At 53.8% G+C, this 69729-nt stretch overlaps 1 protein-coding gene, 1 long non-coding RNA gene and 1 other non-coding gene across 3 annotated transcripts; all 3 read right to left on the minus strand.

Annotated features, from left to right (window-relative positions):
- Positions 1-9603: 9603 nt before the first annotated feature.
- Positions 9604-59347, minus strand: LOC140898101 (C-type lectin domain family 2 member D). The gene is made up of 6 exons (XM_073311554.1): positions 59330-59347; positions 54960-55071; positions 46260-46358; positions 42004-42191; positions 41148-41251; positions 9604-9754 (listed from the first exon to the last, which is right to left on the minus strand). Exons 1-6 carry the CDS (start codon positions 59345-59347, stop codon positions 9604-9606), a joined length of 672 nt encoding a protein of 223 aa, XP_073167655.1.
- On the minus strand, positions 31285-32300 carry LOC140897980 (uncharacterized). Its single transcript, XR_013634543.1, has 3 exons — positions 32244-32300; positions 31720-31817; positions 31285-31359 (listed from the first exon to the last, which is right to left on the minus strand). It is a non-coding gene; the product is annotated as an uncharacterized LOC140897980 (long non-coding RNA).
- On the minus strand, positions 38626-38699 carry TRNAN-GUU (transfer RNA asparagine (anticodon GUU)). The gene has a single exon. It is a non-coding gene; the product is annotated as a tRNA-Asn (tRNA).
- Positions 59348-69729: the final 10382 nt, after the last annotated feature.

Raw genomic sequence — 69729 nt, forward strand, 5'->3', positions numbered from 1 at the left:
GTGAACCTCCCCCTGTTCTCAGGGAGTCTTTGGACAGAGGACTCAGTGTTTCCATCAGGCTGCTCAGTTGCAAATGCAGCCATCCAAAGGCGTGAAGAATGGAAGCGAAAGAGCAAAGCTGGACCCTCCGCTGAGCTCTTGCAATCAAGTGAGCCCAGCCTGGGAGAGAGGAGGGAAAGCTCCAAGGTGGCTGGGGGCTGCAGGAATCCAGGGGAGGAGAAATAAATAGCTCATGATGAATCCTACAGGCTTTGTCTTGTGTGGTGAAGGGTTTAAAATGGGTCTAGTTACTATCACATTAAACTTTACAATGGCTGTGTCTGATTGAAGGGCAGGTCTGGAAAGGTCAGAGGTCACTCGAGGAGCTTCAAGTCTCAGATTCTGTCCCTATTGCCTGCTTTGACCAGCTGAGCTCAGCCCAACACATCCCTCAGGTGGTTGCAGTGATGAGCTCTTTCCCCCTTTTTCTGGATTAGCCACCAACATGGGGACAGGATACATGTGGCCAAGGAAATGGAGGGGCGTGGGGGTCTCTTGCAGAGAGGCATGCAGAGAACTTGCAGAGTTGCCTGTTTGTGCAGCAACTCTTGGGGGAGCACGGTAGGGTACCGTGCACTCAGGGCACCATTTCAAATTTTGGTGGTGGCTGGGAGGATAATTTCACCGTGATTCCAAGGGCTACTTCGGCACCTGAAAACTCTAGTGTTTTGGCAGATAACTTCGCAAAGAGCTGACAGGAACTCTTGCCAGACTGCTTTCCGGGGAAGACAGCTATAAGAATGGATCCAGGAAATGGTTCTGCATCTCTGAGCTGTTTGGATACTTTCAGGGAACATTCCAGATGCAAGACAGAGATCCCCACAGTTATCCTGAGTAACCCTGAGAGACTTATGGAAAACTAGCAGATACCTCATCTCTGCTGTCACTTTGCACTGATAAACTTGGACTGTCCGAACCTGTTCATGTATTTTACCTGCTTTCACCTCTCAATAACTTTCACATGTAAAAGAAAGAAAATTAAATAAATGACGTAGTTACACTGATATAGAGCCGTAGCGCAAACCCGACCTCCGAGTTGTCCCATTGAAATGGAATTATTCACAGCAGTAATTAAAGTTAAACATGCAGGTTAAAGTGTTTCCAGGGCTGAGATTAAGGCCACAGCTTATGAGAGGGGCAGACGCAAGAAGAGAAGAGCGGTGCAAAAACTGAAATACCACGTGGAACGTGGCCCAAACAATGCATCATGAAAAATAAACTCATCTTGTTATATAGTAATAGAGCTGGTTCAAAACGGTTTTACACTCACAATGCAACCTTTGAATTAAAAATGCCACTTTGGATTACATTGATCATTTGAAAAGAGTTCCCTTTTTAAAAAAAACATTTTGGATTTCCCTGCCCACTTGAGAGAGAACGTGGAGGTTTTCCCACCAAAACTAAACAGAAATTTGATCATTAAAAACATTTGCAAATAAGTTTGAAGAATATGGGGCGGGGGGGAACTGGTTTCTTCTTCAATTTTCATGACCCTCCCCACCCCTGCTATTTTTGACCATTTCTAATTATGAATAAATGTCTGTCTGTCCATGAATGATAAATATGTCTGCTACTGAAACATTTACAAACAAGGGCTCTGGTGAGGAGCATTGAGGTCACATTACACAGAAAAACACCCAGGCCTGCAGGGTTCACATTCTCAAAGAGATAAACCGCCCCAGGACGGGAATGTCACACACAACACAGCGTGACTGGCCCGTTTTGTTGTTGCTGGCAAATTGTGCTTTTTTGAGGTGGGGGGAGTTATATTTGAAATGAGTTCTTCATCCTCTCCCACTCTCATCCAGAGGTGCTGGAACAGGGGAGACCAGGGCCCACCAGTTTTTACTGGCCATAAGTGTGAGCAACTGGATGAGGGGGGAGAGAAGAAGCGGGAGGGGGCAAGGGGCAGTGTGAAGTGGGAGCTCAGGGAGAAAGGCCGCATGAAGGAGGGCCTCGGAAAGGGACGTTTTGAGGGGGCCGGACTTCGAGGAGAAGGGGTGGCACAGGGGCTGGGCCACAGTTTGGGTGCCAGCAGCCCTCCCACACTTTTAGGAAGCTTTTGTCCATCTTGCCCTCATCTCAAATAAATTTGTTACAGTAAGAAAACTTTGAGCCACAAGGAGACTCAGAGACCCACAATATAACCACTAAAATCCTCACCCGCCCCAAGAGCTGGGCAAACAGAATATTTTGGTCGCTGACAATTCCAAAAAAAGAGATGGAAAAAAACTGGTTTCAGGTTGAACAAAACTAATTTTTTTCCAAATTTTTGATGAACCAAAAAGCTTTAAAAAAAAACAAAAAAAAAACACAGGAACATTTCAAGGGTTGTAACTTTTTGAATTTTTGAAATAAAACTGAAGGACATTTTTTAACAAAAAATTGTTTCAAACTGAAAAATCAAAATGGATTGTTTGGAAAGTGTCTAAACTAAATGCTTCGACTTTTTAAGAACTCGGGGGAGGGTCTGGACGTGAACAATTCAGCAGACCGGATATGAATTCGCAAACTACTGAATCTAAAATAGGTTTAGATTAAAAGTTTTGCCTAGTCTAGTCCCCACTGTTGAGGGGCATCGTAAGAGGGATCAGCTCTTCTAGCTGGTTCCCCAGCCCAAGTCTGTGTCCATTTAATGGGTCCCTCCCCCCACTCCGGTTTAGGTTGCCAATTTTAATTGGACATATTCCTGAAGATTTTATCACATGACAATTAATCTTTAATTACTGCAGTCTCCCGGTTATCCTGGAGGATTGGCAATGCTACTCCAGTTTCCTGGGCCACACCAGTGTCCCCACCTAATGGATCCTTTCCTCTGGGTTCCTGGGTCAAGCGTCTGTCCTCCATTAGCAGGTCTCCCTCCCCATTCTCCAGGGCTGGGTCTCGATTCCTGTTTCTGGTTCCCTATGCCTGGTCCCCGTCCCTGTCACGAACTGCGTGGAGCTCAGATTCCTGTGAATCCTGCGGACTTCTAGGCTGCTGGGACTGATGAGTTAGCAGCTTCCTGAAGACGAGTCTCGAGTAGGCAAACACTTTCCCTCTACCTTTCCAAAGCCCACATTCGTATAGTGAGACCAGCACCCCCACCACTGCCACCACTCCACGCACCGTGAGACGATTCCAGTATGCTGGCTCTGAAACTAAAGAGAGAGCGAAAGGCGCCATGACTAAGGGACTCCGTTAAATCATCCCACTGCTGCCATGTTTCTCCCAGAAGATGAAGACGTTCCTGGGACACAGTAAGAGCTGAGTTGGGTCGTGTGCACATGGTCACCACTCAGAGCAGCGGGAATGAGATCTCCAGGCTCATTATCCTCAACGGCCAACGTGACGGAGGGAGAAAGGTGAGCCCGGCAAAGCAGCCCCTGTTCCAGAGTCTGGGAACTGTGATTTTTAAGATGCTTCGTGATGGGGTCACTCAGGTCTTAAGGTTAGAGGGGACGGTTAGGATCATTTACTCCAGCGTCTCCTGAAGCGTGGGGAAGGGCTTGCCATGGTGGGAAGGGTGGGGTTTGAAGATGTATACAAGAAAATGGGGGGTGGGGTCGCTAACACAGACATTGCTGATGGGTGAGGGGCACGATTGGTTTCTTTGCCTTGAGGAGGGGGCTCAGCTTTTAAAAGTTTTGGGAAGAATAATTTAGTCTGAGACCTGGCATAACCCAGGCAAGAGAACATCGCCTACTGATTCCTGCACCCAGTCCAGTGATTTATGGCACTGACTTGGCATTGAGAGGGATTTTATCATATGCTGAAATCCAGCTGCAGAAGGGAAAGGACATTAGAAGCTGAAAGACCCCAGAAGTGGCTCTGGTTTTCTACTCAAAATAACCACACAGGGCTGATTTTCCCCAGCCCAGCACCTTGCAGTCATGCACCCTGCGCCTAGTGACTTCGGTGTGCAGGCAGGCTCCCAAATCCAGACAGTGGCACTTCATATCCCCTTTCCCCTGGCATCAGGGACTGCCCTGAGCGCCCATCCTGCAAACACATACACACCTGAGCCCTCCCACTGCGATCCAAGGCTACTCCTGCGGATGGAATTAAACACGTGGCTAAAGCGTTTGCAGAGGTTCCAAAGAGCTGAGGCTCTGTGCAAAAGGAATATTACTTCAGTTATTCCAATCTTGGGTTAAGGAGATGCTCCTGCCCGCCCCCTCCCTTCACAGCTGAGTCTCCCACCCAGTGGAATTCTCCAAGGAACTTCGCACTCCAAGAGACAGAGATGCCTGAAGTGGCCATTAGCCTCTTAAGTCCCTTTGGGAATCCAGCTCTAATCAGAACAAGTCCTCAGCTCCCTGCAGCTGTTCCGTTACCCAGGCCGCATGGTGCAGGTTTCCTCTCACCCATCAGACTTCGTTTTTAAAGGAAAGCTGAGATGCAGGAGATCAAGGTGGTGCTTCCAATGAACAAGTACCAGGTCACCCACCCCATGGGATTCAACCTCGTATGGTCCTTGCTCCAGACCCCCAACTCTGTGGGTCTCAAGCAGGGGTACATGTATCCCTGGGGTACACAGAGCTCTTCCGAGGAGTAGGTCAACTCATCTAGATATTGGCCTAGTTTTACAACGGGCTACATAAAAAGCACTAGCGAAGTCAGTGCAAACTAAAATTTCAGACAGACACTGACTTGTTCATACTGTTCTGTACGCCACACACGGACATGTAAGTACAATACTTATTTCCAATGGGTTTATTTTATAATTATTTGGTACATATGAGTCAGCAATTTTTCAGCAATAGTGGCTGTGGCAACATTTGTATTTTCATGTCGGATTTTCTAAGCAAGTCCTTTTTAAGTCAGGAGAAACTTGGGGTACGCAAGACAAATCAGACTCCTGAAAGGGGTGCAGTGGTCTGGAAAGGTTGAGAGCCACTGCCCTAACTCACCTCACAGCCTGGGACGTCTTCTCAACTCACGCTCCGCAGGGAAGTTAGAGATGAAGGACAACACCAGAGCCCAGCTTCCCATTACGGGGAGGGGGAGGAAAGACTCACCCCTGGGCCTTTCCTTGTTACAGGGACCCACAGTGACACAGACTCTCTCTCACTCTGCAGCTTCTCAGGCTCTGCTGATGGGAACAGCTGCGGGTGGATAAAAGGCAGCCAGGTTCTGTCTGAGATGTGTGCAGCGGAGCTCAAATGGATCTGCCAGAAAGAAGCGGCCCTGATATCAACAGTGCAACTGAGGATCCACATTTGTGTAGCTGTAATGTGAAGTACCCCCTGTTTAGTCTTCTGGGTAGGACCCTACCAAATTTACCCATCCAGTTTGGTAAATGTCATGGTCATGAGATTTTTAAAAGTCCTTTAAATTTCACAGTTTTAGCTATTTCAATCTGAAATATCACCCTGTTGTAACTGTGTGGATCCCATCCCAAAAAAGGGTCAAGGGGGGGGGTCTCAAGGCTATTGGGGGAGGGGTGTCACGGTATTGTGACCCTGACTTCGGCACTGCTCCTGGCAGTGATGCTACCTTCAGAGGTGGGCTCCCGGCCGGCAGCCACGGTGCTTTCTGCTGCTGGGGGAGGTTCCTGGAGGTGGCTCTGATCTGGCCCTGGGAGCAGCCCATGCAGGGGACGAGGTCCGATTCCTCCCCAGCCCAGCCCGAACTTGCAGCTAGAGCCTGGCACAGGGTAGGAGCCCCTGCCGAGGACGCTCCCAGCCCTGCCCCTCCCCCATTCCAGGGTCCAGCACTCAGAGGTTAAAAGGGCCTGGAGCTGGCGGGTGGCGGGGTTCCCTCCTGACCACCGCGCTCGGGGCAGTTGCCCACGTCACCAACCCGTAAGATTCGCCTTTCCCCTCTCCCTCCCCCACCATGCCACCCTCACTTCTGCACTGTTGCTGGCAGCAGCGCTGCCTTCAGAGCTGGGCACCAGACCAGCAGCTGCTGCTCTCTGGCCGCCCAGCTCTGAAGGCAGCGTAGACGTAAGGGGGGCAGTACTGGGACATATCTCTCCCTCCCTCCCCCAGCCAGATTTCACAGGGGAGACCAGATTTCACAGTCTGTGATGCATTTTTCATGGTCATGAATTTGGTAAAGCCCTACTCACCGGGCGGGACTGTGGCTTTAGGCAGAGCAGAACTCTGGGCAGTGCTGGGACTCAGGTGCCCCACGCAGTCACAGTTCCTCTCCTCGGTCCTCCTCACTGGGCTGGGGCCTTGGGGTGTCATTTTTAACTGCCCCAAACCTGCAGTAAGTTAATACCCTGCAATGCTTCCCAGGGTACCCAGGGCTGGGAGGCACCTTGCCACCACCTGCCCTTTGCCTGAGGGAGCCTTGTCTGTGCCTGCCAGGGGTCAGCTCCCCAACTCCACTGGCCACACGCACTCGCTGCTGGGCCTGCCGTCACTGCAGGGTAGCAATAGGCCCACTCTGCCCTCAAGCCCTCTGAGCATCTCTCTGGAGCGTCCAGTCCCTGGTCCCCTGGCAGGATTCACAGATTCACTATTTCCAAAGGAACAGTAACATCCTCGGCCCCAGCTTACCAGGTCCAGCTCAGATCACTGCTCCACTTAACACACAGCGCTGCCATAGGCTCACAGCGAAATCACACCTCAGTTCAACAAATCCAAGAGTCATGTGGAAGTGTTGGAAACAAATGGTTACATATAACAAAGTCATAACATGCGTTCTAGAGCCTATAGCAAACTAACAAAGTATTCTCCTGTCTAACCAAGTACAGCTCATCCGAAATCCTTGCAGCACTTCATAGCCAGGCAGCCTCGGACCCTTCTTTCATGAGACATGCGTACTGTCAGTTTGTCTCCGAGGGGACGGATCCATTAGGTCTCTGCACACCAAGAGAGATCAGGCCGATCCTTTGTCTTTATGCTTAAACACCACAGACGGACACACACACAGCCCCCTGCTGTTAGTTTCTTCCTGTAGATTTCCCTTTTTTGTGGATTTTCCAATCTAATTTTGTACCTGGCTCAGTGCGCAAAGAGACATCCAACATCAGGCACACAATACACAGAGGGCCAGACAGGGAGGTAACTTCAGTTGTCTCCTGTCTGAAAGGAGCATCTGGGGTACATCACCTCCCGTGACCTGCCTTGACTCCAAGACATTAAGGGCACCATTGTCCGTCTGGAGACACAGCTCCTTACATAGTATAAGTACAGAGGTCTTGCTCCGATTATGGTGACCATTGGGCTACTGGCCCTTGATACAGACCTCACATGCCCCCTTTGGTGAACTATTCTGTAGACCACTGGTTCTCCACCAGGGGAATATGTACTCCTGGCGATATGCAGAGGTCTTCCCGGGGAGACATCAACTCATCCAGATATTTACCTAGGTTTAAAACAGGCTACACAAAAAGCACGAGCGAAGTCAGTACAAACTAAAATTTCAGATCGTGACTTATTTACACTGCTCCTGAAAGAGGTACAGTCATCTGGAAAGGTTTAAAACGACTGATGTAAAGATCACGCCCAGGGGATTCCTGTAAAACCTTCTGTGCTGCCTGCCACTTGGCACCAAGGGGTCCCTGGGTCACATACATCGGTCCCCCAAACTCCATCTCTGCGCAGGCTCAGCTCCTCTCTCCTGCAAGGAGGGAACTGGAGCCAAGGCTGTGCAATAGCGCTGTCTGCAGTGTCCTGAGAGAGTGCGCGCCAACCTCAGGGCAGACTGCTGGGAACCAGGGCACAAATCCAAACTGGCTGAGAATTCTAGACCTAGATTTCACCAACCAAACATGCAGGGTAACCTCCCCCGGCATCCTAACAGCCTAGCCATGCAGTCCCCTTGGGTTCTCCGATCTGTCTCGCAACCCAGGTGAGCCTGCCTTTGAGAGACAGATGGTCTCTTACACTCAGAATCACAACAGTATTCAGGTTACTCCCAGTCCCACAGGCCCAGGCACCGCAGGTGAACTGAACCTTAGACATCACACCAAAGACCACGCACATAGCCAGTCTTATTATAGGACAATTTATTAAAAAGGAAATAAGATTTCTTTACAAGGCTAAAGCGGGTGAACATACATACACAATGAAGCTACAAAGTTTCAAAAGGTAACAGAAGCATCTATAGCAGTGATGCTCTGAGCTCGGTGGTTCAGGAGCGAAATTAGTGATCAGCCTTACCCAAAAGAGCCACAGTAGCAGGAATTCATTGTTTCATTTACTATAGTATTACTCATATTTAAACAGAAGGGCAGGGGAAATATTTAGGTTTTTATATAAATGATCGCAGCAAATAACTTAGTGGCTAATAACATAGTAAAAGCATCCTGACTGGTTAACAATTAAATCACAGTGCTTTAATATCATGTGCTACAAAGAGCGGCAGGAGACTCATTAAAGAATCACTTGCAGCTCATGAGCCGCAGTCTGTGTATCACTGGTCCATTATAAACTCTGTCCTTTAGGGCTAACCCAGGCTAAGCAGCTGGGGATTTCTTGCTTATGCCTAGAAAACCCTGCCCCCAGCATCAACAAGCTAGATGCAGTTCCTTCTTGTATCCCACCTCCTCCCCTGTGCTCTGAGCTGCTGCAGATCAGCACTTCACACTCCTGAATGCCTTAATTCACTCTCCTGTCTGGTGATTTACACAGTCACAGAGGCTCCCAAAACAAACGCTCCAATATTACCTCACAATGTGGGATACAGAGGTCAGAAGAAATGAGATTAATGCTGCAGCAGCTCACAAGCGTTCAATAAAGGCTCAACACACATTCTTATAACGCTAATACCTATCTTAACACACAGATGAGCCAGCCTGATCCCAGCTGTGTATTTCTCAGGGTCCCCTTGAGACATGGGGACTTTAGCATGACCTGGCACCTGGTCTGTCTGTGTCACACTGATCACCTCCCTGCCCTTTTCAAACCCACTGGGCTCCAGGAAGAGAGAGAACAGACATTTCTCCTCTTACGCGTATGTTCCAGGCCCTAGGTGTCACACGAGGAGTGTAACGGGGGTCTACTCCCTTGGCAGGTGCAGCGCTCTTAAAACTAAAAATGGAAAATTAAAACCAGTTTAAAACATTCATGCTTTTATCCAAAGCAATATCTGGCAACAGCAAAAAAAAGGAACTGGTGGTGTAAACCTGTAAACTTCAAAATCAATTGGGTTTCCAAAAGACCCCAAAAACTGACCCATAAAAAAACTTTATTAAAAAGTTCCTAGGTGGGGTGGGAGGCACGCGGGAATGTAGAACATCCCCCCTCAGCTCTATTCCAGACCACCAAATGGGAATGATGAATATTTTTCAAAGATTCCATAGATAATTTTCTGCAGTGAAAAGCTTCTGTGGGGGAATGTCAGGGCAGTGAAAGCTGAGGCTGGTGCCTTGGCTCAGTTAGGCAGAGCTCCTGGTCTAGCTGAGGGAAGTTGGAAAGGCTGGATTTGAGCCATTCCACTGGTGGAAAAAGAGACGGCACGGGTGGGGGGACAAGATGTGCAAATAGCATCTCTGGTTTTCACCTGAGTCCACAGTGCTCTGCCCAGTGATGCGCAGAGCATTCCCCGATATTCTGGAAGTGCCCAGATGTGATCTTGTAAAGAGATCAGTCCAGCTTTTCTGGGACTAATTCCACAGTACTCTCCTTACGAGCCCCCTACCACGGCAGCCTCCTGTGCCTCTGTAAATGCATTGGGTTTGGTGCAGATCCAGGGTCTCTCACTGCTGCATCGCAAGCTGCTGTCCCCATGCACATCATTCAGATACGCACAGTCTCCTCCTCCTCCGATCGGAAACCTGCAAGACAGAAGCCAGGGAGCTGGTGTCAGGTAGGAGTTGGACATTTCCCATCAGTCACAGGCAGGGAGAGACGCTCTCGCACAGTGCAGGGAGCTGCTGCACTCACAGCCCCTCACGATTCCCCTTCCTGCACCTGCCACAGGCCCCAGCTAGAAAGCGGGCAGTGGGGCAGCAAGGCCAGGAAAGGTTCGAAGATCAACAGATCTCCATGGAGCATTTATGCCGGGTGGGTATTAACCCAGTTCCTACTCCGTCCCCTCCCAGCCCCGCACACCCAGCTGGGTCTGGATGGGCCCCTGCAGGCCCAACCCACCCAAACTGCCCCGGGCGCAGGTTCCAGGTGACTCTCAGCAGCAGGTGAAATGCCAGCAGCACAAACCCAGCGGCCATGGGGTTACCCCAGCCACTCACACAGAGCTTCCCGTGAGAGCTGGAGGCCAGCGCTTCCCACCTGGGAACAGGGTGGGATCAAGGCCCACAGGCAAATCCTCCCCCATGGTCCCATCCTGGCTACTCACAGTAGTCATGTGCTGGGCTGGGAGGAGGCCCAGCACTACTCTTTGGGCAGGCCGGGATCTCCCTGCCCTCAGGCCACCAGCCTCTGGCTCGGGGTGAGATCTGTCCCAGAGAAGGGAGAACCCAGCTCACAGCCACCTGAGCAGATGGCTGTGGGTGGCTCCCCCACCAGCATCATCCTGGAAGAGCTCTGAGGGGATGGCAATGATGCACCCAGAGCCTTCTGCTGGGGTGGGCGCCCACAGGGTGGCAGATTTCAGGGTTAACACCCCACTGAGATGCCTGTTTATGCAGTTTGGTAAATTGGCGTCACATTAGCTGTCCTCCAGTCATCGGGTACAGAAGCGGATTTAAATGATAGGTTACAGACTACAGTTCACAGTCCTGCCATTTCACATTTGAGTTCCTGGTCCTGGTGACTTGTTACTGTTTAGTTTCTCAATTTGTTCCAAAACCTCCTCTAATGACACCTCCATCTGGGACAGTTCCTCAGATTTGTCACCTAAAAAGGACAGCTCAGCTTTGGGAATCTCCCTCACATGCTCAGCCGTGAAGACTGCTGCAAAGAATTCATTTAGTTTCTCTGCAATGGCATGGTGCCAGCTGCGGTGTGGACAGACCCCAAACAGGCCGGCTAACAGATGGGCTCATGAGGCAATCACAAAGACAGACTGCTGCCGACATCAGGGCATCCTTGCTCGAATATATGAAAATATCTGACTGGGATCAAACAACAGGTCATCAACTGACTTGTTTTCTAAGCCTCCTCTGGGCACATTTTCCAGCTTCCCATCAATCGCAAAGGGCTTTTTTAAAAATGCCATTCAGCTGTAAGTACCTAAGACTGGTCACATGGGTCAGACCAATGGTCCATCTAGCCCAGTGTCCTGTCCTCCGATACTGGCCAGCGGTAGGTGCTTCCGAGGGAATGAACAGAACAGGGTCAGTATCGAGTGATCCATCCCATTCACACCCAGCTTCTGGCAGTCAGATGTTTATGGACACTCAGAGCATGGGGTGGCATCCCTGACCATCCTGGCTGATAGAAACTGGTCGAGCTATCCTCTGTGAACTGATCTACTTCTTGTTTGAACAGAGTTATACTATTGGCCTTCACAAGATCCCCTGGTAACAAGCTCCACAGGTTGACTGTATGTTGTGTGAAGAAATACTTCCTTTTGTTTGTGTCAGACCTGCTGCCTATTCATTTAATTGTGACAGGTTTCAGAGTAGCAGCCCTGTTAGTCTGTATTCACAAAGAGAAAAGGAGGACTTGTGGCACCTTAGAGACTAACCAATTTAGTTGAGCAGAAGCTTTCGTGAGCTACAGCTCACTTCATCGGATGCATTCAGTGGAAAATAACAGTGAGTAAATTGATATATACACAGAGCATGTGAGGGAGATCACATCAGAGCTCGTCTGGGGTGATGCTGGTGGGGGAGCCACCCACAGCCATCTGCTCAGGTGGCTGTGAGCTGGGTTCTCCCTTCTCTGGGACAGATCTCACCCCGAGCCAGAGGCTGGTGGCCTGAGGGCAGGGAGATCCCGGCCTGCCCAAAGAATAGTGCTGGGCCTTCTCCTAGCCGAGCACATGTCTACTGTGAGTAGCCAGGATGGGACCATGGGGAAGGATTTGCCTGTGGACCTGGATCCCACCCTGTTCCCAGGTGGGAAGCGCTGGCCTCCAGCTCTCACGGGAAGCTCTGTGTGAGTGGCTGGGGTCACCCCATGGCCGCTGGGTTTGTGCTGCTGGCATTTCACCTCAGCCGCCCCCTGCAATACAGCCTGTCCTGACAGGCCTCTGGCCTGAGAGCTGATGGAAACTGTCCAGGGAGCCCTGGACCCAGCTCTTCTGTGCAGCGTTACTCCTGCTCCTCACCACGCTGAGAGTCACCTGGAACCTGCACCCGGGGCAGTTTGGGTGGGTTGGGCCTGCAGGGGCCCATCCACACCCAGCTGGGTGTGCGGGGGGGGGTGGGGGGGGAGAGTAGGAACTGGGTTAATACCCACCCGGCATAAATGCTCCATGGAGATCTGTTGATCTTCGAACCTTTCCTGGCCTTGCTGCCCCACTGCCCCCTTTCTAGCTGGGGCCTGTGGCAGGTGCAGGAAGGGGAATCGTGAGGGGCTGTGAGTGCAGCAGCTCCCTGCACTGTGCGAGAGCGTCTCTCCCTGCCTGTGACTGATGGGAAATGTCCAACTCCTACCTGACACCAGCTCCCTGGCTTCTGTCTTGCAGGTTTCCGATCGGAGGAGGAGGAGACTGCGCGTATCTGAACGGTCTGAGTGCGGTCAGCAGCTTGCAATGCAGCAGTGAGAGACCCTGGATCTGCACCAAACCCGATGCATTTACACAGGCACAGGAGGCTGCCGTGGAAGGGGGCTGGTAACAAAAGTATTCTAGAATCTAGCCCTGGAAAAGCCTGACTGTGATTTCTTGTGACCATCACATCTGAGCAATTCCGGAATATCGGGGAATGCTCTGCGCATCACTGGGCAGAGCACTGTGGACTCAGGTGAAAACCAGAGATGCTATTTGCACATCTTGTCCCCCCACCCGTGCCATCTCTTTTTCCGCCAGTGGAACGGCTCAAATCCAGCCTTTCCTACCCCTCCTCAGCTGGACCAGGAGCTCTGCCTAACTGAGCCAAGGCACCAGCCTCAGCTTTCACTGCCCTGACATTCCCCCACAGAAGCCTTTTACTACAGAAAATTATCTATGGAATCTTTGAAAAATATTCATCATTCCCATTTTATGGTCTGGAATAGAGCTGAGGAGGGATGTTCTCCATTCCCGCCCCCCCCGCCCAGCAACTTTTTAACAAGACTTTTTATGGGTCAATTTTTGGGGTGTTTTGAAAACCCAACTGATTTTGAAGTTTGCAGGTTTACACCACCAGTTCCTGGTTTTTGTTGCCAGATATTGCTTTGGATGAAAGAATGAACATTTTAAACTAGTTTTAATTTTCCATTTTTAGTTTTAAGAGTGCTGCACCTGCCAAGGGAGTAGGACCCCTGTTACACTCCTCGTGGGACACCTAGGGCCTGGAACGGTGGAGTAAGAGGAGAAATGTCTGTTCTCTCCCTTCCTGAAGCCCAGTGGGTTTGAAAAGGGCAGGGAGGGGGTAGGTGTCACACAGACAGACCAGGTGCCAGGTCATGCCAAAGTCCCCATGTCTGCTATAGATGCTTCTGTTACACAACTAAGCTACAAAGTTTCAAAAGGTATGTATGTTCACCTGCTTTAGCCTTGTAAATAAATCTTATTTCCTTTTTAATAAATTGTCCTATAATAAGACTGGCTACGTGCTCAGTCTTTGGTGTGACGTCTAAGGTGCAGTTCACCTGGGATGCCTGGGCCTGTGGGACTGGGACTAACCTGAATACTGTTGTGATTCTGAGTGTGAGAGACCATCTGTCTCTCAAAGGCAGGCTCACCTGGGTTGCGAGACAGATCGGAGAACCCAAGGGGACTGCATGGCTAGGCTGTTAGGATGCCGGGGGAGGTTACTCTGCATGTTTGGTTGGTGAAATCTAGGTCTAGAATTCTCAGCCAGTTTGGATTTGTGCCCTGGTTCCCAGCAGTCTGCCCTGAGGTTGGCGCGCACTCTCTCAAGACACTGCAGACAGCGCTATTGCACAGCCTTGGCTACCGTTCCCTCCTTGCAGGAGAGAGGAGCTGAGCCTGCGCAGAGATGGAGTTTGGGGGAAAGATGCATGTGACCCAGGGACCCCTTGGTGCCAAGTGGCAGGCAGCACAGAAGGTTTTCCAGGAATCCCCTGGTCTGATCTTTACATCAGTCGTTTTAAACCTTTCCAGATGACTGTACCTCTTTCAGGAGCAGTGTAAACAAGTCACAATCTGAAATTTTAGTTTGTACTGACTTCGCTAGTGCTTTTTATGTAGCCTGTTTTAAAACTAGGTAAATATCTGGATGAGTTGATGTATCACCTGGAAGCTCTCTGCATATCGCCAGGAGTACATGTACCCCTGGTTGAGATGCCTGATAGTCACAGTGGTCTACAGAATAGTTCACAAAGCGGGCTTGCCAGCTCTGTGTCAAGAGCCAGTAGCCCAATGGTCACCATAATCGGAGCAAGACCTCTGTACGGATACTATGTAAGGAGCAGTGTCTCTAGACGGACAATGATGCCCTTAAGGTCTCGGAGTCAAGGCAGGTCACGGGAGGTGATGTACCCCAGATGCTCCTTTCAGACAGGAGACAACTGAAGTTACCTCCCTGTCTGGCCATCTGTGTATTGTGTGCCTGATGTTGGATGTCTCTTTGCGCACTGAGCCAGGTGCAAAATTAGATTGGAAAATCCACAAAAAAGGGAAATCTACAGGAAGAAACTTACAGCAGGGGGCTGTGTGTGTGTCCATCTGTGGTGTTTAAGCATAAAGACAAAGGATCGGTCTGATCTCTCTCGGTGTGCAGAGACCTACTGGATCCATCCCCTCGGAGACAAACTGACCGTACGCATGTCTCATGAAAGAAGGGTCCAAACCTGCCAAGCTGTGAAGTGCTGCAAGGATTTCGGGTGAGCTGTACTTGGTTAGACAGGAGAATACCTTGTTAGTTCGGTCTAGGCTCTAGAACACATGTTATGACTTTGTTATATGTAACCATTTGTTTCCAACACTTCTACTTGACTCTTGGCTTTGTTGAACTGAGGGGTGATTTCGCTGTGAGCCTATGGCAGCGCTGTGTGTTAAGTGGAGCAGTGATCTGAGCTGGACCTGGTAAGCTGGGGCCGAGGATGTTACTGTTCCTTTGGAAATAGTGAATCTGTGAATCCTGCCAGTGCCCAGGGGACCAGGGACTGGACGCTCCAGAGAGATGCTCACAGGGCTTGAGGGCAGAGTGGGCCTATTGCTACCCTGCAGTGACGGCAGGCCCAGCAGCGAGTGCGTGTGGCCAGTGGAGTTGGGGAGCTGACCCCTGGCAGGCACAGACAAGGCTCCCTCAGGCAAAGGGCAGGTGGTGGCGAGGTGCCTCCCAGCCCTGGGTACCCTGGGAAGCATTGCAGGGTATTAACTTACTGCAGGTTTGGGGCAGTTAAAAATGACACCCCAAGGCCCCAACCCAGTGAGGAGGACTGAGGAGAGGAACTGTGACTGCGTGGGGCACCTGAGTCCCAGCACCGCCCAGAGTTCTGCTCTGCCTAAAGACCCAGTCCCGCCCCGTGAGTAGGGCTTTACCAAATTCATGACCATGAAAAATGCATCACAGCCTGTGAAATCTGGCTCGGCGGGGGAGGGGGGCAATATGTCCCAGTACTGCCCCCCTTACGTCTACGCTGCCTTCAGAGCTGGGCGGCCAGAGAGCAGCAGCTGCTGGTCTGGTGCCCAGCTCTGAAGGCAGCGCTGCTGCCAGCAACAGTGCAGAAGTGAGGGTGGCATGGTGGGAGAGGGGGAGGGGAAGGGCGAATCTTACAGGTGGGTGATGTGGGCAACTGCCCCGAGCACGGTGGTCAGGAGGGAACCCCACCACCCGCCAGTTCCAGGCCCTTTTAACCTCTGAGTGCTGGACTCTGGAATGGGGGAGTGGCAGGGCTGGGCGTGTCCCGGGCAGGGGCTCCTACCGTGTGCCAGGCTCTAGCTGCAAGTTCGGGCTGGGCTGGGGAGGAACAGGACCTCGTCCCCTGCATGGGCTGCTCCCAGGGCCAGATCAGAGCCACCGCCAGGAACCTCCCCCAGCAGCAGAAAGCACCGTGGCTGCCGGCCGGGAGCCCAGCTCTGAAGGTAGCACCACTGCCAGGAGCAGTGCCAAAGTCAGGGTCGCAATACCGTGACACCCCTCGCCCAATAGCCTTGAGAACCGCCCTCCCCCTTGACCCTCTTCTGGTTTGGGATCCACACAATTAGAACAGGGTGACATTTCAGATTGAAATAGCTAAAACTGTGAAATTTAAAGGACTTTTAAAAATCTCATGACCATGACATTAACCAAACTGGATGGGTGAATTTGGTAGGGTCTTACCCAGAAGACTAAACAAGGGGTACTTCACATTACAGATACACAAATATGGATCCTCAGTTGCACTGTTTCTATCACGGCCGCTTCTTTCTGGCAGATCCATTTGAGCTCCGCAGCACGCGTCTCAGACAGAACCGTGCTGCCTTTTATCCACCCGCAGCTGCTCCCGGCAGCAGAGCCTGAGAAGCTGTAGAGTGAGAGAGAGTCCGTGTCATTGTGGGTCCGTGTAACAAGGAAAGGCCCAGGGGTGAGTTTTTCCTCCCCCTCCCCGTAATGGGAAGCTGGGCTCTGTGTTGTCTTTCATCTCTAACTTCCCTGTGGAGTGTCAGTCGAGAAGACGTCCCAGGCTGTGAGGTGAGTTAGGGCAGTGGCTCTCAACCTTTCCAGACCACTGCACCCCTTTCAGGAGTCTGATTTGTCTTGCGTACCCCAAGTTTCTCCTGACTTAAAAAGGACTTGCTTAGAAAATCCGACATGAAAATACAAATGTTGCCACAGCCACTATTGCAGAAAAATTGCTGACTCATTTGTACCAAATAATTATAAAATAAACCCATTGGAAATAAGTATTGTACTTACATGTCCGTGTGTGGCGTACAGAACAGTATGAACAAGTCAGTGTCTGTCTGAAATTTTAGTTTGTACTGACTTCGCTAGTGCTTTTTATGTAGCCCGTTGTAAAACTAGGCCAATATCTAGATGAGTTGACCTACTCCTCGAAAGAGCTCTGTGTACCCCAGGGATACATGTACCCCTGCTTGAGACCCACAGAGTTGGGGGTCTGGAGCAAGGACCATACGAGGTTGAATCCCATGGGGTGGGTGACCTGGTACTTGTTCATTGGAAGCACCACCTTGATCTCCTGCATCTCAGCTTTCCTTTAAAAACGAAGTCTGATGGGTGAGAGGAAACCTGCACCGTGCGACCTGGGTAACGGAAGAGCTGCAGGTAGTTGAGGACTTGTCCTGATTAGGGCTGGATTCCCAAAGGGACTTAAGAGGCTAATGGCCACTTCAGGCACCTCTGTCTCTTGGAGTGCGAAGTTCCTTGGAGAATTCCACTGGGTGGGAGACTCAGCTGTGAAGGGAGGGGGGGGCGGGCAGGAGCATCTCCTCAACACAAGATTGGAATAACTGAAGTAATGTTCCTTTTGCACAGAGCCTCAGCTCTTTGGAACCTCTGCAAACGCTTTAGCCACGTGTTTAATTCCATCTGTAGGAGTAGCCTTGGATCACAGTGGGAGGGCTCAGGTGCGTATGTGTTTGCAGGATGGGCGCTCAGGACAGTCCCTGACGCCAGAGCAATGGGGTTGTGAAGTGCCGCTGTCTGGATTTGGGAGCCTGCCTGCACACCGAAGTCACTAGGCGCAGGGTGCATGACTGCAAGGCGCTGGGCCGGGTAAAATCAGCCCTGGGTGGTTATTTTGAGTAGAAAACCAGAGCCACTTCTGGGGTCTTTCAGCTTCTAATGCCCTTTCCCTTCTGCAGCTGGATTTCAGCGTATGATAAAATCCCTCTCAATGCCAAGTCAGTGCCATAAATCACTGGACTGGGTGCAGGAATCAGTAGGCGACATTCTCTTGCCTGGATTATGCCAGGGCTCAGACTAAATTATTCTTCCCAAAACTTTTAAAAGCTGAGCCCCCTCCTCAAGGCAAAGAAACCAATCGTGCCCCTCACCCATCAGCAATGTCTGTGTTAGCGACCCCACCCCCCATTTTCTTGTATACATCTTCAAACCCCACCCTTCCCACCATGGCTAGCCCTTCCCCATGCTTCAGGAGACGCTGGAGTAGATGATCCTAACCGTCCCCTCTAACCTTAAGACCTGAGGGACCCCATCCCGGAGCATCTTAAAAATCACAGTTCCCAGACTCTGGAACAGGGGCTGCTTTGCCGGGCTCACCTTTCTCCCTCCGTCACGTTGGCCGTTGAGGATAATGAGCCTGGAGATCTCATTCCCGCTGCTCTGAGTGGTGACCATGTGCAGATGACCCAACTCAGCTCTTACTGTATCCCAGGAATGTCTTCATCTTCTGGGATCCTCATGGCAGCAGTGGGATGATTTAACGGAGTCCCTTAGTCATGGGGCCTTTCTCTCTCTTTTGTTTCAGAGCCAGCATCCTGGAATCGTCTCCTGGTGCGTGGAGTGGTGGCAGTGGTGGGGGTGCTAGTCTCACTATACGAATGTGGGTTTTGGAAAGGTAGAGGGAAAGTGTTTGCCTACTCGCGACTCATCTTCAAGAAGCTGCTGACTCATCCCTCCCAGCAGCCTGGAAGTCCGCAGGATTTACAGGAATCTGAGCTGCCTGCAGTGCGTGACAGGGACAGGGACCAGGCCCAGGGAACCAGAAACAGGAATTGAGACCCAGCCCTGGAGAATGGGGAAGGAGACCTGCTAATGGAGGACAGATGCTTGATCCAGGAACCCAGAGGAAGGGATCCATTAGGTGGGGACACGGGTGTGGCCCAGGAAACTGGAGTAGCATTGCCAATCCTCCAGGATGACCGGGAGTCTGCAGGAATTAAAGATTAATTGTCATGTGATAAAATCTTCAGGAATATGTCCAATTAAAATTGGCAACCTAAACCGGAGTGGGGGGAGGGACCCATTAAATGGAGACAGACTTGGGCTGGGGAACCAGCTAGAAGAGCTGATCCCTCTTACGATGCCCCTCAATGGTGGGGACTAGACTAGGCAAAACTTTTCATCTAAACCTATTTTAGATTCAGCAGTTTGCGAATTCATATCCAGTCTGCTGAATTGTTCACGTCCAGACCCACCCCAGAGTTCTTAAAAAGTCATAGCATTTAGTTTAGACACTTTCCAAACAATCCATTTTGATTTTTCAGTTTGAAACAATCTTTTGTTTAAAAATGTCCTTCAGTTTTATTTTAAAAATTCAAAAAGTTACAACCCTTGAAATGTTCCTGTAGTTTTGTTTTTTTTTTAAGCTTTTTGGTTCATCAGAAATTTGGAAAAATTTTAGTTTTGTTCAACCTGAAACCAGTTTTTTTCCATCTCTTTTTTTGGAATTGTCAGCGACCAAAAAATTCTGTTTGCCCAGCTCTTGGGGCGGGTGAGGATTTTAGTGGTTATATTGTGGGACTCTGAGTCTCCTTGTTGCTCAAAGTTTTCTTATTGTAACAAATTGATTTGAGATGAGGGCAAGATGGGCAAAAGCTTCCTAAAAGTGTGGGGGGGGCTGCTGGCACCCAAACTGTGGCCCAGCCCCTGTGCCACCCCTTCTCCTCGAAGTCCGGCCCCCTCAAAACGTCCCTTTCCGAGGCCCCCCCCTCATGCCTCCTTTCTCCCTGAGCTCCCACTTCACACTACCCCTTGCCCCCAAAACACTGCCCCCCTCCCGCTCCTTCTCTCCCCCCTCATCCAGTCGCTCACACTTATGGCCAGAAAAAACTGGTGGGCCCTGGTCTCCCCTGTTCCAGCACCCATGGATGAGAGTGGGAGAGGATGAAGAACTCATTTCAAATATAACTCCCCCCCACCTCAAAATAGCACAATTTGCCAGCAACAACAAAACGGGCCAGTCACGCTGTGTTGTGTGTTACATTCCCGTCCTGGGGCGGTTTATCTCTTTGAGAATGTGAACCCTGCAGGCCTGGGTGTTTTTCTGCGTAATGTGACCTCAGTGCTCCGCATGAGAGCCATTGTTGTAAATGTTTCAGGAGCAGACATATTTATCATTCATGGACAGACAGACATTTATTCATAATTAGAACTGGTCAAAAATAGCAGGGGTGGAGAGGGTCATGAAAATGGAAGAAGAAACCAATTCCCCCCCGCCCCATATTCTTCAAACTTATTTGCAAATGTTTATAATGATCAAATTTCTGTTTAGTTTTGGTGGGAAAAACTCCACGTTCTCTCTCAAGTGGGCAGAGAAATCCAAAATGTTTTTTTTAAAAAGGGAACTCTTTTCAAATGATCAAAGTAATCCAAAGTGGCATTTTTAGTTCAAAGGTTGCATTGTGAGTGTAAAACCGTTTTGAACCAGCTCTATTACTGTATAACAAGATGAGTTTATTTGTCATGATGCATTGTTTGGGCCACGTTCCACGTGGTATTTCAGTTTTTGCACCGCTCTTCTCTTCTTGCGTCTGCCCCTCTCATAAGCTGTGGCCTTAATCTCGGCCCTGGAAACCATTACGTGCATGTTTAACTTTAATGACTGCTGTGATAATTCCATTTCCATGGGACAACTCTGAGGTCGGGTTTACGCTACGACCCTATATCGGTGTAACTACGTCATTTATTTAATTTTCTTTCTTTTATTTGTGAAAGTTATTGAGAGGTGAAAGCAGGTAAAATACATGAACAGGTTCGGACAGTCCAAGTTTATCAGTGCAAAGTGACAGCAGAGATGAGGTATCTGCTAGTTTTCCGTAAGTCTCTCAGGGTTACCCAGGATAACTTTGGGGAATCTCTCTCTTGCATCTGGAATGTTCCCTGAAAGTGTCCAAACAGCTCAGAGATGCAGAACCATTCCCTGGATCCATTCTTACAGCTGTCTTCCCCGGAAAGCAGTCTGGCAAGTGTTCCTGTCAGCTCTTTGCTAAGTTATCTGCCAAAACACTAGAGTTTTCAGGTGCCAAAGTAGCCCTTTTAATCATGGTGAAATTATCCTCCCCGCCACCACCAAAATTTGAAATGGTGCCCTGAGTGCACGGTACCCTACCGTGCTCCCCCAAGAGGAGCTGCATAAACAGGCAACTCTGCAAGTTCTCTGCATGCCTCTGCAAGAGACCCCCATGCCTCTCCATTTCCTTGGCCACATGTATCCTGTCCCCATGCTGGCGGCTAATCCAGAAAAAGGAGGAAAGAGCTCATCACTGCGACCACCTGAGGGATGTGTTGGGGTGAGGTCAGCTGTTCAAAGCAGGCAATAGGGACAGAATCTGAGACTTGAAGCTCCTCGAGTGACCTCTGACCTTTCCAGACCTACCCTTCAATCAGACACAGCCATTGTCAAGTTGAATGTGATAGTAACTAGACCCATTTTAAACCCTTCACCACACAAGAAAAAGCCCTTAGGATTCATCATGAACTATTTATTTCTCCTCCCATGGCTCCCTGCAGACACCTCGTCTCTCCCAGGCTGGGTTCACTTGATTGCAGGAGCTCAGCGGAGGGTCCAGCTTTGCTCTTTCGCTTCCATTCTTCACGTCTTTGGGTGGCTGCATTTGCAACTGAGCAGCCTGATGGAAACACTGAGTCCTCTGTCCAAAGACTCCCTGAGAACAGGGGGAAGTTCGCCTGAACTCTCAGGAGTGGAGGCTTGGCCCATAGGGTAGGGTTACCATATTTGAACTTTCAAAAAAGAGGACACTCCGGGGGGTGGGAGGGGGGAGTTGTAGCCCTGCCCCCTATCTACTCCCTCCCACTTCCTGCCCCCTGACTGCCCCCCACATAACTGCTAACCCCTCCAACCCCCGCAGCTCCTTGTCCCCTGATCGCCCCCCCCAGGACCCCGCCCTCTATCTAAGCCTTCCTTCTCCCTGTCTCCAACTGCACCGTCCTTACACCCCCCCACCCTAACTGCCGCCCTAGAACTTCCCCCCCACCTGTCCCCTGACTGCCCTGCTCCCTATCCGCACCCCTGCCCCCTGACAGACCCCCAGGTCTCCCACACCTATCCAACCACTCCCTGTCCCCTGACTGCCCCCGCAGTACCCCCGACCCATCTAACTCCCCTGCTCCCTGTCCCTTGTCTCCCCTGACCCCTCTCCATATGCCCACCCCCTGACAGGCTCCCCCCAGAACCCCTGACCCATCCAACCCCTCCTGCTCACTGTCCCCTGACTGCCCCTTGGGACCCCATGCCCCTTCTCCAGCCCCCCGGCCCCCTTACCCTGCTGCTCAGAGCAGTGTGTCTGGGGTGCGGAGCCAGACACAGTGCCGCGCTCCCCCGCAGAGCGCACAGCTCCCCACCCCTTGCCCCCAGAGTGCTGCATTGGGAAGGAAATCCCGGCCCTCTGGAGAGTTTTACAAATTCCTCCCGGAGGGCGATTTAAAACCCAAAAAGCCGGACATATCCTGGAAAATCCGGACGCATGGTAACCCGACCACAGGGACTCCAGGATCTGCAGCTACTGCCACCTCTATGGTGAATCCTCCGACTCATCACCAACCAGCTCTTCCCCATTCTGCCAGCCGGCCCCGCAGTCTGACCGTGCGGGAGAACAGAAACCCTTTGGGACAGCAGGAGAGTCTCCTCAATGCCGCACTCTTTGCATGGCTTCCCGCGGTCACCGGGAAACACGACTACCCTGCCCCCAGCAGTCTTTCAAGGAGCTGACGGTGCAGTCACTGGGCACCCACTCGTAATGGTCCGAGGCAGTGGCATTGCAGAGGGAGCTGAGCAGACCGTCCCTTCTGTGACTTCCTGAATTGCTGCCAGGACTGATTCTCCTCTGCACTAGGGAGAGTCCCAGAGGAAAGACAGCTGTGGTGGGGGAGGGGGCAAGACAAGCTCTCCCCCTGAGCCCTTGAATAGCAGGTAAGCAGGACTCTGGGAGCCAAGGGATCGGTGTGTGTTGCTGGGAGAGCAGAGCTGGAGAGCAGAAAAGGGCACTGGAGGAATTGTAGAAAAGTCAGTGTCATGGCAGAGTCATGGGCAGCCAGATCTAGTGGGCAGAGGCAGAGTCCACACTCACGAGACAGGAGTCGAGAGTCAGCTGGGTCAGGACACTGGAAGAGCAGAAGCAAAAGACCAAATTGTGTTCAGCACCTCAAGTCAGATGAGTCACCCCGAGACCGGATGCCAGGAAATCAAGCCTGGGGAGTGGGAGCAGGAACAGCCAACTTGCGGTCCAGAGGGGGCGGGTGGGAGCTCGGGTGTTCAGACAGCTTCTTGTTCCTGCTGCTGGTTTAAGGAGGTGCTGGGGGCCGATTAGCTGGTCTGGGACTCTGCCAATAGGAGCCTCAAACTGGGTCTGGACTTCGTCAGTCCTAGCTAAGCAGTTTTTCGTAGACTTCCAGGTGGCGTCCTGGAGGGTGGCTGCTCCCAGGAACCCTGCACACCCGGGTTTATGAGCCATGGGTCATGACAGTGACTGATCTCTCCCCGCTCAAACCTCCTTCACGAAACAGTCTCCAGGGTCCCGGACGCATCCTCTGAGAATAAAAAAACACAGTCATGAGGACAAATAGGCTATGGAACAGGAGCCCCCTCTTACCTGCAACAATCCCAAGTGCCCAGAAGAGTGGACAGTTCTTACCTCCAGGACATGCCTGGGATCTTCCATCTAAGCCTCACTGGGACCCCTGTTGCTTGGTCTGAAAGGATGAGATCTTCTGTCCCCACTGCTCCCTGCACTGGGCTGGCTGCAGCATACATCTGTGTAAGAGGCTGGGCCAGAGAGATGTTACAGTCAGGGTCCAGGCAGCCCAGAAGGAGAACAGAGGGTCTGAAACCAGAAGACGAAGCAATCAAAACAGCAGATTCGAGAGAGTGGTTTTGTACCCTACAGGGACATCAAAGAAGGTCTGATAGGAAAGCTGAGATGTTAGTCTGGAAACTGCTAAGGCAAAGATTGTGACTTGTTAAGGTTCAGTTTAAGTCACTACAACGTATGTTTTGTTTTCTTTGTCTGTTTGAAATTTGTCTCTTTCTCCTGCTTAGTTTCACTTAAATCTCTTCTTTGTTACTGTGCTTCCCAAAGCACCTCAGCGTTGGGTGTTTGAGTGAAGTGTGAGTCTCCAGCCTACCCAACAGGCTGAGCTGTGCCCTGTCTCTCTGAAGGTAGCGAATAATTTCTGAGCAGTGCTGGGCCCAGAGTCCAAGGGCAGTTCACCAGACATCTCCTGTGAAGCCCAAAGAGACCAAAGGAGCAGGAGGGATTCAGGCCCCACTGATCCATGGGAACTTCCCACAGAAGAGGCTACACAGGACTCCAGACACAGCCAGCAGGATCCCTCCCACAAGCTGAGCCATGTCCTTCCCCTGCCAGCCCCACAGCTTCCTCCTCACCCCAGCCTCAGGAACCCCTCCCACCTCCCTGCTCTCCCCACCCACTCTCCAATACCAGGCTGTTTCCAGAATGGAAGCAGGTGCGTACCAGAGTTCACTCACCGCTAGATGCTGGCCAGGCCTCGTGTCACGGCTTTCTAGCTGGGCTAGTAACCCCGCTGATACTCACTCTTGCAGTTTGTTGGCTGGGAACTCAGCTCTCCAACCAGGTGACTGGCCTTTACTCCACTCCTTCCTGGGTCGTGCTCCTTCCAAACAAAGTCCAAAAATGTCTTGAACAGAAAAAAGGTCTTCCACCCTCGTGGGGAGTTCTGCCTCAGCCTGATTTCGGCTCGGCCTGCCCTTCTTGGGTTTCCATGGTCTTCTGTGTCCCCTTCCTTAGGGACGGTGAGAGAACCCAGTCCTACCCTGGACTCCAAATCCGGTCCAGCCCGGCTGACAGGTTTGCTGAGGGGATGGTGAAACCCCATTGCTGATCAGAAGGAGGTCAGAGTCTGTTCTCTAGGAGCTGAAGGTCCGTTTGTCCTGCTGCGGGAAGTGGAGCTGGAGAGTGGAGATGTTAGGTGAAAGAGACTGCATGATTGAGTTGGAGACTGAGGGAAGGGAGTCTCCTCCCAGAAACGGTCCCAGAGAACAGCTTTGAGGAGTTCTCTGGGGAGCCTCCTGCTAGGAAAAAAACAAGGGTGGCACATTGATGGAGATGTCTCTGTCCCAGGGATGGGGGAAGCTCCCAGCCAGGCTATGCAGCAGGGATCCCATTTCTCCCCCAAGAAACCCAGATGCCCAAAGAAGTCAATGGCTCTTACCTCCATGAGGGAACGGGGTCTTCCCTCTCAGCCTCTTTGAGAACTACCACTGCTTGGTTTCCTCGGACAAGGGACCTGCCCCCACTGCTCCCTGAGGTGGTTCAGCTTCTGACTGCAGCCATCTGGGAGGCTGTCACACACCCCAGGGCCTAGAAGACACGGGGGGAGGAGGCTCCTCTTCATGTCAGACTCTGAGAGCCATTAGAGGGGCCAAAGGAAGAATAAAGGGCAGGAGATGAAGCTAGCCCTGAGGCTCTGTCCCATCCTCACCTCCGCAAATGTGGAGCTTCCTGAGCTTCAGTTGGGCAGACAGTCTGTCGCCCTGACACAAAGGTCCTTCTGCGCCATATGGGGCAGGAAGATCTCTGCCTGGGAGCACGGGGAATGGGATGGGGGTGAGATCAAGGAAAGAGGGGAGGGGTATGGGTGGGAGGGAAAGAGCTCCTGCCCCAGATGAAGGAATTTGGGGGGCCGAGGGAAGGACCAGCTCCACAGAGAGGGCAGAGAATTTCTGTGAGTGCCAGGGGCCTCCATTTCCGCTTCCACTAGCCCCGCATTTACAGTGAGACAGAGCAGTACCTGCAGCAGGGAGCGGGACTTGCTGAACAGGGAGGGGAACCTTTAAGAGCATCAGACGAGCCACAGCCCCTGCAGCGCCTCGGGCATCTGGTGCAAGTGCCTGATGATGTGAAGCTGGCCCATGACCTTGGCTGTGACATCCTCGTGCTGCAGGGGAACGAGAACATGTCAGAGACGGAGACACTCCCCAGGAATCAGGGAAAATTAAGGGCACCTGGAAGCAGCACCATCATTTCCACCCAGCAACTGCTCATGTCTGAGTGGTGGATTCACCCTCCGGACGCCCAGGATGAAGGCTTGCTGTCCTCTCTAGTGACCTCCAATACCAACCCCCCTCCTTGTCGGGTGGGCTCCTGCCACCGCCCCATCGGTGCCCCTGACAGCTGTTCCACCTCCACCCCACCTGGGGAGACCGCTCAAGTTCCTAGAACCCTCTCCTCCACCCCTACTTCCATCCCCACCCAGGTAGGGCAGGGCGGGGGCTCTAGCAGGGTGGCGGGGGGAGAAGGGATTCTGGCAGAAGTGAAGTGGAATGGGGAGAGGTTGAGACCTTTCCCCAAGTAACCCCAGGGACAAAAGCTAAAGCCACAGGATGGCAGCCCTGCTGAACGGGCCAGCGAATGGCAATAGGATGGGAATGAGGCCCTGGCCCCCACCCCAAGCTCCTGAGTTGATTGCAGTTGCTTACCGTGACCCCCATCAGTTGCTGCGCTTCCCCCAGGAGGGAGTAGACGAGCACCAGCCCAGCCTGGCTGACACGCAACAGAGGGTCGTGGATGGCCAGCACTGCTGTCTGCAGGAAGGATCTCTTCTGACCAATGGAGAAGAATTTTCCAAAGACCTAAAACCAAGAGGACACGGGACTCGAGCAGATTGCCCAGAGCCAGCCTCCAAGTCCTGGCGGTACAATGGCGTCTAGTGCCCCAAAGGGCGGGGAAGAGAGTTGCTGTGGCCAAGGCACTTCATTCCCCAGGAGGCTTTCAGGGTCCCAGGGCTCAGGGAAGCCCCTTTATTAAAAGGTGGCAGATGCTGAGGGACCAAAGCCTCCAGTGGCTCTTTCGGAAGGGCAATTTCTGTCAGGGGCCAGGATAGGCTGGAAATGGATCTCTAATGTGTGTGAGCAGGCCCACTCTGCTGTGCAGGGCACAGAGACGACAGGGGACCCTGTGTTGCTTCCAGCAGAGAGATCTCCTGCATCTCAGTGGCTAGAGGAGTGTATGTGGGGGGAGATAGGGAGGGAGTTGGAGCTGACAGACCAAAGGTCTCTTCCCCACAGCTTAGTGATTTCTCTCGTTGCTGGGAATGGCCTCTGCATCTCCTTGGTTTCTTCACAGGGAATCCAACCTGCAGCCTGACAAGGACAAGGAGACTCATGGCCCAGTCCCCATCCCAGACACTCCTCGGAGACTTTTCTTCCGCGACAGCAATTCAGCTTGTGTGAGGCAGGACAAGCTCACACAGTCTCTCTCACGGGGCATCTGTGGAGCAGCGTTCTGTCGATGCCCTTGTCGATCCAGGAGCCACTCCAGGGCCTCCTCTGTGATGTTGTGGCAATCACCCATTTCACCTTTGACTCCAGGCTGGGGGCACTGTGTTACGGTGTGTTGGAAGGTTTGAATATTCTCACCACAGTTGTGAGACGGGGGCGGGGGGGTGTCTTTGATTTTCTACTTGTGCAGCAAGTAGCCGCAACTTGGGTCAGTGACAATGTGCTTCTTTGGAACAGTGGCTGAGGTCCAGATACTCTGCCATTCCCTGGCCGGGTCTGGAGACATGAGGGGCGCGCATGTGGTCCATATTAGCTCTGGAGCTCACTATGTCCCCTACCCAGTTCCCAGGTTGGGGCATTCGGCTTCCTGACCGGCAATGGAATTGGGCAAAGCCCACCTCCTTTCTCTGCTTCTACAGGGTGCAGGGAATTAAACAAGGGTCTGATCAAGCAATCGTGACTGACTGATTCAGGGCTCTCCTCTCAGACACTTGGGGATCAGCCAGGGGAACAAGGAGCAGAGAGACACCCAGAACCATAATCCTATATTAACTCACCCACCCGGGGATCCTCCTTATGCCACGGAGCAATGCAGCCATGTAAGGCACTCAAATCACGGCAACTAGCGAGGTTCCAATGTGGGACCTTTAGCACCAGCCTATCCCACTGGTTGCTGGATGAGGAACTCTGAGCTGGAAATAAAGAGTGGGCTCTTTTCCTGTCTCCAGGAGGCATCCACTGCAGGGAACCCAGCCAGCCACACCCCCTGAGCTGTGTCATGCCCTGGCACAGTGCCCTTACCTCCCCCACTCTGGCTGTATTCTTGTAGCCTAAGAGCCTTCTGTCCTGGTGCCAGTCATAGCACCAGAGATCTTCTGCGTCATGTATGGTCAGGCCTGGAAGAGAGAGAGAGAGAGAGACTTTTCTCCTCATTCTGGTTGCAGTTTCTGTGTCCTTCCAATCCCATTGGTGGCTCCACAGTGGAGTGGAGAAGAACAAAGGCAGAGAGAGACTTGTCCTTCAGCCTGGGTCAGTCTGAGAGAAATGGTCTGGGGTCCCATTATCCACCTGCGGTCACTCTCAGTCCCCTATTGGGTTCTGTGTCCCAGCTGGGTTCCTTACCCCTCTGTCGGAGCAGCAGCTGGTAGAGCCGGTAAGTCCCCTCCCTGGCCTGCCGGCTGATGTCCTTGTCTGGATCGCTGACAAATAGAGCCAGCTGGGCCACATGGTGACCCATCCTGGGGAACTCGGCAGAGATCTAATGGAAGAGAGAGGAGAGGGGACTCCATCAGCATTTTCCTGTCAGCTCCCCTGGGCCAGAGGGCTCCTTCCCCTTAGCTCCTCTGCAGGAGATGCTGGGGGAGAGGAGCTTGAGATCGACCCTTCATTTGCTCTGCTGCCAAGGGAGCCCGGAGCTGCTTTGGGATGCCAAGCAGGGACTGGAGCATGGGCCCCTTAAAGGCCCAGGGGCAACACTGAACCAGGACAAGAAGAACTTGACTCAAGCCTAGCTCAGTCCCTGCTCTGACTCTGCCTCCCCATGAAGAACCCTCCTAACCCACAGCCCCGGCAGCAGCAAATTCTGCAGCCCGCTGGAGCCAGCCCGCCACCAGCTGGAGCCAGCAAGCTGGGGTCGGAGCTCACTTACGTCAAACTCAGGGAGGGTGACTGTGTATCTCAGCAGGGCTGTGCTGCTCCTGATGGCCCTGGCTCGCTCCTGCGACACCCTGGACACGACCCACAAGTTGATATTCTGCGGGGAAAGGAGGCAGGTCAGACTCAGTGGCCAGGTGTACCTGCTTTGAAAATGAGCTCCCCACGCCCCCAGCCCCAGGGGCCTGAGACATTCTGCTCAGGGGGGAATATCTGAGGCCTTGGTGGCAGAGCTTTAGAAGGGGATTATTTCACCCAGGATGCAGCTTTTACCCTACAGGTCACAACTTGTCAGCGTCTCTCTCGATTGGGACAATGTTCGCGGTCGGGGCTGGTCCCCTCCTTCCAGAACTCCTGATTCCTGAACAGTTCACCAGAAAGGAGACTGAACCCTCGGCCCTTCCCTGCTACGAAAATCCTTGGGGGGATGTAGGGAGTGACTTAGAACACAATCCCCCCAGGAATTTCAGAGCAGATCAGAGGGAAGGGCTGATTCCCTGGGATCCTCCTGTTTCTCTAGGAAGGAGCATGTGCCTCTTCTCTGAGAACCATCTCCCAAATCTCATGGGGTGTGTGTGTTGGAGGGGTGGGGGAAGGGTGGGTTTTCAGACTCTCACTCCCCAAGACAACCAGAAGCCCTGTGGTTAGTGCTCAGCAGAACCAGGCAGAAGCTCTGGCTTGAAATCCCAGATCCTTCCTCTGTCCCTCAAGAAGGAAGGACCTGACACTGCATTGCACTGACCTCCCCAACCAAGGATGACCCACTGGGGACCCAGCTAGGAGGACCCAGTAGAAAATGGATCTTCCAGTCTCTCCTTACCAGTCCCCCAAAGAGTTCAGGTGAAATGGGGCTCACCTCCAAGATGAAGTGGAGCCTGTCTGTGTCTGGGGACTCTGCCAGCAGGTTCCCCAGCATGGCATCCAGGACCTCTGGGATGACTTTGTGCAGAGCCTGCAAAGCATGGGTCAGAGTTAGGGAACCTGGGCCTATACCTGCCACAGGATGGGAAGAGGGGTCTCTGGGAAGCAATGGGGAGACTCCCAAACACATCTCCTGGCCTCTCTCCTTCACATCCCATGGCAGGCAATTCGCAAGAATTGATGACCCCTGGACCTTTGATCCATGAGCTTAGCAGGTCTCTGCAGAGTGCCTTTTAGCAGAAGAGTATGAAACAGCCAAGTTGCTATGGATGGAAGCTGGGCTTCTGGATAAAACAGGGCTTATGAAAGAAAGAAAGAAAGAAAGAAAGAAAGAAAGAAAGAAAGAAAGAAAGAAAGAAAGAAAGAAAGAAAGAAAGAAAGAAAGAAAGAAAGAAAGAAAGAAAGAAATCCCCCAGGGAGGGGCAATCTCTAACCTGCTGGAGGCAAGGATCCAACCCTGCAGCTTGTTCCAACTCTGTTACCCCACCCGTAAATCTGGAGCTCCAGTGAATCAAGGGAGCAGGGACCAAGGAGCACTCTGGAAAAGTAAGAGGATGGAGGAGGAGGAGGTACCTGGATGTCGGTGGTGTCCTTCTCCGTGCCCAGGGTGAAGACGGAGTGAAGGGCAGCTCGCAAGAGGTGGGTCTCTAGGGCTGGCTCCAGGGCAGGTTTCATGGTGCTGGCAAGAGAGAGGAGCTGGTATTAGACTGTGCAGTACGGGGGTGGGACTGTGGCCAACACGGACACCAAGCCACAGGGATAGAGGCACAGGCTGGTGAGAATGGAAACTGAGGCACTTAGCTAGGGAATGACAAGGCCAAGGCGTCCCAGACAGACAGTGGCAGGACAGGAATGGCTCCTGTTCCCTGGAGCCTGCTGCCCCTCCTGTATCTGAGCCCGGGAATGAGCCCCTCCCCAAGGCCCCTGTCATGTTATGGGAGTGAAAAGAAGAGCCCCACCAGGAGGGAGTGACCCTTCCCTCCCCACCATCTCTGCCAGAGGTGCCACTCTTGGGAGGTGACCTGGGAGGGACAGTGACGGTGACTCCCAGCCTTTGGCCTGAGCAGCACTGGGGTGAGGGGAGCCGGCGGGGTGGGGGGGTGGGGCTGTCTCAGTACCAGAGGTTGCCCACTGCAGCCAGGGAGTGGGCGAGGACGGCGCTGGGTGACGAGTCATCGGGAAGCTCCTCGATGAGCTCCTGTGAGACGCAAAGGAGACAAAGGAGCGTGTGAGATTCAGGCCCGACTGACACCTCCCAGTGAGGAGATGACACAGCCAGTGCCCCACATGGCCAGCAGGATCCCTCACCACCTCCCGCTCCCCCGATTCCTTCCTGCCCATCCGACTTGTCCCCCTTCCCGGATTCCTGCCCAGCTCACTCCCAATCTCCTTCTCTCCTCCTCCCTGTTAAAACTGTCCCCATTCAGCCCCATCCCGACGACCAAGCTGGGACCATGTGATTCCTTGTCCCCCACTCTCAGCTGCCCCCCAGCCCCACAATTCCCCCCCTCCCTCCAGCTGCCGTATGGCGTGTCTCACTCACCACGATCCTCTTCACCACAGCCGCCTTGCAGCAGCGCGGCTCCAGTGTGTCCTCCCCTCTCTCCCGTGCAGCCAGACATGTGGGGTAGATGGCCTGAAGGAACAGGAGCTGCTGCCCCTCATCCTGGACCCACCAGGAGTGGGGGATAGCGAGAGAGAACCTGTTAGCGAGGGACCTTCCTGCCCCACCCAAACCAGCTCCAGGGCTCAGGCCTCAATGGGGGATTGTGGGGACCCACCGATTGTCCAAATCCCCCACCACTCCTACACAAGCAGGATCAGGAACTGGGACAGTGCCTGTCGGGGGAGACGACCTCGGCTGTTGTGGGATAAACACCCCCATCTTGGGGGTCCCACATAATGGATGTAAAAGGGTCCCATTAGGGGTGGTGGATCAGGAGGGACAAGAACCTCGGCAGGGGGTGGGGATGCTGGGAAGGGACAGGGCAATCTTGGTTCCAGCCCAGGTGGGGAACATTTGTACCTTATCTCTGCACTGGAGCTGCTCTCGGATGAGCTTGAGAGCAGCTTCATCTTTGGCCATGTCCACCCCTTCCTCCTGCTCCGAATCCAGGGGTGTCCCTGCACCAGGGAGGGAAGGACAGGGGCGTGGTGGGCAGAGCAGGATTCAAGACCCCCCTTCCCACCTCTGGCCCCCAGGGCAGATGGGGCCCCAAACCTCCCTCTCAGGGATGCCTTCAGCCCGCATCAGCTGCCGAAGCCCAGAGCAGAGCCCCCCTCCCCTGCCCAGGACTCCAGGGGAGGTGCCTGTTCCCCCCGCCCGGAGCAGCAAGGACCAAGTGGCAGCAGCTCTTCACGCCCCCACCCCCAGGTCCCCGTGCGGAAGGGGCAGCTGTGTGACGGCTGCTGCTGTCCGTGGGGTTCGCAGGGCTCAGGCCAGACACCTGGGCTGGGGACCCCCCCCCCCCGTATCCCTGGGAGAGCCTCTGGGCCCAGGTTGTTCACATCCCATCCTCAGCCCCCCCGGAGCCCAGCCTGGCTCCTCACCTGGAACAAAGCAGTGGCGCCCGTCGGCCTGGCTGCTGCCAGAGGCCCAGGTGCTGCCGCTGTCCCAGGCTGAGCTGCCGGTGCTGGGACAGGGACCTTCCCCCTCCTGGCCGGCGGGGGCTGGAAGGGCCTCAGAGAGCGGGCAGGGCGAGGCCTCCTGATGGGAAGGAGGGCTGGGCTCCTGGGGCCGCTGCTGCCCACACAACAAGCCCCAGAGCCACCCTGCCCGGCGCCCCTCCTGGGCTGGGTCCCGTCTGCCAAACCGCAGCCTGGGCCAGCTCCACTGGGGCCTGGTCGGAGCCTCTCCCAGCTTGGCGCCTGCGCCGGGAGCAAGGGTCCTTTTCCAGAAGGCCGGGCACTTCCGCCGTCTGGCCTGGACGGGAGCTGCTTCCCTGCCAGCGGGGACGCAGGGCTTGCTCTGCCCCTTGGGAAGGTGGCAGCTGCTTCCCTCAGGCTCTGGGGCCACCTGCAGAGCCTTCCTCCGCAACATCCGCAGGAGCCTGGCCATCCTGGAACCGAGCGGGGAGCAGGGGTGAGACTGGGCTCAAGGCAGCCTTTCACTCCTGGGCCTTTTCCGTCCCTCCTCCTCCCTCCTCCAACCACAGCCGCCCCCTCTGCCCGCACAGGAGTGCAGGGAGTGCCATCTACACACACGGGCAGGAGTTCATTGCATGATCTGCTCCCAACCTTTCCCCTCATAATCCCTGCTGCTGCAATAGCCAGGAAGTCTCATCCTTTTCCAGCAATGGCGTAAGTCCCAAAGACCATCGGTTACTCTGGACAAGCAGCCCCCTCCTGACGTCCCAGGCCACTCTCCCGCCCAGGCTAGAGAAGGAACAGAACCCAGGTGTCCGGACTTCTCCTGGGAAACCATTCCCCATGTCAAAGTCACTGAGACCCTAAGCACAGGAAGACCAGGGCCCTCCTCGTTCCCCATTGATTTCCAGGCTCAGCAGCTCACAGGGTCTGGCCCAGCTCAGAGACTCTCAGCCTGGGGACCAGTGTCCCACAAGGGAAGGGCTGGGAGCCCCATTGCTGGAACCTTTCCAAACACACTGGAGACGGCTCTGTTGAAGCCCCTGCCTGGTCTAAGAGAGAGGAGCTCTTCGGGGCTGTTTGCAAATGAAATCCCCCTTTGGAGATATTCTCTTCCCCTCTTTCTGCCTCTCCCCACACAGACGGGAAGACACCGAGGAATCCGAATGCCACTCACTTGCTCTCAGTGATGGGATGATGGATGGCGGATGTTCAGGGTCAGCAGACGTCCCTCGCCCTCCTCCTCACTCTCCAAGCCCAAGGCAGGCTGGAGAGGGTGGTGACCTCAGGAGTTACCCTGCCCAGCCAGCAGGCAGGGTGATGACACGAGGGCAATCGACTGGCTGTAAAAACAAGAATTTGTCTTATTGCCAAGGGACGGAGAAACTCAGCCAGCAGCAGGGGGATGCAGAACACGGCCCTAGGGCGGAGGTGACAGCGCCTCCAGGATCCTGACATCCCAGCACTTTACACATCTTCCTGGAGCCTCCCAACCCCGCTGGGCTGTAGTGATGGGACCCCAACCCTACTCTAGGCAAACGGGCCTCAGCTTCCAGCTCAGGGTCACATTGAGTGTCAGAGCCATGGATGGACCCCTTCACTAACCACTGCCGCACACTCCCTCCCACAGCTGGCAATTGCAACCAGGCCCTAACGTCTGGTCCCCCTGCCTTTGAGAGGGGGTGTCACTCCTGCTTCCACTGCTGCCTATTGATCTGTGGGACTTTGGGCAAGTTGCTCCCCCTCTCTAGGCTCTCTGGGACTCACATCCCTGAATGGGCTTTAAAAAAGACAATGGTTAAAGTTTGGCCCCAACTAGTTCTTGTTTCTCGAGACTAGCCATTTTAGCAAAGTTTAGAATTCTTGACATTCAACACCTGGAAACATCCCTTTCTCCTTCGCAGACGGCCTTAACATCCCTTATCTCACCCAGGCTCCCTGCTGCCTGGAGTAAGAGAATTGACCCTGTTCCCATTGGACCTACCTAAGGTGTCACACAGCAAAATGAGGACGGAGCCAGAAAGAGAAGACAACAGTCCTAACTCCTGTTCTAACTAACAGACAACAACCCCCCGGAGGCAGGGATAAAGCCCAGGAAATAAGGTGTGAACATTTTCATGGAAACCGTTTTCTGTCAGAAAATCCATTCAGACGAAACCACTTTGTTTCTATAAATCGTAACAAGTAGGAGGAAAATTCTTTGCAAAAATATTTGTTTGCAAAAGAAGAGCATCTCCTGTTTATCATAGTGCATTAAACTGTCTCATCGTACACAAAGGAGAGACACTATGCTCTGGAAAATTAGATGAGATGCTTCAGTCTGAGCTAAGTAGTTGCTGCTCTTCACAATTTCAAAACAATAAAATACAAATAAAATCGAATATTAGGTCATAATCTGCTATGGCTCAGTGTGATAGGACACCCCCTAGTCTGCACTGCTCCGAGTGACACTCTTCAGTGCATCCCCATCATCCACCCATGGCGAGGTAGGTGGGAGAGGATTGTTATTCGTACTTGACAGAAGGAGAAACGAAGGCTGAGAAAGGAGCAGTGACTTGTCTCAGCTGATGCAGCCAGTCAGTAGCAGAGTTGCTCTCAAAAAAGCTACAGACCAACAATTGTTCCTAGTAATTATTCAGCAATTATTTCAGAAGAATTGGAATGTTCGAGAGGATCATGAACTGCTCTGAGACAATGAATGGAGAGCAGCGTCCACATTGGTCAAACATCTAACTGGTTGTGACTTATTTGCTTGGTCATAAAAGAGAACAACAAAGACCAGAGTTTCCTCCCTGTTAATACCCCCCTCCTCAGCCAATCAAGGTTGGGACTTTGAGGGGTGGGAGGCTAAGGGTTCTCATCAAATAGCCCAAAGAATAGCCCTGGTCACCACCGAGGGGATCACTCTCGGAGCACTAGTCCAATCTCACCTCTCCGTGAGGGCCTCCCACAACCGCCCCCCCCCCGGTCCCCGCCCCACCCACAGAGCTCCTGGTGGTGGGAGGAGAACAGAGGAAAAGGACAAAGGAAGCAAGAAGAGAAAGGTAGGCGGGACAGAGGAAAAGGGAAAACAAAAAGGAGAAACCCCAATGTCCCCAGTAATTCTAAGGGACAAAGTCCTAGGTCGGAAATAAAATGCTGCCCCCACAATCTAATGTTTTCTTTTCCTAAAAATCAGCTGGCACCTGATGGATCAGACTGAGCAGGTTCCAAACTTCTCCGAGGCTCTTACCTTCTATACAGGGAGGTCTGTTTTCTAGCAAAACCACTAAAAGAAAAGGAGAAAACTCCGAAGAGGGTCCTCCTTGCGCTCACGTACGTGCAAGTGAATGCTCTCTCAGTCCTCCAGGAGAGACCTCGAGAAGGAGACGTGCTGAAGCAAAGCCACAGGGATCTCCAAGGTTGCCCCTGTCCTGCACCCCTGTCCTGCCTGGCTGATGTCAAGATCTCTCTGTGAGGTCATCACCTCCCCACCACCTTTGTCCAATAGGCTGAGGTCCTGCCAAAGGCCCTTGTGATGTCACTGCCACACCCACCCCTCCCCTGCAGTGCTGATGTCCTGCCCCTGTCCAGCCACACTGGATGTTTCAGCTGCTTCCCCTGGATTACCCCACGCAATGACTCTTCCTTGTGGGGATGACACCAACCACACAGTAAAACATCAGAGGCTTCTCCCCATGCTATGCTCAGTTTTTCATAAATTAACAGACTTTATGGACAGAAGAGACAATTAGAGCATGTCATCTGACCCCCTGCATATCACATGCTTTCTGTAGAGCATAGGAGCTAGTTTTTGACTACACACGTTCCAGAAAGGCATCTAGTCTTCATTAGAAGACATCAAGAGCTGGGGAATTCCCATCACTTCCCTTTCTAGTTTGTTCCTTTGGTGATTCATCCTCATGGTTGAATATGTGTGCCCTCTTTCGAATACGAATTGGTCTCTTTTGAGTTTCCAGCCACTGGGTCTTGTTATGCTTTTCTCTGCTAGATTCATGAGCCCTTTAATACCCGATATTTTCTCTCCATGAAGTCACTTCAACACTTCAATGACGTCACCTCCCGATCTTTTTTATCATCTAAACAGGATGAGATCTTTCAATAGCTCACTCGCAGGCATTTTTCTCCAACCCTCAAAACGTTTCATTGCTTTTTGCTGCCCCATCTCCAATATTTCAAAATCTTTTTTCAAAGGTGGAAGCCAAAACTGGATGCAGGATTCCATGATCAGTCTTCCTCATGATGTGTCACCTCCCTCTGCGCCTCACTGCTCTTTTCATACATCTAATGATGGCTTTAGCCCTGTTCACCACAGCATCACCCTGGGTGCTCATGTTGAATGGCTTGCCCAGCATGGCCCCGAAATCCTCTTCACAGTCAGTGCTTTCCTGAATACACTTCCCCACTCTGTAGGTGTGGCCTGCATGCTTTGTTGCTAGCTATAGGACCCTTCCTTTGGTTATTTTCAAACTTGTTTTCTTTGAATGGGTCCAGCTTCTCAAGGGATCCGATTGCTCTGTGTCACTGCCCTGTCCTCATCATTAATTACCACTCCACTACTATTTTATCACCCACCAATGTTAGCAGCAGTGATTTATTATTTGGGTTGCAGTTCATTGATATTTATTTTAAAGAATTAGTCCCCGAGAGCCTCTTCATATCCCCAGTGCCCAGAACCTGCTCCACACAGCACAGTGAGAAAAGGCCGCCCGGCCCAGCTGTGCCATAGGGGCTAAGCACATAACAACCTTAGGAGTTTGTGTCATCCATAGCTTCTGAACAACATGTGGGGGTCATCAGCTTACATATACACTCTGGTCCGGTAGCGTTGACAGGCCCCAAATGTTTCTAAGTGTCCCGCCTTGAAAAAGAGGAGAGAAAAAAACATAACCTTGATTAGCTTTATTTTATAGTGATGGAAACTGAGGCACAGAGAAGCAAAGTGATTCGCTCATGGTCAAAAAGCCAGAAATAGAAAACGGCAGATCTGCTGATAGTCAGTCCTGGGCCCTAGCCGTGTTTGTCCTGGCCTCTCTGCTTCAGCTCCAGCAACAACCCGAGTCGAGGTTTTCTTCGTCTCCATGTCCTTTAACTTCACGTCACTGCAGAAGAAAGATTGTTTCTGACCAGCTGGCTCGAATGCATGGAGATGTCTTTCCAGAAGACGTGCTCTGGCTCAGTCCCATGTCGTAGGTTTTCTGGAGGAAGCACTCGGTGACGTTCTAGGGCCTGTGTTGCACAGAAGATGGACAGAATGGTCCTTTCTGACCTTAATTCTTTTCTTTCGCTCCGAGAGACTGCCCCCCACCCCGCCACCCCGCAGAAGGGTGAATTCAGCTCCAACCAGGGGCAGGAATCTGAAATCAGTTAAACAGCAGAGACTTCATGCAGGCAGAGGTCCGGCTTGCCAGGCAGGGACAGCTCCTTCCCTTCCAGGACGTGGGCATCAGCAAAACTCAAGCATCAGAAACCTGGGAATTACAGAGTTAAGGTCCATGCCCAGGCAACCTCAACTCTGCTCCCTGGAGCAGGCAATAGGCACTGGGATTATCGGCATGTACAGCGGCTGCACTCTCTGTGGGACCTGTAGCTGTACTGAAGGGTGAGGCAGGTCGAGAGATGTGATAGGCGTTAGTTTGAGGAGTGTCCGAGCTGTGACTGGGCTACGAGGAAACCAGGGGTTGCCCCCACCCCATCAAAGCGCAGGAAGCCTTGTACCTTAAGGATCCAGTCTGCCTCATTTTGTTGCAAACTTGTTATGTTGTCTCAGAAGCAAGGCACTGGGGGGGTCTTGCCATGGGGATTGGCAGCAGTGAGGTGGGATGCCAGAGCAGGCTGTGGATTGAATGGTGGGTAAGGGAAAGTCTACGGTTAGATGGTATCCAGTGAGTGAGTGGGAAGTGGTTGGTACATTTCACATGTGCAGTATTGTGCAGGGATTATGCCGGATTATGGCTGCGGGGAAGTGGGCGAGTCTCCCGGGCCAGCAGCTCAGGGGTCGGACAGGAGGGTCCCCTGGCCCGCGGGCTGTAGTTTGACCACCCCCGCTATAGACTGTCGGCCAGTGACGTATGATACCATATTAGGCGCATCATCCAGACATGTGGGTGGCAGAGGCGGGGCTGTGTCCTCCTGCTGCTCCGCCCCTCCCCCTGTTCATAGACTATCAGGGTTGGAAGGGACTTCAGCCGGTCATCTTGTCCAACCCCCTGCTCAAAGCAAGACCAATCCCCACTTTTTGCCCCAGATCCCAAATGGCCCCCTCAAGGATTGAACTCACAACCTTGGGTTTAGCAGGCTAATGCTCAAACCACTGAGCTATCCCTACCCCCCCAAAGCAGATCTGCGTCCCTGGGTGGGCTCGAACCACCAACCTTTCGATTAACAGCCGAATGCGCTAACTGATTGTGCCACAGAGACTGGGCAGCCAGGCCCCAGGCAGGGAGCAAGTGGCCATAGCCAGCTGCTGGACAGAGCCTGGCTGGGGAGGGGCGGCAGCAGCAGCCCGATCCCTGCCCGGGCTCAGCTTCCTGGCGAGCCGCAGCCCCTCCCCGGCAGGCCCTGTGTGCAGCAGCTGGCTGCGGAGGGGCGACAGCCCAGTCCCCCCCACACTCGGCTTTCCGGGGCAGTGGAAGTACCTAAAAGTGTGTGTGTTGGGGGGGCGGGGGGACCACTGGAGCCCGAACCGGGGCCCCGTCCCCTGCACCACCCTTTCCCCTGAGGCCCCGTCCCCTCGGTCCTCCCCCCCACCTTACAATGTGGAAGTGGGAAGACAGGCACTGGGGGGGTGTGTGTGTCTCTCTCTCTCTCTCTCCAGCTTGCGGAGAGGCTCTGACCCGCCCCATCCCGTCCTCTCCCTCCCCCCAAGTTGCCTTTTGGCCCCTCCCCCAATACTAAAACAGACAAGTTCTTATAATAAAAAAAGGGACTAGGGCCCCCCCTTGAACTGCTGGGGGCCCCAAGCAATTGCTTAGGCTGAGTCTCTCTGTTTATACCCAGGGCTCTGAGTGTAGGTAGCCCAGCCCGGCACATGTGCCTCAGTCTCCCCGTACCCTGCACCACCATCTCCAGCTGTTGAAATTGAACTCACCTGGGCCTGGGCTGCTGGCCTCATCACATACACCTCCACTGTTTGCTACAGATCCACCGTCTTTCCATGTAGCACCGTGAGCTGCTGACCCCTTTCTCGTTGTTAAGATACGCACAGTCACCTCCTCCTCTTATCTGAAACCTGCAACACAGAAGCCAGGGAGCTGCAGTCAGGCAGAGGCCGGGCATTTCACACGAGTCCCAGCCAGGGGAGCCGTTCTCCACAGTGCAGGCCTGAGTGCGGAGCAGCTACTCTCCCAGCCCCTCAGGAGCAGAGCTCAGGACAGCGGGGGCTTTGCAGAACCACTGACTATTTGTGACCCTCTATGCTGAGCAGCCCACAGGGGTGCTGGAGAATGGAAAGTCCCCAGGAGGATGGAGAGAATTTCTTAGACTGATTGTCAAAAGGGACCGGTCCTCGAACAAGAGGGGCAGACCAGAACCAGACGACCAAGCAGGAAAAGCTGGGGGCAGGAGGGATCTCACTTCCTTGAAACACACGGAGCAGAACCAAGATGACACTGAAAGAGGAAATTGCATTCAGGGGTTTCCTTTTCCATTGATCTATAACTCTCGAGCTTTCCATTGGGGATGAGGGAAAAAGAGAGTGTTGAAGAAGTTCCTTTGTGAAAGCATGTGAGCCTTGTTTGTAATCCTCACGTGACCCTCCCAGAGTTCATCTGGAGTGGAGGGTGGAGCTCTAGGGACAACATGCCTCTCGGGAGGTTTGGGAGGGTTCAGACCTGGTTTTGGGTCCTACAGCAGATGATCTGCAGGGTCCCACCTCCTAAGGAGGGAACCAGACAGGGAGTCTGTACCCCAGGAGAGGGCCATAGAGGCCCAAACTCGGGACAGTGTCTGGAGGCTATTCAGACCCAGGCTGGAAGCAGGTGCGATCCAAAGGTTGGGTCCAATACAGCAGAATGGGGACTGTCCATTGGGGAGCCCTGACCCAGCGCCATAACAGCCTGAGTTTTCAAAGTACTGAAGTAAACCAGACCAGGGAAGTGGGGGGTCTCCACCCCCCTCTAATGGCTGGCCTGCGTAAGAGCTTTATCAATCTGGGGGGGGTTCAGTTAAAGAAGTGGATTCTTTCGCTCCTATGGCAGAGGCTCATGCTTCTAGTGCTGAATTCCGGGGTTCAAACCCTTCTCCGGGCTCAAGGTTTTGTGATCACACTTGGAGCCCACTGAAACCCATCGCGGGGTGGTGGCTGGGCAGCCATCACTACTGTACCCCGTTCCCGTGGGAGCCCCAGGCGTCCAGCACCTGTGAACCACAGGCTCCTTTAACATCGGTGCCTTGCTGCGGATTCAGAGGCCTCACCAGCCAAGTCACTCAAACCTGCCGGCTGCAATCCCCAGCGGGACCTGCACCTGCCATGCACTGCTCGGCATGCTGCCCTCTCTAGCAGCCACTGTTAACCTGAGCTCCCTGCTGCCTCCTTTCCCCGGGGGGGGTCAGACACCCCAGGGACCTTGCTGAAGAGGGCTGGGGGAGAACAGCGAGTGTCCCAGCTGAAATCCCAGCGCGCTGCGAGGGCACCTCTGGCTATGGCGGGCTCTGTCTCCGGCCCAGCACCGTGCTGCGGGGAGGAGCCGAGAGTTCAGGGACACGCCGGCTCCCATCGGTCTCCGATACACGCAGGACGCGAACGGACCAGGGCCGTGTCTGGTGGTTTCACTAGCACTGAATGGTGGATCGACCTGAGCTCAAACCGCTCAGACACCAGAACCCCCAAGCCCAGGGAATTAGTCCAGAGGGGCGAGAGAGACTCACAGGTCCCTGAATTTGGTGCCGTTGGCCCATGTCCAGGGCTGACCCTGCTCCCTCCGGAGGCCGATCCAGTGGTCATAGACACCCTTATGGTGCAGCAGGAATGCCTTAAAGAAAGCCGAGGGACAGCAGGTATCAGCCCCAGCTCCCGTGCTCCCCCCACCGCCCCTCCAGGGCTCTGTGCTGCAGAGAATCCCAGTCGCATATTGAAGGGCGCTCAGTTTATTTTCGGGGGGGGGGGATTTTCCCCTCCCTCTTGCAAAGCACAAGACCACCCGGGCAGTCTTAACCCTCCCACTGCACACAGCAGCCCCGCCCCAGTGCTCCCAATCACCCACACCCCAAGTCCCCCTGGGCTGGGGGCAGTTGCTGGGTCTGAACTCTCTGCAGAGACGTCTCTTCTCACAGATCAGCCACCGCTCACCACAACAAGGCAGGAGGAGGGAGCGAGTCAAGCTGAAGTGGGAGGGGTCAATGTGAGAGGATCCCCTCCTCCCCCGCCTCCTCAGCTGGCTGCTCCTTTCCCATCCCCACAACAGGAGCACTGGCTGGGTTCTCGGTCCCACTCCAGCAGCCAGCAGGCCAGCAGATGCTTGAGCCAGCCCTGCCCTAGGCAGAAGCTGTCTCCCTATTTGGGGAGGGGGGAGCGGAGAATGGGCAATCCCTGTGATCACACACTGACAGTAGGGCCCTGGGCCCAGCCAGGGCTGGGATTCAGATCCTGGAAGTTCATTCACTCCGGCCTCCCAGCACGGGAGGGCTCAGAGCTGCTGCTCACCCCACGGGGCAGAGACCAGGTCCTACTGCAGCAGCCGCCGCTGAGCCAAGGCCAGTGTCTGGCAATTCGAGAGTCTCTCACCATTTCCTGCTCACTGTCGATCCCAGCCAGGGAGGCACCCGGTGCAGAGCAGCGGCTCTGGCTGTCGGTCCAGCTCCCTTCCCTCTCGGAGAAATAGTAGCGTTTCCCTCGGTATCCGACCCAGCTGTCTGGGCACGAGGGTCCAGCAGGGGGGCACAGATCAGCTGATGAAAGCTTAGATGCCAGCACTGAGAATGAGACAGTCACACGGAGGGTAAGAGTTGCACCTAGAATTGGGCATTTGACTGGTACAAAAATTGGTCAATTGACCAGTCAAATGTGTCAGATAGTGGTCAGATATTTTAAAATACTAAATTTATCAGAACCGTAACTAAAAAGAGCAAGACGTCATTCTCTCCAGTAGGTTTAGCTTTAGATAGATACGGATCTACCTAATTTTTTTTAAAAAATGTACTTCACTGACAGGTTTCAGAGTAACAGCCGTGTTAGTCTGTATTCACAAGGAGAAAAGGAGGACTTGTGGCACCTTAGAGACTAACCAATTTATTTGAGCATGAGCTTTCGTGAGCTACAGCTCACTTCATTGGATGCATATTCCATGGTATGCATCCAATGAAGTGAGCTGTAGCTCACGAACGCTCATGCTCAAATAAATTGGTTAGTCTCTAAGGTGCCACAAGTACTCCTGTACTTCATTGAGTTATTTTAACTCAGAAAAAAAAAAGGCAAAACACTGAAACCAAGTTCTGAAAAACACCAGTGAGGCTCCAAGGCGCAATCCGAAAGGCAGGCTTACTCCTACCCCCAGGGCTCTCGCTGGAGCATTTGATTGCGGCCAAACAGGCAGTCAATTGACCGGCTTGCCAAGCCTACTGGGATCCCCAGCTGGGGCTGGTCCAGGGCAATCAGACACAGGGGGACAGAGGTGTTTGTCACAATAAATTTGCCTGGCAAGAAGGATTCCAGGGACACTCCCAGCCTGGGAGGGACTGACACAGCTCAGAGCATTTCACCACAGGCACAAGATCAACAGCTGGACGTTCAACCTCGCAACAAACAGCAGGTGAACAACTGAGAAGAACGTGGGAACTTTCACTCAGGGACATGAAAGCCACAAGGGGGTGCCAGAAACCACAGCCACGGGAAGTGACCTGTTGCACTGTGGGCCAGGAATGATGGAACTTTATTCACCTCCTACCTGCAGACTTTTCTTTCCCCAAACACAGCAGCAAGAAAGGCACTTTCTGGAAGCCCTCAGAGCAGTGTAACCCTTTCAGAGCCATGAAAGAGCAGCAGGGGGGTCACCCATAAGTGACACCAAAGAGGATTTGAAAGGCCTGTCTAGTTGAGAGGAGTCGGACTCAAACCCCTCCAGACATTTTTGAGCACATCACTTTTGTTTGCACCACAGTAACTCGGTAGCTGGTTTTCAAGCCTTCCCATGTGGTTGGCGCTCAGCGTGGAACAGACACTCTGAGTCGGGAAGAGTTAGGAAACGTGGCAGCGGTGATCAGAAAACGAGCATGTGTTCACCTCACGCACAAGGCATGTCTGACCCTGTAGATTTAACTGTCCAGTGCACGGTAGCCCACACCCCTCCCCTACTGAACTCAGCAGAGAAGTCAGTGACTAACAGTTGATGGCACAGGCTGTCTCCACCATCCATCTCCAGGTCAGATGCCACATGTTCTGCAGAGCTCCCTGCACCTGCAGGTGTGTAACCAACCCTAAGCTCACAGATTCCCACCTTACACAGTGAGAGCCAATGCTGCCCATTGCAACAGCCTGCCATTACAGCAGGGAGCTGGGATTCAGGGCCCATCTGTATCCAAACAAGCTGCACCGGTATAATCACAGTGACGCAGTGACATCAGGGCAAACACCTCCTGGAGATGCGCTGGAGCAGTGCGGCTCGCTCTGGTAACTTCCTGCAGCGAACTGCACACAGGCAAGCTGCTTTGTGCACCAGTGCGGTGCGTCTCCTTTAGCGGTTTGCCCCAATTCAACTGCACGGATGTCATGACATCGGCACAGAGGATTACTAATGCAGACAGACCTGGATTAAATCCCCTCTGCCAGCTGCTAAACCCTCCTGGGGCCCAGTGATCAGATCCCAGGGCAATAGAGAAATCCCACCCCCGACAGTCTCCAACACCCCCTGCCTCAGACGACGGGGGGATACAGCAGGGTTCATGTTCACGGCAAACAGAAGCCCTCTGCACGAGCACACGCTGTCTGGGCAGCCCGGGGGTGTGAATGGTACTACGGGAGCCTTCATGGCCACGCTCAGCGATTGGGGGTTTCCACACTGCGCTGGTGGAGGGGTCTAGACTGAGTTCTCCGGCTCATTTCAATAACAGGGCAGCACCTGCCGCCCGGCCACAGGCGTGACCTGAAGATCCAGGAAGGCCAGGCTGGTAACCTCAGAGCAACATAGAATCATAGAATCATAGAATATCAGGGTTGGAAGGGACCCCAGAAGGTCATCTAGTCCAACCCTCTGCTCGAAGCAGGACCAATTCCCAGTTAAATCATCCCAGCCAGGGCTTTGTCAAGCCTGACCTTAAAAACCTCTAAGGAAGGAGATTCTACCACCTCCCTAGATAACGCATTCCAGTGTTTCACCACCCTCTTAGTGAAAAAGTTTTTCCTAATATCCAATCTAAACCTCCCCCACTGCAACTTGAGACCATTACTCCTCGTTCTGTCATCTGCTACCATTGAGAACAGTCTAGAGCCATCCTCTTTGGAACCCCCTTTCAGGTAGTTGAAAGCAGCTATCAAATCCCCCCTCATTCCTCTCTTCTGCAGGCTAAACAATCCCAGCTCCCTCAGCCTCTCCTCATAACTCATGTGTTCCAGTCCCCTAATCATTTTTGTGGCCCTTCGCTGGACTCTCTCCAATTTATCCACATCCTTCTTGTAGTGTGGGGCCCAAAACTGGACACAGTACTCCAGATGAGGCCTCACCAATGTCGAATAGAGGGGAATGATCACGTCCCTCGATCTGCTCCCTATGCCCCTACTTATACATCCCAAAATGCCATTGGCCTTCTTGGCAACAAGGGCACACTGCTGACTCATATCCAGCTTCTCGTCCACTGTCACCCCTAGGTCCTTTTCCGCAGAACTGCTGCCTAGCCATTCGGTCCCTAGTCTGTAGCTGTGCATTGGGTTCTTCCGTCCTAAGTGCAGCACCCTGCACTTATCCTTATTGAACCTCATCAGATTTCTTTTGGCCCAATCCTCCAATTTGTCTAGGTCCTTCTGTATCCTATCCCTCCCCTCCAGCGTATCTACCACTCCTCCCAGTTTAGTAGCATCCGCAAATTTGCTGAGAGTGCAATCCACACCATCCTCCAGATCATTTATGAAGATATTGAACAAAACTGGCCCCAGGACCGACCCTTGGGGTACTCCACTTGACACCGGCTGCCAACTAGATATGGAGCCATTGATCACTACCCGTTGAGCCCGACAATCTAGCCAGCTTTCTACCCACCTTGTAGTGCATTCATCCAGCCCATACTTCCTTAACTTGCTGACAAGAATACTGTGGGAGACCGTGTCAAAAGCTTTGCTAAAGTCAAGAAACAATACATCCACTGCTTTCCCTTCATCCACAGAACCAGTAATCTCATCATAAAAGGCGATTAGATTAGTCAGGCATGACCTTCCCTTGGTGAATCCATGCTGGCTGTTCCTGATCACTTTCCTCTCATGCAAGTGCTTCAGGATTGATTCTTTGAGGACCTGCTCCATGATTTTTCCAGGGACTGAAGTGAGGCTGACTGGCCTGTAGTTCCCAGGATCCTCCTTCTTCCCCTTTTTAAAGATTGGCACTACATTAGCCTTTTTCCAGTCATCCGGGACTTCCCCTGTTCGCCACGAGTTTTCAAAGATACTGGCCAATGGCTCTGCAATCACAGCCGCCAATTCCTTCAGCAGGGAAGGCAAAGGGCTCAGCATTGCACTGCACCCTGTCCCACTGGACACCCTGGTCAGGGACTGCTTCACGGCGTGTGGCAAAGGTGACTTGGACCCAAAGTGCTCAGAGATGGGCTGGGGGGGCTAATATCAGTCAGATCGTCCCGACACAGAGAGTGCCCAGGTGCAGGGGTCTGGGAGGGAGCAGGAGGAGGGTCATGGAGGAACATCCCCCAGGAATCCTCTGTCCCAGGGGCAGAAGCCAGACAGGCCGGGAGGAGAGATCGAGCGTGGTAGGTCAGGGGGAATGGGATGCACGGAGATCGTAGATGGAGGGGAAGGGAGCGGGGCGGAAGCCGGGAACTCACCTGCCAGAGCAATGATGGCAGCGATCAAAGCAGACGATACAACTATCAGTGCAACCACAACTCCACAGGTTGGACTTTTCTGGCAGTTACAAGGAGGGTCTGAAACAGAAAGACCCGTCAGGCAGGGCTGGGAGGACACGTCTCACTGACAGCACCGGGGCTGGAGCTGCCCTGGAACATGCACCGTTCTGTCGATTGCTCCTTCCCTCAGACGCTCTGGGAGAGGAGCCCGGAGGGTCAGGCAGACCCCACCCCACCCCCAATGGCAGACGGAGGGTCCATGGCTCCCCAGAGCTGCCCTGGGGCTGTTACCAAGATCCGGCTCTGGCTGGTAGCAGGGCCTCAGAGCAGCAGCCGGGCCATGATAAGAGCCGCAGCTGTGGGGAACTACAGACCCTCCACCTGCTCTGGGCAGGGAGACTGGGGGAGGGATATGGACCAGGGGCTGCTCTCAGCCCCCCACCCCAGGCAAGTGGAGGGTCATCCACGGCTCCCTGCAACTGCCTGGACTCCAGCTGCCAGCCAGAGGTGGGGTGGGGGTGTCACGGAGTGTGGGGGAGTCCAGGCCCTGCACCCCTCTTCCTGGCATCCACTGAGACTCTCAGCCAGCCAGTAAAACAGAAGGTTTATTGGACAACAGGAACACAGTCCAAAAACAGAGCTTGTGGGTACAACCAGGACCCCTCAATCACGTCCTTCTGGGGGAGCAGGGAGCTTAGACCCCAGCCCTGGGGTTCCCTGTGTTCCTCTCCCCAGCCCCAAACTGAAACTAAACTCACCCAGCAGGTTCCCTGCTGCAGCCCCTGTTCACATTCCTGGGCAGAGGTGTCACCTCCCCCTCCCCCTCCTGGCTCAGGTGACAGGTTCTCAGGTCTCCCATCCCCAGGGCACATTCCCAGGTCAACACTCCCCCCTCCCTGCTGAGTCACATCGTCACATCTCTCCCCCCTTTGAGACTGAACTGAGCGGGGTCACGCTGACCAGTGACCTGGGGAAGTTCGGGGCCCCCTCTCCGGGACAGCGCATCCTCTATCAGGTTGGCACTTCCCTTCACGTGGACCACGTCCATGTCGTAATCCTGCAGGAGCAGGCTCCATCTCAGGAGTTTGGCGTTGGCTCCTTTCATCTGGTGCAGCCAGGTCAGGGGAGAGTGGTCGGTGTAGACGGTGAAGTGCCGCCCGAAGAGATAGGGTTCTAGTTTCTTGAGGGCCCACACCATGGCCAGGCACTCCTTCTCGATGGCCGCGTAGTGTTGCTCCCGGGGTAGCAACTTCTTGCTCAGGTACACGATGGGGTGTCTCTCCCCCTTTTCATCCTCCTGCATTAACACCGCCCCCAGTCCCGTGTCTGAGGCGTCGGTGAACACCACAAAGGGCTTGTCAAAGTCTGGGTTTGCCAGAACTGGGCCACTGACCAGAGCCTTCTTCAGCGCCCGGAAAGCCACCTGGCACTGCTCGGTCCAGACCACCTTGTCTGGCTTCCCCTTCTTGCATAGCTCCGTGATGGGGGTGGCGATGGCGCTAAAGTGGGGCACAAATCTTCGGTAGTATCCTGCCATCCCAATAAAGGCTTGGACCTGCTTTTTGGTGTGGGGAGCGGGCCAGTCTCTGATCACCTCCACCTTGGCTGGTTCCGGCTTTAGGCGGCCGCTCCCCACCCGATGGCCCAGGTAAGATACTTCCGCCATCCCCACCTTGCACTTCTCCGCTTTTACAGTCAGCCCAGCCCCCTGGAGTCGGTCCAGCACTTGTCTAACCTGGGACACGTGGTCCTCCCAGGTCTGGCTAAAGACACAGATGTCATCAATATACGCCACGGCAAAACTCTCCATCCCCCTCAGGAGCTGGTCCACCAGGCGCTGGAAGGTGGCCGGTGCTCCCTTGAGGCCGAAAGGCAGGGTCAGGAACTCATAGAGCCCCAGAGGGGTGATAAAGGCCGATTTCAGTCGGGCATCTGCATCCAGCGGCACTTGCCAGTAGCCCTTTGTAAGGTCCATGGTGGTAAGGTACCGAGCTCCTCCCAGCTTGTCTAGGAGCTCGTCCGGCCTGGGCATGGGGTAGGCATCAGATACAGTGATGGCATTGAGCTTCCGATAGTCCACACAGAACCGGACCGACCCGTCCTTTTTGGGGACCAGCACCACCGGCGAGGCCCAAGGGCTGGCAGATGGCTGGATCACCCCCAAAGCCAGCATGTCCCGGACCTCTCTTTCCAGGTCCTGAGCAGTTTTCCCTGTGACTCGGAAGGGGGAGCATCTTATCGGCGGGTGCGACCCTGTCTGCACCCGGTGGACAGTCAGATTAGTGCGTCCAGGCTGGTTGGAAAACAGCTGTCGGTACGGATGCAGCACCTCCCTGACCTCAGCTTGCTGGGCAGGGGTTAGCTGATCCGAGAGGGGAATTGTTTCCAGGGGGAAACCAGCTCTGGTCCCAGGAAATAGATCTACTAAAGGGTCATCTCCCTGCTTTTCCCACTGTCCACACACGGCCAACACCACATTCCCCCTGGCATAATATGGCTTCATCATATTCACATGGTACACCCGGCGGTGGTGCGCCCGGTTTGACAGCTCCACCACATAGTTTACCTCATTGAGCTGCTTGACGACCTTGAAAGGGCCCTCCCAGGCGGCCTGTAGTTTGTTCTTTCTCACTGGGATGAGAACCATCACCTGATCCCCGGTGGCGTAGGCACGGGCCCGTGCCGTGCGGTCATACCAGACCTTCTGCTTCCTCTGGGCTCTGGCTAGATTCTCCCTGGCCAGGCCCATGAGTTCAGCCAGTCTCTCTCGGAAGATCAGGACATACTCCACCACTGTCTCTCCATCGGGAGTGGCCTTCCCCTCCCACTCGTCTCTCATCAGGTCCAGGGGGCCCCTCACCCTCCTGCCATATAACAGTTCGAAAGGCGAAAATCCGGTAGACTCCTGGGGCACCTCCCTGTATGCGAACAGCAGGTGAGGTAAGTACTTGTCCCAATCCTGTGGGTGCTGGTTCATAAAGGTTTTCAGCATCATCTTTAGCGTCCCGTTAAACCTCTCCACCAGCCCATTGGACTGGGGGTGATAAGCTGAGGCCCAGTCGTGCCGGACCCCACATTTCTCCCACAAGCACCGGAGCAGGGCCGACATGAAGTTGGAGCCTTGGTCTGTCAAGACTTCCTTGGGGAACCCCACTCGGCTGAAAATGGTCAGGAGCGCATCGGCCACGGTGTCTGCTTCAATGGAAGCTAAGGGCACTGCCTCGGGGTAGCGGGTGGCAAAATCTACCACCACCAGAATGTATTTCTTCCCCGACCGGGTCGTCTTGCTGAGAGGCCCCACGATGTCCATGGCCACCTTCTGGAAAGGCTCCTCTATGATGGGCAAAGGTCTCAAAGCCGCTTTCCCCTTGTCCCGGGCCTTCCCCACCCTCTGACAAGGGTCACAGGATCGGCAATACTGCCGGACCGTGGTAAAGACCCCGGGCCAGTAAAAGTTCTGTAGCAACCTCTGCCGGGTGCGCCGGATTCCCTGGTGCCCTGCGAGGGGGATGTCATGGGCCAGGTACAGGAGCCTGCGGCGATACTTCTGGGGGACCACCAGCTGCCTCCTGATCCCACAGGACTCTACTTCCCTTGTGGGAGCCCATTCTCGGTACAGGAACCCCTTCTCCCACAGGAACCTCTCCTGGCAGCCTCTCCTCATGGTCCGTACCACACTGAGGTCGGCCAGGTCCCTGAGCTTCCGCAAGGAGGGATCTTTCCTCAACTCGGCCTGGAACTCAGCGGCTGGGGAAGGGATGGGGCCCGGTTCCCTCTCGCTGGCCAGGTCCGAGGCCTCCGCCTCTCTGAGCCGTGCCCCTCGGCCCTCCCTCCCCACCAGGGTAGGGTCCTGCGCCTCCGGTGTGATACCCTCCCCGAGGTCAGGGCGCAGTGCCCCTCGCCGGCTCTGGCTACGCGTCACAACCAGGGCGGCCTGGGGCTTGCTTGGCCAGTCCTCTAGGTCTCCCCCCATCAAAACTTCAGTGGGCAAATGGTGGTGTACCCCCACATCCTTGGGGCCCTCCTTGGCCCCCCATTTCAGGTGTACCCTTGCCACGGGCACCTTAAATGGGGTCCCGCCCACCCCTGTCAGGGTCAGATAGGTGTTGGGCACCACCCGATCTGGGGCCACCACCTCGGGCCGGGCCAGCGTCACCTCCGCGCCCGTATCCCAGTATCCATTGACCTTCCTCCCATCCACCTCCAGGGGAACAAGGCACTCTCTCCGGAGGGACAGCCCCGCGCCCACCCTGTAAACTGAGCACCCTGAGTCCAGAGCCTCCAGCCCTCTGGTGGAGCTGGCCTGGGGTACTCTTCCCTCCGGGGCAGGTGGTAAACTGGTAGGCCCCCTTTCCTGGGTCGTCTGCCCCTCGTCCAGCTGGGTCCCTACCCAGTTAACCCTGGGTAGGTTGGGTCTGCTCAGTTTGTCCCTGAGCCCGGGGCACTGGGACCGTACGTGGCCTCTCTGGCCACAGTGATAGCAGCTCAGGTCACGTTGGTCCCCTCGAGCGGGTCGGAGGGGCCCGACGCCAGGCGTTCCCCGTGGGAGGGGGTTCTCCCTATTTCCCCGCTGGGAGGTCCCGTGGTGACTCTCTCTCTGCATCGGGGGGGGCCTGTTCTTTTGGGACTCCTCCCGGCTACCCCCTGACCGACTGTTCACAAACTCGTCGGCCAGCTGCCCTGCGTGCTGGGGGTTCTCGAGCTTTTTGTCCACCAGCCACAGCCTCAGGTCGGACGGGCACTGTTCATACAGTTGCTCCAGTACGATTAGGTCCAGCAGGTCCTCTTTAGCTCGGGCCCCAGCTGTCCACTTGCGGGCATACCCCTGCATCCAGTTGGCCAGTTGTAGGTAGGTGACCTCAGGCGTTTTACGCTGACTCCGGAACCTTCTCCGGTACATCTCGGGGGTCAGCCCAAACTCACGGAGCAGGGCCTGCTTGAACAGTTCATAGTCCCCTGCCTCCGCCCCTGTCATTCGGCTGTACACCTCCACGGCTTTGGGGTCCAGTAAGGGGGTGAGAAACTGGAGCCTGTCTGCAGGGTCAACCCTGTGCAGCTCACAGGCATTCTCAAAGGCCGTCAGGAAGCTATCTATGTCCTCCCCCTCCTTCCGCTGGGCCAGGAAGCACTTATCAAAGTTCCTTGCAGTCTTGGGTCCCCCCGCACTCACCGCAGCCACAGCCGGGGCCCCACTGCTCCTCAGCCTGGCCAGCTCCAGTTCATGCTGTCTTTGTTTCTCCTTCTCCTGACGCTCCCTCTCCTTCTCCTGACGCTCATGTTGACGTTGTTTCTCCTTCTCCTCCTGCTCATGTTGACGTTGTTTTTCATGATCCTCCAGCTCCCTCATTTTCATCTCCCTCTCCCATTCCAGCCGCCTCCGCTCCAGGGATGGGGAGCTCCGCCGGGAGGATCCCCTGCTGGGTGCCGGGGTCAGGGTGCCCTCGGTATTCGCCGGGCTTCCCCCAACCCCTCCCCCGGACATAGGTAGGAAGGGTCTCGGGATGTCCTCAGCAGCAGTCTGACCCCTCCCAGCCCGGTCAGGCCCCAGGGCCCACGCTGCGTCTGCCGGGCGGCTTCCCTCAGGGACAGGGATCGGGTCATCCAAGCGATCCCTCTCCTCCAGCTGGGCAATCAGCTGTTCCTTGGTGGACCTCCCGATGCGCAGCCCCCTCTGCCTGCACAGCTCCACCAGGTCGCTCTTCAGGCGTTTAGCGTACATCCCTGCTGGCCCCTCGCAGGCCGGGCAGCTTCCCACGGTTTCCAGGAAAAGCCCCTCGTGTGCCAGTCCTTCTCGAGGTCACCACCTCTTTGCCAGGGTCGAGCTGCAGATTCCTCCGCCCCTGGGACCGCTCGCTGCAATCCCCCGGGGGACCCTGTTACTGCAAAAGTCTTTCTCTCTGGTCACACATTCCCAGGGGTTAACTGCCCCCCGAAACCGTCTCTCTCTGAATCTTCAGCACGCCTGGTCCCCGTCAATTCCCCTTCGTTTTACTGCTCCCCAGTCACTTACTGCAGGAAGCGCCGTTCACGGGGTGCAGTAGATCCCACCGCTGCCACCAGTTGTCACGGAGTGTGGGGGAGTCCAGGCCCTGCACCCCTCTTCCTGGGATCCACTGAGACTCTCAGCCAGCCAGTAAAACAGAAGGTTTATTGGACAACAGGAACACAGTCCAAAAACAGAGCTTGTGGGTACAACCAGGACCCCTCAATCACGTCCTTCTGGGGGAGCAGGGAGCTTAGACCCCAGCCCTGGGGTTCCCTGTGTTCCTCTCCCCAGCCCCAAACTGAAACTAAACTCACCCAGCAGGTTCCCTGCTGCAGCCCCTGTTCACATTCCTGGGCAGAGGTGTCACCTCCCCCTCCCCCTCCTGGCTCAGGTGACAGGTTCTCAGGTCTCCCATCCCCAGGGCACATTCCCAGGTCAACACTCCCCCCTCCCTGCTGAGTCACATCGTCACAGGGGGGGACCTCAGGGGGAAGAGAAGGGGGAGGGGCAGGGCCAGTGACAAAAAGTGGGAGGGCCATGCCCCCTTCCAGCACCCCGGGCAGTCTCAGTGTCTCTCTCCAGCCTGCCCCCAGGCAGAGATGCCCCATTACCTGGGTTCTCTCCAGTCTCCCAGTGTCCATTGCCATTAACACACAACTCCTACAGCGGCTCTTCGCTCTCAGCAGCCGCAGCTGCTGGCCCCATCGTCTCTCTCAGCGACACTCTGGCCACAGACGCTGCAGCAGGCGCTGGGCTGGGGTCGGCTCCGCTCGGTCTGAGTGAGTCCGATTTGGCAGCAGCAAAGCCGAGGCACAGGTCCTGGCCCTGGCTCCCTGTCCCTGCTCTAGGCTCTCCAGCCGATCTGAAACCGAGACGGACCAAGCAGGACAGGTCAGGGGTGGGGGAGGCGATTTGTGGTTTCTCGTTCCCTGCCCAGCAGCCCAACCCCCTGCCAGAGGCGGTGCCATGATGATTAAAACCCCTTCACTCCCATCGGCCCCTCCGCCCCCCAGGGCCTCAGAGACCTGATGTCCTACGGGCCCCTCCCACCCGTGACAGGCACCCAGCTGGGGGGTGGGGGAGAAGACCCTCCTCACACACACAATCCTCCTGGAAGTAAGTGTGAGTCGGATATCAGAAGGGGAGGGGCTGGGGCTCGAAACAGCCCTGTCCCTGGCCCAGCCCCCTCCTTGAAGGGCGGGACTTGAACCAGTGTCCTGCGCTCCTCTGCCCAGCCCCTCCTTTCCCTTCCGGGGGGGGCTCTCCTGACCCCCCCTGCCCTTCGGCCCGGGGCCCGCCCCCCAAATCGCCCCCCTTTGGCACAGAATCCGCACCCTTCGGCCAAGGACCAGCCGCCGCGCTGCCCTCCCCATGCGGTCCCCAGGCACCACCCGAGCCCCGCCCCCCATTCGGAGCCCCGTCTCGATTTGGTCCCCAGCCCCCGCCCGAGCTCGGCCCCCATTCGGAGCCCCGCCCCCCATGCGGTCCCCAGCCCCGAGCCCGAGCCCTGCCACCCATTCGGGCCCCAGCCCCTCCCCCTCCAGTCCCCGGCCCCTCCCCCTCCGGTCCCCAGCCCTGAGCCCCGCTCCCCATTCAGGCTCTGGCCCTGAGCCCTCCCCATTCGGTCCCTTCCCCCTCTGGACCTCTGGCCTCTCCCCATTCGGTCCCCAGCCCTTCCCCCTCCGGGTCCCCGGCCCGCCCCCTCCCCATTCGGGCCCGCAGTCCCCCCTCGCCCCAGCCCGACTGTGGCTGGAACCAGCCCGCAAACCCCGCCGCGCAGCGAGCAAGCCACCGCCGAGCAGCCAGCAGCACCCACCGGCCCGGGGACCGGGAGCGTCTCACTCCGCGGGAAGAGCGCCCAGCGCCGAAGCAGGAGGAAGGAGCTGAGGTCCCACCAGCCAGGCTCGACCCCGTTACCCGCTAAGTTTGCAGCCAATCAGAGCCGACCTAAGAGAACAGCTGAGACTTCGGTTCCCAAGTTTCATCACAACAAGGGCCAGTCCCCGCCCTCAGTCCCGCCTCCATTTAACCCGGCTCCCCCTTCTCTATTGCATCCGACACAAACTGCTTGTCTTTGCTTTCAAGGCCCTTCCCGTACTGTCCTCTCCCAACCGGACATCTCTCATTCACCGTCCCAAGGTGTTGACTCCCACCTCCAAAACTGTATCTATGGAAACTGAGGCACCTATCCTCCTTTCAGGTATTTTGTTCATCCCTTGACTGGTGACACATGTGAACCTCCCCCCCGCACCCTTCGGCCCGGGGCCCGCCCCCCGAATCACCCCCCTTTTGCCCAGAATCCCCACCCTTCGGCCACAAACCGGGCCCCGCCACCGCGCTGCCCTCCCCCCCGCCCGAGCCCCGCCCCGAATTCGGGCCCCAGCCCCAAGCCCCAGCCCTCCGGTCCTGAGCCCTCCCCCTGTCCATTCTGTCCCCAGCCCCTCCCCCTCCGGGCTCCCACCCGAGGCCCCCCCACTTCCCCCCCGCATTCGGGCCCGCGGTCCCCCCTCGCCCCAGCCTGGCTGTGGCTGGAACCAGCCCGCAAATCCCACCACGCAGAGAGCGAGCCACCGCCGAGCAGCCAGCAGCACCCACCCACCCGCGGCCGGGGCAGGGACCCCTGGGACCCAGAGCATCTCACCCACGGGAACAGCACCCGGCGCCGCAGCCGGGGGAAGGAGCTGAGGTCCCACCAGCCAGGCGGGCTCGCAGCCGGATCGCGCCGGGTGAGTTCACAGCCACAGAGCGGCCGAAGAGCGACCGGCTTCCCTGTGACCCCCGCGCCAGCTTCGTTCCCACGTGGGTCTGAACAGCGGAAACGTCCGTGCCCGGGTGTCACCGCAACAGCGGCCGATCCCCGCCCTCAGCCCCGTCTCCATTTAACCACTGGACTCCCGGCCACTCCGCTCCCGACAAACCTTCCCCCTCTCTCCCGGGCTGGCCTGGTGCCCGAGCAGCGTCCCGCCGGGCCCCAGGCAAAGCTCTGATCGGGGCTCAGTCCTCGCCCTCCCTGGCCTGCCCACCCTGCCTGCCCTCCTCCTGAAACCTTGTCCTCCCTCTGCCCTCCCCTGCTCCCCCGACCCCTCTGATCGCTGCTTCCCCCTCCTTCCAGCTCTCCGGGGCCCTTCCACAGGCTCTGTCCTTGGTCCCCTGGGGCTGACCAAATAGTATATAAACACATGGGGTGGGGAGGGTCCTTAATGGTTTGTTTCGGTGTAACAATGTGTTACAAGGAGGGGGAAGGTCTTGAAAAAAAAAAACCACCAGTAAATGTGACATGGTTTATGGCCAGCCTCCCTCTTCTGTTCTCTTCTCCCTCTGCCCCTCCTCTCTGGGTTGTCTCCTCTGTAAACACAAATTCAACTCCCCTCTGGATGCTGACAACTCACTCATTTGCCTCTCTGCACCAGCCCCATCTCCTGCTGGCCAAATGAACACCTCAGCCTGTCTCTGGGACATCTCCTTGTGCCTACCTAGCTGTCAGCTCAAGCCCAACATGGCTAAAGCAGAGCTCTCTATCTCTCCCCTCCTGTCCAAGCCCTCTCTCTTGCCTCCTTTCTCCATTGCTGTGGACAACGCCAGCATCCTGCCTGTCACTCAGGCCCATAGCCTGTCATCTTCCATTCACACCTCTCTCTAGGTCAGGGGTGGGCAAACTTTTTGGTCCAAGGGCCACATCGGGGTTGCAAAATGGCATGGGGGGCTGGGTAGGGAAGGCTGTGACTCCCCAAGTAGCCTGGCCCCCACCCCCTATCCGCCCCCTCCCACTTCCCACCCCCTGACTGACCCCCATCCCTAACCGCCCCCTCTGGGACCCCAACCCCTAACCAACCCCTGTCCCCTGAGTGCCCCGACCCCTCTCCACACCCCTGCTCCCTGACAGCCCCCCCCGGGAATCCCACACCTATCCAACCCCCCGTTCCCCATCCCCTGACCGCCCACTCCGAAACTCCACCCCATCCAACTGCCCCCTGTCCCCTGACTGCCCCTTATCCAACCCCCCCACTCCCTTACCACGCTGCTCAGAGCAGCAGGAGCTCGCAGCCCCACCGCCCGGTAGCAGCAGCGGGCCAGAGTGCTGGCGGCGCAGTGAGGTGAGGCTGCAGGGGCGGGGGGACAGCAGGGGAGGGACCGAGGGCTAGCCTCCCCTGCCGGGAGCTCAGGGGCCAGGCAGGACAGATCCGCAGGCTGGATGTGGCCCACGGGCCGTTCTTTGCCCACCTCTGCTCTAGGTCCTCACATCCAGGGCTGTGCTTAAGTCTTGTGGAGTTTTCCTGCATAACATCTCTAAGATACAGCCTTTCCTCTCCATCCTCACAGCTAAAATTCCCATCGAGGCTCTGATCACATCACATCTCAGTTACCGCCACATGCTTCTCTTCTCCCTCTTGCCCAGCTCAGATCCATTCAGAATATTGCTGCAAGCTGCAAAGATCATTCTCCTAGTCCATTGCTTTCACCATGTCACCCCTCTTTGCATCCCTCCACTGGCTCCCCCTTCTCTATTGCATCAAACAGAAGCTGCTTGTCTTCGCTTTCAAGGCCCTTCACGTACTGTCCTCTCCCAGCCTGACATCTCTCGTTCACTCTACCAAGGTGTTGACTCCCACCTCCAATCGGTCCATGCTGCCAGCAACACCCACTTGTTAAATTTTCAGACAACCCCATTCGTGCTTTCTGCCACATGCCCTTCATGCTCGGGAGGAGAGCCCCTTAAACATTTGCAAACCTACCTCATTATCCATCTCCAATTCCCAAATCAATGCTCTTCTTTGCCCTGAGGTCTACCAAAAATTCAACAGCCTGTCTCCTGGGGTGCTGAGACCACTGCCTATCATACCAACCAATACAGTCTCATTATTTCCTTCCACTCCCCTGTCTGTCTGTCTGTCTCCATCTGTCTCTTGTCTTATCCTTAGATTGTCAACTCTTTGGGGCAGGGACTGTCTTTTGTACTATTTTGTACAGCACCTAGCACAATCGGGTCCTGATCCATGACTGGGGCTCCTATGTGCTACAGTAATACAAATAACACAGGCTAGAGAATGTCACTATTATGGCTTCAGTGCCCTCCCCCCCGCACCACCACCACCAAAAAGCAGCAAAACAAAAAAAAAAAATCAACCTCCCAGCTCAAAAAGTATGTGTTTACACTCAGCTGGCGAACTCGATGTAAACTACTAGTAGAGGTGAGGGAGAGGTGTCTTTTCCCTTGATGTAGCTAGTCCAGGAATGCTATACGCTCAGCCTGGAATTTACCTGGACAAGTGACACAGAGGTTAAAGCCACCGGTGCCTTGTCTCCACTAGGATTGTACATCAAGTTAGCTATCTCCGTGTAAACACACTTTTAGAGTGACGACAATGCCTGGGAGACTCCGACCTCAAGCCCCTAACTTCTGGTTGAGCTAGACATTATTTGTAACCTTTAAGAGCCCACTGATTGAAAGAGGTTAAACACACACAACATTTCTCCATTTTATCCTTGTGCAACTGACCGCACTCTGCAGTGTCGTCAGTTTCACTGCTTCCCCCAGAGAAGCATTCACCAAATCTTTGGAAGCTGTGCACTGCTTCAGGACAATACAATCAGTCATATCTCTGTCCCCCCACACCCTCCACATGTGTATTCCTAAAGACCTAATCCTCTTTATTTATACGTCTTCTGTACCCCCCTAACGAGTGCTTCATACACATCCCCAGGGGAAGGGGAGGGCAAATGAGTGCACCCCACACTCAGAGAGACACTGACCTGGGAGCGATTTCTAGACACGGTTGGAAATCTTTTCCAAAGGAAGGATTGTCTGTAGAAAAGGGACTATTGTTGGAATGCAAGGGTTTTTCGTGAAAGATTGTCAAGACTATAGGAATTTCCTGGTTTCACAATATTGTTCTGACACTTTTAAAATCAATCTTTTGTTCACTACATACTCTCTTCCTTGCCTCCACCCCGTTTAACCCAAAACCTGAGTTTGTTCTAAGTGAAAAAATGCAACTAAAAATGTTTGCAAAAACGTTGATATACATTTAAACATTTGATGAGTCCCACCCCAGAGATGGCTGCATTTCAGCACTGGACGAGCGATCGCTGCGCATTGTTACTATATGGCTGTCAACCAGCTGCTGCACCCAACCCCAGAGGCAGTTATATTTCAGTACTTGGCAAGCAATCCCTGGGCAACGTTGCTGCATGGCTATTGCCAGCTGCCCCAACCCAGAGGTGGCTGCATTTCATGCACTGGGGCTGTGATATACCATAGGGATTAGGCAAGCTGAGGACTCAAGAAGTAGACCTAAAAAACCTGTATCTATGGAAACTGAGGCAGTAACACACCTATCCTCCTTTCAGGTATTTTGTTCATCCCTTTCCTGGTGACACATGTGAAACTGGATCATACCAGCTTCAGGGTAGAGACCGTGCAGTTCTAACTAAGTGTCTCTACAGCACCTAGCACAGCTCTTCAGGGCAGAGACAGTCTCTTACTACATACAGATACAACACCGAGCACAATGGGACTCTGTTCTGCTGGGGACCATAAATCACTGAACATTAAATCCCACCAAATGAGGGTAAATCCATCCTCATCATCGTATCCGCTCATTATACTCCACACCTGAACATAGCCATTATATGAATAATATACCCCCATATCTCAATGTCTGTACTTTGACCCGTTAAGCTTTTACCCCCAATCGGGGACATTGCAGATTATGTATTCCTTACGCCAACTGTTCCTAAACCGAATTTCGCACCCCTTGATAATCTGTACCTTATTCCCTGATAACCAGAAATTTCTATGCTTAAACTCTGTACCGTTTTCTTTTTACTTCAACATCATCTTAATAAAATTATTAAATCTGCAAATAATAGTACATCATTCATGTGTCCTGGGAGGCCCTTTAGCCCACCTTTGGGGGCTGTAAAAACAACAATAGGGCTGTTGCAATATCAGGGTCTCCCAAAGAACCTCTGATCTCCACCCAAGCCCGTGTCCCCCTTTGCAGAGCAGGGGGTTGGGAGTCAGTTTCACAAGCCACTGCTACGTAGGAAGATCACAGCTTACCTCGTGCAGGGACTCCATGGCTGCAGCACTCCTTGCAGGTCAGGTCCCTGCTCCATGTCCCCCTCTCTGTGCATTAGCAGAGGGGGGAGCCCGAACTCCCCTCTTCACACACATCATGTCTTCCCCCATTGCTAGTGCAAGGAAAAACCCGCAAAAAAAGCCAGCCGCAAGGGGACTGCAATATACACAGGGGCGTGGCCATATACTATATTAGCATACTGATCCTGGATTGGACAAGGCACCAAGAGCCGTAACTACATCCGCTGTTGAAATGAATGAAACTTTACCGTCGTGGCGGGGCATTTGTAATGACACTGATCAGATTAGCACAAAGCGCACCAAATCCCTTAAAGGGGACCGAGCTCTTTAGTTTACCCCTCCGACGTGTGCAGCAGGGAACAGACAGCATGGGCCATTGCAGTGTCTAACAACCTGCCACGGCAGTAAAGGACCCAGGGGGTCAAGCACGTGATTTAGAGCCATGATAGCAGCCTCCTGGCTCATGGCCACTTCTTGCTTGCTGGTTGCCAGAAGCCAAAGAGGACCAGAGCATGCAGATCATACACAGCAGTCAGGCAATGACCAAAACCTGCTGGATTATGCAGGGCCCATGGCTGGCTGGCTGCAGGGCTGGGACAAAGACCCAGGATGGGCTTACAGCCGCGTTGCAGCCACTTGACCTAGGGGGCAGTGTGCGGGGAATGGGGGAGCGAGAGAGGCTGCTGGGGCTTGCAGGCTGAGGCCCTGATTCCAGGCAGATGTGGGGCACTGGTTTAGGTTACATGGTGCATGGAGGGGGGCTAGGCTGAAGGGTGCAATCTGACCCTCCAGCCCCCCATCAGTGTTTCACCTCTCAGAGGTCCACATTGATTCCAGGGCCCGTGACTGCGGAGTTCATTCCCAGCTCTGGGGTTTCTTTATCGCAGTCGCTGGGGGCTGCTCCCACCTTCCCTCCCTGATTCTTTCGGTTTTTCTTCTTCTCCCTCCTCTCTTCTCTCTCTTTCCTTCTCCAGTTCCTGCTTCTACCCCAGTTCTTTCTCTCCTCCGTCCCCTTCCTGTGTTTCTCCTGTTCCCCCTTTTCTCAATCCTCCCTCCTTCCTTTCCTCACCTCAATTTCAATCTCTCTCCTCCCCCCCCCCCCGCCCCAGTGTTCTCCCCAAACCCTTTCTTGAGTCTGCTCTGCATGCAGCCCATTCTCTGGGTGTAGGGATAGGAGGCTTTCAAGGGGAACCCTGCTCTCTGTGGTAAGCAATGCGCTGTCCTTTGGTTTCCAGTGGACATTTTGTGCTACAGTTGTTACAGCCAGAAACCTTCCCTAATACTCTGTTTACATGGCTATCAACGCCACGCCACCCTCCCCTCCTCCTCCTCCTCCTGTGCCCCCTGGCCCTGAGCTGGGAGGGACCCCAGATCCCACCCAGAAATGGCGGTTACAGGGTTTGAGTTTTCTCACACTGTTTTCAAAGATCAGTCTGACTCCACTTCATGAATTGTCCATTTCCCTCCCCCGCCCACAGGAGGAACTGAATTGAAACAAGAAACAAACAAAAAAACAGGAGGACTTGTGGCACCTTAGAGACTAACCAATTTATTTGAGCATAAGCTTTTGTGAGCTGCAGCTCACTTCATCGGAGTGTAGCTCACGAAAGCTTATGCTCAAATAAATGTGTTAGTCTCTAAGGTGCCACAAGTCCTCCTTTTCTTTTTGCGAATACAGACTAACAGGGCTGCTACTCTAAAAGAAACAAAGAGGATCAATCAGCTCCACACGCTGCCAATTCATTTGCAGAGGGGTTTGGAGACAAGGGGACCCGCTCCCCAGCCTGGCATAAGGGGCCCCTGATCTCGAGCGGGGGATGGGACTGTCTCTCACTGTGTCTCTGGGCAGCGCTCAGTACAAGGCAGCCCCGACCTCAAGAGCTGAGCACTAGGTGCTGCCATAACACTCACAGTCATTTATAAGTGACCCAACTGCGTCTCCTTCAAGGCCCGGAAAGGGTTAAATCTCACACACTGATTTTGAGTCTCTCTCTTGTTTAACCCGTCTCCTCCCCCGAGAAACAAGCCCCCCCCCCCCCTTTAAATAAACAGTGAATCACGTTCTAGCAGTGTCTGGAGTTAGTGTCTAACAGTCTGGGGCATGCAGTTCTTCTGGCACCGCCCCACATGCCCACTGCCTGCCACTGAGTGAAAATCACAGCACTTTTCCAAGCCATTCACCTCCCTTTGAATACCCACAGGTTCATTCTGAAAGTTTTTTTTTTAAATTTGTTTAATGAAGCCATCACAGTCTCTTTAGCACATTAATAAGCCTGATATTTCCCAGCTGCTTAGGAGAGAATCTGATCAGACTTTTCTGCCCCCCTATTTATTATGATGATGATTTTGTATTACTTCAGCTCTTAGGAGCCCCATGCATGGACCAGGGTTGTGCTAGGTGCTGTACAAACCCAGAACACAAAGCCAGTCCCTGCCCCTTGTGCGAGAGTGGCACTGTTAGCCCCATGCGGGATTGATGGTAGGAATCATTCCCTTTGAGGTGGGTGAGACTGGAGGAGGAAGGTAGCTGGGTCCATAAGCGTGTGCCATGAACACAGCTGTGCAGGAAAGGAACAAACCATGGATCAGGGTTTTAAAAATCAGTGTAGAATAAAGGATTAGATGAAAAGCAGATGATGCTATAAAAGGAAATGCTCTGCTACATAATGCATAATTAGCCTGCGGAACTCATTGCCCCAGGATGTTGTTGAGGCCAAGAACTTGGCAAGATTCCCAGAATAATTTTATTTGGATGAGGTGAGTATCCAGAGTTAGATACTAAAGGTTGTTTTGTAATCACTAAAAAAATTGGGAAGGGCTATAAACCCTCATGCTTCAGGGCACGATCCAACCTAACAAGGGTCAGGAAGGAACTTGCCTTGGGAGGACTTTTCAGAATTTGTTCATGCTCTGGGAGCAGCAAGACTGGTTCTCTCTTTAGGCAGCAGGAGTGTGGGAGGGTGGGGCCAAAAACTGGCTTTACCCAGCAAGATCCAACTTACACTTGCTCCCAGGAGGGAGGAAATTCCTACCTGCTATGAGGCCACAGTTAAAGAAAACATGGATGCAGTTGCAAGAATATGAAATCAGGTCACGTAGAATATCAAGGTTGGAAGGGACCTCATCTAGTCCAACCCCCTGCTCAAAGAAGGACCAATCCCCAATTTTTGCCCCAGATCTATAAATGGCCCCCTCAAGGATTGAACTCACAACTCTGGGTTTAGCAGGCCAATGCTCAAACCACTGACCTATCCCTCCCACGTCCTTGCCTTCTGCTGACACACATGCACTCTACATGCCTGTCTATAGAAATCTGGGGTACATCATGTTTGCTGGAACCCCACCCCTTCCATTCCACCCCAGTTACAGATGTTTTGAGCTCCGGGTCCCGGTACAAGTGTCACACCTGTCCCATCTCTCATCAGCCTCACACACTCCACTCTCTAGGCTCCTCCTGGTCCCCTCTCTCCCAGGCCCAGATCAACAAGGTATTTGGGCTCCTGACCTCTACTGATATTATGGGACCCTGTCGCTCCCCCAGGGATGCAGAGCTGCCTGGCATCATTCACCTTCTAGCCTGGCCTGGCTCCTGGTGGAGTTAGTCCCTCCCTAGCAGAAGGGGCCGCGGCCAGGCTGGCACTGAGCCCGTCGTCACAGTGGTGGAGCGGCCCACGAGGCTAGGGCCGCGACTGCGGGCGGTGCTCGGCGCTGCTAGGGAGCCGGGCCCAGCTTGTTGTAAATGCTTTAGTAGGACATGAGGATGTTTGAATGGTTCTGTCAGCCAGGGAGTGCGCACTTTCCCCTAGAAAGAGACTGAAGTATTAATGGAAAAGCTGATTTTAAATTGCTCTTAGCGAGTGGGGCTGATTTGATCCTGGGAGCGGCTCCTAGGGAGCTGGAGGCGACGTTACGGACCCTGCCGATCGCCCTGGGATCGTTGACCCGACAGAGCCAGCTGTGCGAGCAGCCCAGCGGGCTTCAGCTGACGCCGGACTTCTTGCGGGACTCGCTTTTAGCCCGCTTCGAGGGCCCCGATCCTATGCGAGCCGGGTTCTGTTGGCCTAGGCTCGGGCTGCTTTGGCACTCCGGCGGCAGATGGAGCTATCGGCTTCTCCCCCTGCCCAGGCAACGCAGCCCGCGGGGCTTCCTCATGGCAGCAGAGCCAGGCCCAGTGTCACTGGGGGGAGGTTTTCGCCTCCCTGCTCCTGCCCGTGCGAGCAGCACAAGTCTCTGTGCGCTCTGCCTTCTCCCCTGGCCGTGCTCTGCCTTTGGATTGCACCTGCTGCGGTGTTAAGGGGAGGTGCTGCTGGGGGTCAATGTGGGGCAGCAGCCGGTCATGGGGCCAGTGCCCCAGCGAAGCCCCAGCTCCAGGAGGACCCTGACAGCAGCGACGTGAAGGAGGTGGAGGAGATGGGGGGAGGGGAGGAGGAGGAGGAGAAGGAGGTGGAGGAGATGCGGGGACAGAAGGAGGAGGAGATTCAGACGTGGGGATTCCTGGCCCTACCAACACCCTCCACAACCTCCCAAGGCGGGCTCCTGACCCATGAAGCCAGAGAAGGCACTTCTGGTGAGCGAACCTTTGTAAATACAATTAGGGTTTAAAAGCAAGTGTGTTTAGTGATTCATTTGCCCTGAAGACTTGGGATGCATTCGCGGCCAGTACAGCTACTGGAAAAGTCTGTTCATGTGTCTGGGGACGGAGCGGGAATCCTCCAGGGACATCTCAGTGAAGCTCTGCTGGAGCTACTCTGAAAGCCTTTGCAGAAGGTTTCTGGGTGGGGCAGCCTTATTCCGTCCTCCATGGTAGGACACTTTACCCCACCAAGCCAGTAGCAAGTCGTCTGGAATCACTGCAGCACAGAGCATGGCAGCGAATGCTCCTGGGTTTTGGGCGCATTCAAGCAACATTTGTCATTTATCTCTCTGTGTTAGCCTCAGGAGAGCGATATCATTCAGGGTCACCTGGTTGAAATAGGGGAATTTGTTCAAGGGGACATTCAGAGGTGCCCGTTCTTGCTGAGCTGTTTGGGTGTGGCTGATGATAGCCACGCGGTCGGGCGAGGGGTGAAGCGATCATCCCAGAGAATTGGGTTGAGGGGGTGTGTGTTGTGTTGCACATCCACCTGAAAACTACAGCCTCTCCTTTTAAATGGCCAACCCACCAGGCATTGCTTGGTATGGGAAAGGAGGGCACCGCAGTTCGAAAGCATTCCCACATGTTATGAAGGCGGAAGAAGCCAAACTCCGCGGGCCCCTTGGGATTACTAGGGCTACCTGCAAGCCAAATTCTGGTGCCCAGCCACTTGTGATGTCTCACACCGAACCAGCAGGCACTCAATATAACAGGCAAAACGTGACCTTGTATCGAAAGAACATGTGCTGTGTGGTTTGAATCGCTTGATTCACTCTGAAAGAGTCTCCCCTTTGTTCTCTAAAATGTATCTTTTTTAATTCTGCTCTCCCTTTTTTTCCTCCCACAGGTGCAAATGTTTCTACGCTCCCCCTATCATCTCCATCCCAGAGGCTATCCCGGATTAGAAGGCAAAAAATCCGCACTCGTGATGACATGTTTTCCGAGCTCATGCAGTCCTCCCGCCCCACCACAGTTGGGGAACCCCATTGCAGCAAAGCCATCCACTATGACCTGCACATTTCCCAGAGTCACTACCCTTGATAGCAGCAGCTCAGTGATTGCGTTGGCTACTTGGATCCAGCAGCCCCCAAAGTTGATTTGCCCACTCCAAATTAATTCCCAACTGACTGGTAGCAGTCAGGCATTGCAAGCTTCCAGAGGGCTATCGCCTCTCGTTTCTCAACTGTGAGGGCTCCTCCCATCTTGGTATTCTTGTGCTTCAGAGCAGGGGAAAGCAAGTCACAAAGTTCCATGAAAGTGCCCTTACGCATGAGAAAGTTTTGCAGCCACTGGGAATCATCCCACACCTGCAACACTATGCGGTCCCACCAGTCTGTGCTTGTTTCCCAGGCCCAGAATCGGCGTTCCACGGCATGAACCTGCCCCATTGCCACCATGATGTCCAAATTGCCAGGGTCCGTGCTTTGAGAGAAGTGCGTGTCCATGTCCTCATCACTCTCGTCACCGCGCTGCCGTCGCCTCCTCGCCTGCTTTTGCAGGTTCTGCACGTACTGCAGGATAATGCGTGAGGTGTTTACAATGCTCACAATTGCAGCGGTAAGCTGAACGGGCTCCACGCTTGCAGTACTGTGGCGTCTGCACGGGTAATCCCAGAAAAAAGGCACGAAACGACTGTCTGCCGTTGCTTTCACGGAGGCAGGGAGGAAGGGAGGGGACACTGACGACATGTACCCAAAACCACCCGCAACAATGTTTGGTCCCATCAGGCATTGGGAGCTTAACCCAGAATTCCAGTGGACAATGGAGACTCCGGGGACTGTGGGATAGCTACCCACAGTGCACCGCTCCAAGAATTGATGCTCCCCACTGTACTGTGGACGCACTCCCCGATGTAATGCGCTTAGTTGGGGGGGACACAATCGACGAAATAAAGTTGGTTCTGAAAAATCGACTTCTATAAAAGCGACCTAATTTCGTAGTGTAGGCATATCCTCAGTAACAAAAGTAGTCCCCCAGCCTCACTACTTAGATCTGTCCTCTCTTGGTGGATACTTTCCAAAGCCAGTCATAACGGTTGCAGTAATTTTAAGACAACTGCCAAGAATCACTCATAAGAAAGCCAGCAGGTTTTCCCAGGTTGGACTCATTTGAACTTCAGTCCCAGTGTATCTTCTATTTGTTTCCAAAATGTTCAATCCTTTTGGACTCTTGCTGAAAAAAGAGTCATAAAAAAGCCGTGAAATTTGTGGCTTTTTAATGTCTTGGAGATTCTGCAGCTTGCACTAGCGCTAGTTGGCGTAGATGGCCTCTACAGTGTGTGTAGGAGAGATTAGGGTGACACTTTTCTCTGACAGGTTTCAGAGGAACAGCCGTGTTAGTCTGTATTCGCAAAAAGAAAAGGAGTACTTGTGGCACCTTAGAGACTAACCAATTTATTTGAGCATGAGCTTTCGTGAGCTGAAAGCTCATGCTCAAATAAATTGGTTAGTCTCTAAGGTGCCACAAGTACTCCTTTACTTTTCTCTGAGCAAAGCTTGTACTCCACTAAGTCTTCCAGAGAAGTTTGTAGCTCCATCAAATGCACAAGCAGCCATCTCTTTGGAGTTCAATTGACAAGCATTTAACTCTTCTAAAATGTCACAGATGCAGCTGATGTGTCTCCTATAACCTGAACATCTAGAATGCACCTACTGGCCTACCAGAGACATCAAGATAACATATGCAATGACTTAATAATTGATGCCTATTTGCATTGGTGCATTCGCCAGCCATGTATGCACATATTTTGAATATAGTGAGAGAGTTCTTCATTTTTTCAGCTCCTGAGTCTTTCCCTGTTGCACCGCATGCTTCTAGAGAGTCAGCTGAGCTTCTTGCAGAAAGATAGTGAGCATTTGCCAGTCTTGTTCAGAACCAGTGTCCAACTTCAGGATTAACAAGTGACAGTGCGCTTCACATAGGCCTCTAGTTTGCAATGTGTGGTATCTCGTGCTTAAATAGAAAGTATGATGCCACAGCCATGTTGGTTCACATAAACTGCGTTGTGTCTCCAGCATTCTTAACAGCCTCCTTAAGTTCTTCTAAAATTGGCTTTGACAGGGACTGGCTTAGAAGGCTTTCTGCATGTCAACGCAGTCCAGAGGCAGCCTTTTCATTTCGGTTGTCAGCATTGGCTTAGCTGATCAGTCTGGCAAACCAAGGTCCTCCACTTCTACTATATAAATCCATGACATGCCCACATCTTAAATACTGCATGTAGTTCTGGTCACCCCATCTAAAAAGAGATATATTGGAATTGGAGAAGGTACAGAGAAGGGGAACAAAAATGATTAGGGATATGGAACAGATTCCATATGAGGAGAGAAGACTGGGCCTTTTCAGCTTGGAAAAGCGTGGATAGGATAGAGTCTTATAAAATCTTGATTGATGTGGAGAAAATGAATAAAGAAGTGTTATTACCCCTTCATTTAATGCAAGACCCAGGGGTCACCCAATGACATGAATGGGCAGTACGTTTAAAACAAACAAAAGGAAGTATTTCATCACAGAACGCACAGTCACTTTTTTGCCAGGGATCTTGTGAAGGCCAAAATTATAACAGGGTTCAAAAAAGAATTCGATCAGTTCATGGAGGCTAGGTCCATCAATGGCTATTAGCCAGGATGGGCAGGGATGCAACATCATGATCTGAGTGTCTCTAGCCTTTGTGCGCCAGAAGCTGGGAGTGGACGAGAGGGGGACGGATCAATCAAAGATTCCCTACTCTGTTAATTCCCTCTGAAGCACCTGGAATAGTCATTGTCGGAAGGCAGGACACTGGGATAGATGGACCATTGATCTGACCCAATATCACCATTCTTACATAAAAAATAATTATAATAAAAAAAAAGTTTAGTACAGAAACTCCCCAAGATAATGACCTCTTGAGATAGCGATGATGTGAGATAATGACGTTGGCAAATAACGCATTTTAAAAATTTTGGCCTACTAGGGAAGATATATTGATGTAAGTTTCCCAGTCACAAATCTAGCTTCTGGAGAAAGGTCACTAAAACATAGCCCAGTGCTCTGGCTGCTGTTGTTTGTCAGGCCACCGTTCACCCTATTGCTCTGCCCCAACGGCCCTGCGCTGTCACCGTCTGCTGCCACCTGCCACTGTGACCTCTGTGAGTTGGTCTCTCGCGGTTCCACCCAGCTCTCAGTGGGGGAACCTCCCTGCTAGTGCAGGCTGGGCCGTGTCTTCCACAGAAACACTGTCCCACAGCAGGTCTGAGCACTTAGACCGGATTATCAGAGATTTCAGCTGCAGTGGTCACTGAACAGAACAAAAGACTCTCTATGGAGCCTAATCAGCTCTGTCTTTAAACAGTGGAGAGGGACAGGTCCCCACCCTCTCTCTTGATGCCCTCAATCAGCGCAGGCTAAGTACAGTTCTGCTGCCCTTTACTCATGCAATAAGAACAATAACCTTTCATCCCCCCCCCCCCCCCCCGCCCGCCCCCCCCCCCCATTCAAGGGATTTGTAACCCAGCCCCAGCCAAAATCTATCACTTGGGCAACAGAGCTCTGTTTGCTGGATACCAAGGTAGATTAGGTGTGAATGTAAATATAATCTGGTCCTGAAGCCTTTCCCCCCAGTCCCCAGCTCATCACTAGCTCTCAGGGGGAGCTCATTTAGACTTTGCTTACAAATCATCATTTGAAATTACTAGGTTGGCCAACCTCACTGAAATGAATGCGCTGACATCGCCACCAAAAACAACAGCTGTATAAGGAAGCTAGTCATGTTCATACTTTTCAAATCTATTGTATTTTTTTCAGATACACATATTTTATCATACACTCTATATGCTTTTAAAGTGGGTATTAATGTTTCAATTTCAATTCAAATTTCCAAACAATCACGAAAGCGGCAATGCTGCAGGTAACTAGTTCACAAAACTGTGTGTGTGTGGGGGGTGGGTGTTGGGAAAATTCGGGGGTGGGGGTGTAGGGAAATCCCTGCCCCCAGCTTTCTCTGTGAAAAGTTTGCTCGGGCTGTGAGAAGGAAGCTGGCATGATTTCAAATCCCGGAGCTGTGCTCACCCATGCGGTGGGAACAGGAATTGCACCTTTCCACGTTGCTTTTGAACACACAGTTGCATGAGCTGGCTTTCAGCACCCCCCACTATAAAACCGGATCGAGCCCCGCTGCCCTTTGCCCCCTTGTAGCCCTTGTAAAGAGCAGGCAGCAGAATCTGATTCCAAGTAAGGGCAGGCTGAGGACTGCGGCTTCAGCAGATGTTACCGAGCATGCTCAGGACAATCTAAGCAGCAAATTCTGTCAGGGAGCAGTTTTTTGACAGGACACCTGACACCCCCACCCCCCCGCCATGGGTGGAGTCTAGAGGGGAGGGAGGGGGTGTGGGCGTGAGGTGTTGCAAATTTTATTACAATCTTCGGCAAAGAAAAGACAACTTCCAGGGTGAAACGGGTGGCCAAACCCTGGGGCGTTGGCGAGATCCGATGTCGTCGCTGTAGCCGGGTTGCAGGCTCCTGGCGTCGGTAGCACTGACACAAGGTTTACTCTGACTTGGACAGGAAACCTCAGGGCGTTGGGGCATTTTTTATTGTGCAGGGGGGATCGCCAGCCTGAAAAGGTGGGAAACTGGTGGTCTGCATGATGAACAGAAAGGCCGAATGGAGGGGGGAGGAGGGAGAGGCTAATGGGGAGGGGCATGTTCAAGGCCGTGAGGGAGAGGCTCGGTGTGGTGGGGAGGATCCAGGG

Source organism: Lepidochelys kempii, chromosome 14 (genome assembly GCF_965140285.1).
Source record: "Lepidochelys kempii isolate rLepKem1 chromosome 14, rLepKem1.hap1, whole genome shotgun sequence".
Taxonomy (NCBI): domain Eukaryota; kingdom Metazoa; phylum Chordata; order Testudines; family Cheloniidae; genus Lepidochelys; species Lepidochelys kempii.

Excerpts from the sequence above, each read along its gene's own strand:
- LOC140898101 (XM_073311554.1), bottom strand. Across the intron at positions 46,359-54,959 it reads GCTGCGAGCCCGCCTGGCTG|ACCCTCCTTGTAACTGCCAG; the intron begins GTGGGACCTCAG and ends TTTCTGTTTCAG. Across the intron at positions 41,252-42,003 it reads TCGACAGTGAGCAGGAAATG|GCATTCCTGCTGCACCATAA; the intron begins GTGAGAGACTCT and ends GCTTTCTTTAAG.